This window comes from Triticum aestivum, chromosome 5B (assembly GCF_018294505.1).
Source record: "Triticum aestivum cultivar Chinese Spring chromosome 5B, IWGSC CS RefSeq v2.1, whole genome shotgun sequence".
In the NCBI taxonomy this organism is placed as follows: Eukaryota; Viridiplantae; Streptophyta; class Magnoliopsida; order Poales; family Poaceae; genus Triticum; species Triticum aestivum.
Genome location: NC_057807.1, coordinates 487,491,350 through 487,563,438, shown reverse-complemented (window position 1 = coordinate 487,563,438; position 72,089 = coordinate 487,491,350).

The window sequence follows — 72,089 nt, the reverse complement described above, 5'->3', positions numbered from 1 at the left end:
CGCGCCAGATTTTTCCACGGCCTTGTAGATGTGGTGGGGAGGAGATAAGGCTGATTGTGAGAGATAAGGAGTTGTTTGTAAATAGGGAACAAGTGTGGGCATCTTTTTGCAAAAATGGAGAAGCTTGGTTTGTATGCGTCAGATCTAGATCCGACGGCTATTGGTGAAAGATGGGAGGCACAACATCATCCCCAACTCAGGACCTGTATGATTTGTAGGATTTTGAAAACACAGAAATAGGACACGACAATATTACAAGTTTCAAACTGATATTACAAATGTTAGGAGTAATGCTGCACCTACGAAGAGGGAATTACTAGGAAGTTTACGTAAGAACTTTATTGAATATGGTGCGGTCTATGATGTCTCTTACCGATTTACCGCTATCATTTTGGGGATACGCTCTAGAGACAGCTACATTCACTTTAAATAGGGCACCATCTAAATCCGTTGAGACGACACCGTATGAATTATGGTTTGGAAATAAACCTAAGCTGTCGTTTCTAAAAGTTTGGGGATGCGAAGCTTATGTCAAGAAACTTCAACCTGAAAAGCTCGAACCCAAGTCGGAAAAATGCGTATTCATAGGATACCCTAAGGAAACTGTAGGGTATACCTTCTACTTAAGATCCGAAGGCAAGATCTTTGTTGCCAAGAACGGATGCTTTCTGGAAAAAGAGTTTCTCTCGAAAGAAGTAAGTGGGAGGAAAGTAGAACTCGATGAAGTACTACCTCTTGAGCGGGATAGTGACGCAACACAGGAAACCGTTCCTGTGATGCCCACACCAACTGAAGAGGAAATCCATGATAATGATCAAGGTACTTCGGATCAAGTTACTACTGAACTTCGTAGGTCCACAAGGACACGTTCCGCACTAGAGTGGTACGGCAACCCTGTCCTGGAAATCATGTTGTTAGACAACAATGAACCTTCGAACTATGAAGAAGCAATGGCGGGCCCGGATTCCAACAAATGGCTTGAAGCCATGAAATCCGAGATAGAATCCATGTATGAAAACAAAGTATGGACTTTGACAGACTTGCCCGATGATCGGCGAGCGATAGAAAACAAATGGATCTTTAAGAAGAAGACGGATGCAGATGGTAATGTTACCATCTATAAAGCTCGACTTGTCGCTAAGGGTTATCGACAGGTTCAAGGGATTGACTACGACGAGACATTCTCTCCCGTAGCGAAGCTAAAGTCCGTCCGAATCATGTTAGCAATTGCCGCATACTATGATTATGAGATATGGCAGATGGACGTCAAAACAGCATTCCTTAACGGGCATCTTAAGGAAGAACTGTATATGATGTAGCCGGAAGGTTTTGTCGATCCTCGTAACGCTAACAAAGTATGCAAGCTCCAGCGATCCATTTATGGACTGGTGCAAGCATCTCGGAGTTGGAACATTCGCTTTGATGAAATGATCAAAGCGTTTGGGTTTATGCAGACTTATGGAGAAGCCTGCGTTTACAAGAAAGTGAGTGGGAGCTCTGTAGCATTTCTCATATTATATGTAGATGACATACTCCTGATGGGAAATAATATGGAATTTCTGGACAGCATTAAGGCCTACTTGAATAAGTGTTTTTCAATGAAGGACCTTGGAGAAGCTGCTTATATATTAGGCATCAAGATCTATAGAGATAGATCGAGACGCCTCATAGGTCTTTCACAAAGCACATACCTTGATAAGATTTTGAAGAGATTCAGAATGGATCAGTCCAAGAAGGGGTTCTTGCCTATGTTACAAGGTATGAGACTGAGCTCAGCTCAGTCACCGACCACGGCAAAAGATAAAGAAGAGATGAGTGTCATCCCCTATGCTTCAGCCATAGGATCTATTATGTATGCCATGCTGTGTACCAGACCCGATGTAAACCTTGCCGTAAGTTTGGTAGCAAGATACCAAAGTAATCCCGGCAAGGAACACTGGACAGCGGTCAAGAATATCCTAAAGTACCTGAAAAGGACAAAGGACATGTTTCTCGTTTATGGAGGAGACGAAGAGCTCGTCGTAAAGGGTTACGTCGACGCTAGCTTCGACTCAGATCTGGATGACTCTAAGTCACTAACCGGATACGTGTATATGTTGAATGGTGGAGCAGTAAGCTGGTGCAGCTGCAAGTAGAGCGTCGTGGCGGGATCTACATGTGAAGCGGAGTACATGGCAGCCTCGGAGGCAGCACATGAAGCAATATGGGTGAAGGAGTTCATCACCGACCTAGGAGTCATACCCAATGCGTCGGGGCCGATCAAGCTCTTTTGTGACAACACTCGAGCTATTGCACTTGCCAAGGAGCCCAGGTTTCGCAAGAAGACAAGGCACATCAAGCGTCGCTTCAACTCCATCCGTGAAAATGTTCAAGATGGAGACATAGAGATTTGCAAAGTGCACACGGATCTGAATGTCGCAGATCCGCTGACTAAACCTCTCTCGCGTGCAAAACATGATCAACACCAGGACTCTATGGGTGTTCGATTCATCACAATGTAACTAGATTAGTGACTCTAGTGCAAGTGGGAGACTGTTGGAAATATGCCCTAGAGGCAATAATAAAAGTATTATTATATTTCATTGTTCATGATAATTGTCTTTTATTCATGCTATAACTGTATTATCCGGAAATCGTAATACACGTGTGAATACGTAGACCACACTATGTCCCTGGTAAGCCTCTAGTTGACCAGCTCGTTGTGATCAACAGATAGTCATGGTTTCCTGACTATGGACATTGGATGTCGTTGATAACGGGATCACATCATTAGGAGAATGATGTGATGGACAAGACCCAATCCTAAGCATAGCATAAAAGATCGTGTAGTTCGTTTTGCTAGAGCTTTGCAAGTGTCAAGTATCTCTTCCTTCGACCATGAGATCGTGTAACTCCCGGATACCGTAAGAGTGCCTTGGGTGTATCAAACATCACAACGTAACTGGGTGACTATAAAGGTGCATTACAGGTATCTCTGAAAGTAGCTGTTGGGTTGACACGGATCGAGACTGGGATTTGTCACTCCGTATGACGGAGAGGTATCTCTGGGCCCACTCGGTAATGCATCATCATATTGAGCTCAATGTGACCAAGGTGTTGGACACGGGATCATGCATTACGGTACGAGTAAAGTGACTTGCCGGTAACGAGACTGAACAAGGTATTGGGATACCGACGATCGAGTCTCGGGCAAGTAACGTACCGATTGACAAAGGGAATTGCATACAGGGTTTGATCGAATCCTCGACATAGTGGTTCATCCGATGACAACATCGAGGAGCATGTGGGAGCCATCATGGGTATCCAGATCCCGCTGATGGTTATTGACTGAGAGCGTCTCGGTCATGTCTGCATTCTCCCGAACCCGTAGGGTCTACACACTTAAGGTTCGGTGACGCTAGGGTTATGAAGATATGGATATGCAGAAACCCGAATGTTGTTCGGAGTCCCGGATGAGATCCCGGACGTCACGAGGAGTTCCGGAATGGTCCGGAGGTAAAGAATTATATATAGGAAGTGCTATTTCGGGCATCGGGACAAGTTTCGGGGTTATCGGTATTGTACCGGGACCACCGGAAGGGTCCCGGGGGTCCACCGGGTGGGGCCACCTGTCCGGGGGGCCACATGGGCTGTAGGGGGTGCGCCTTGGCCATCATGGGCCAAGGGCACCAGCCCCTATAGGCCCATGCGCCTAGGGTTTCCCCCTAGGAGGAGTCCTAGTGGTGGAAGGCACCCCTAGGTGCCTTGGGGGGAGGGAAACCTCCCCTAGGCCGCCGCCCCCTAGTAGATCTCATCTACTAGGGCCGGCGCCCCCCTGGCACCCCTATATATAGTGGGGGAGAGGAGGGACTTCATACACCAGCCTCTGGCGCCTCCACCTCCCCCCGTTACGTCTCTCCCTCGTAGTCTCGGCGAAGCCCTGCTGCTGTGACGCCCTGCATCCACCACCACGCCGTCATGCTGCTGGATCTTCATCAACCTCTCCTTCCCCCTTGCTGGATCAAGAAGGAGGAGACGTCTCCCGTCCCGTACGTGTGTTGAACGCGGAGGTGCCGTCCGTTTGGCGCTGGTCATCGGTGATTTGGATCACGTCGAGTACGACTACATCATCACCTTGCAAGCTTCTGCACGCGATCTACAAGTGGTATGTAGATGCAAACTCTCTCCCTAGACTCGTTGCTTAGATGAACTCATAGATGAATCTTGGTGAAACCGTAGGAAAAATTTTAATTTTCTGCAACGTTCCCCAACAGACCATGCGAAGATGTCGCGATTCTCACGGAGGAAATCAACGAGCTCGCCTTCCTATTTGCTGTCAAGGCCTGCACCCATGACAGTGTACCTCTCCGGGTGCTCCGGGTCCAATGGTATCTTCTTTGTTTCTTTGGCCGGCTTGAATGATCCTTCCGCTTCCGACTCCTTGGGGTCGGGCGATAACTCGGGCTGCTTGCCGGCCATCGCCACAACCCGATCAAGAAGCCGTTTCTCAGCTGCGATCACCAAGGACTCGGCCAGCCGACTGCTTTTGGCCGTGCAAGCGGACGACTTCCTGTAGTCGCCGGACACGGACAGGATTCCCTTGGAACTCGGCATCTTCATCTTGAGGTAGGCGTAGTGGGGGACCGCCATGAACTTGGCCAAGGCGGGTCGGCCTAGCAATGCATGGTATGGGCTTTCAAGGTCCACCACCTCAAACCAAATTGGCTCTCGGCGGAAATGATCCTTGTCTCCGAAGAGGACATCTATCAAGATCTTGCCGATTGGCGAGCAGGAAAGGCCAGGGACGATTCCGTGGAACATAGTCCGGCTGCTCTCGAGCTGTCTTCGCTTGATTCCTAACTTCTCCATTGTATCCTTGTACAGGATGTTGATGCTGCTGCCTCCGTCTATCAGCACTCGCGAGAAGCGAGCGGCCCGCCTATCTGTGGCGAGTGTGGCGCCTAAGACCAAGGCGTAGGAGCCCGGACTCGGCATCACCTCTGGGTGATCAGCTCTGCTCCAACTGATAGGCTTTTCGGACCAATGCATGAACTCTGGAGTACTTGATGCAACTGCATTCACTTCTTGCTGCTGTTGACGCCTGCTGCGCCGGTCATCTGCTACACTGGTGAACACCACATAGGCTCCATGCTCATCTGGGAACTCGTCTTGTATTGCACCGACTGGCCTGACGGCCGGCTGCTGGGGCGGCTGTGGAGGAGGCGGCCCAGCAGGAGGGGGAAGGAGCAGGCCGTCTCCCTTGGCGATTCTGGTCAGCCAGTGGCATTTCCTAGTGGTGTGGTTTGACGGCTTCGCGCTGTTATGGAACTTGCAGGGACCATCTAGAGTCTGCTCGTAGGAGAAAGCCGGCAACCAGTTGGACTTGCCATCCTTCTGCCGCTTCGCTGGAGGCGGGCCCTCCAACTGCTGGTCCTCTGCTATTGCCACTTGCCAACTGCTAGAAGCCGGCTGCGGGGCTTTGCGCTTCTGGTCATTCTGCTGTTGCCGCCGACTGGTGTCTCCAGCAGGAGTTCTTTGAGCCTGAGGGGCGACTTTGCCAGTTGTGCTGACCCGAATCTCCGCCTTCATGGAGGAGTCGGCCGTGGCGTACTTGTCCGCTGTGATCAGCATCTCATCGAGGGTCTCTGACTCGTCGTAGAGGAGCTTGTGCTTGAGGAGGGTGCCTTCTCTGCACCCGGCAGTAAAGTACTCGATGGCCTGCACCTCGTGCACTCCCTCGCAGGAGTTCCGGAGTTCGCCCCAGCGTGTGAGGTAGTCGCGAGTAGACTCGTCAGGGCCTTGCACGCACAAGGAGAGTTGGCGAGGCTTGGGAGGTCGCTTGTATGTGCTCATGAAGTTGCGGACGAAAGCCTCGGTGAAGTCGACCCAGCTGTTGATGCTGCGGGGCTTCAGACTATTCAACCACGTCCGGGCCAAGCCCTGGAGCATGAGCGGGACGTATCTTATGGCAACACGCTTGTTGCCGTTTGCTATGTTGACGGCTGTGGAGTAGTCGATCAGCCAATCTTCCGGCTTCACGGTGCCGGTATACTTGGGCGTGTCTCGGGGGAGCGTGAACCCTTTGGGGAAGGGCTCATCTTGGATGCGGGGTCCAAAGCAGGGGGGACCCAACTCGTCTTGTTCTTCCAGCGCCAGGGATCGGTGGAGTCGGTCGATCCGGTGGCGGGCGTCGTTCTCTCCGACTCCCTCTCGGTGGCCAAGGCGGTCGCCGAGAGTCGGATGTTCCACGGGCGGCGGGGAGACTCGCCTTTCTCTGCGAGGAGGGGGAGGCTGGTAGTCGTCCCACCGTTCCACCGCTTTGGGGCGGCCGTCTTGGTCGCGCTCGATGGTGATGTGAGTCCGACTGTGGCTGACAGCCGGCTCCTTGTCCTTCTTCCCACGGGCCCTGCCAGTCGGCGTTTGGGACGTCACACCTTGGTCTCGGCGGGGCGGCGGGTCGTCGTTTTGGCGCTGCGGCACCTCGGTGCGGCAGCCGGCATCATTCTGCGCGGCAGCCGCGTCGAGGAGCTGCTGAACTCGCTCCGTCATTATGCGGCGCTCTTCGCCTTCGAAGTTGTCGAGCTCGTCTGCCGCCGCCTGGGCGGCACGGATGTTTTCTGCGGGCGTGGCATACACAGGACGATCGGCCCCGAAGAGGTTGGTGATTGCCGCGCCGCGCTGTCGGACCGCGCCTAGGCGGCTGGGCCCCGTCGGAGGCAGCGAGCCGCCTACAGCGCGATCCATCTCGCGTTGGTAGGCTTCTGACAAGCGCCTCATGCTTGCCAGCTTCTTCGCGCCCTCGACAAGCTGAAGGCGGAGCACCTCCAGCGTCTCGGCATCGACGTCTTCCGGAATCGGCGCCGCGAGGTTTCGCAGGGCCGCGTCAAGCGGGTCGTGCGCTCCTTCGCCGGAGCGCTCGCCGTGGTCGAGGACGAGGACCTCGGTGACGGTGCTTCCGCCGCTCCCCGCATAAGAGAGCGGCTCGTCATAGACCACTACGTTGGTGGGGAATGCGTCGAGCGACGCGGTGTCGGGGTCGACCAGCATCGGGTCGGTGGATCCTATGGACTTCAGGTCCACGGCAGGCTCGCCGACGACGTGGAGTTGGTCGAGGAGGCCCGCGAGGAGGCTCTCGGGGCCACTCGTGCCTGCGGCGGACGCAGGCTCATCGGAGAGGCGAACCTCACCGGTAAGATCGGCGAGGCAGCTGGCCGCACAGGCGATCTTAGCACCGTGCAGCGCGTCGGCACAGACACCATCCGGCGTGCCGGGCTGGCTATGCTCGCCGGAGAGGAACATGGTTCCCGTCCAGAGCAGATCTCCGAACGACGGTGCACCTCGCCCCACGGTGGGCGCCAAATGTCGGGGGTTGGATACGACATATGCCAAAGGATGGCTTATCATGGTGGGAGCGAGTAGAACGTCGCCGGTGCCTGGAAGCGGGATGAGGCGAAGATTTAGGGCTCTCCTAGGAGATAACACCCCTACTGCTACTCTGCGGGGTCTCCGCATGATCACTTAAGGCAAAGTGACTACAATGGTGCTCCTAGAGCTGTTTCCGGAGGTAAGAGAGGGCAGGGCTAGCTCTCTCCTCCCTATCTATCTGGTCTATCTATCTCAAGGTCCGAACCCTTTGCATGGGTGCCCCGGGGGGTTTATATAGGCCTACCCCCCGGGGGTACAATAGTAATCCGGCTGGGCACGGGTCCCAGCCGTCTGTCTCTCAGGCAGTCGTCCTTCCCGCTGGCTTCTGGGGCCCGCCGACTGGTGGGTCCCGCGGACAGGCTTGACACTGTAGCGGCGCTCCTGATGACGTAGACTCGGTCATTGGGTCGTGGCAATAGTGCCGCCGTCTATCGGGCGATCACTGTCGCCATTCCCCATCTTGTCGGGTTAATGGCTCGTGGGACCCTGGGAGGAGTCGGCCGACTTCAGGGAGGCTGACTCCCACAGGGCCGTCTTCGGCGCGCTCAGGCCGCCTTCGGCCCACTCACTAACAGGCGACCCCGCCGCCTTCGAGTCGTACATGCCGGCGTCGTGGGCACAGTGCGCTGCGCACTGTGGCTGAGGTCAGGGCGGGCATGGCAACAGTGTCGCGCCTCACCGGAGATCTTCCAGCGATACGGCTCACTGTAGCCATGCCGGCCCTTCATAAGCAGGGGCGGGGCACGGCCACGCCGTGACCATACCCTGTACCGTACTTCGAGATGAGGGAGGAGTCATGGGCCGACTCTCCATAGTCGGCCTCTCTGGAGGTCGCCAGCTTGGAGTCGGCTCATCTGGAGTCGCCGCCTGGGACTCGGCATATTTTGAAGTCGCTCCTGGGACTCGGCCTGAGGGGCGCGGCCTGCCCCGATGTCTTGAAAGGTCCTGGGACTCGGGTTAGCCTACCCGTGGCCCATTACTCCGACATCTAGTCAGTCCTTGATCTTTAAAGGTGCTCTGCATTTATGTTTTGCAGTCTCAGAAAGGGCTAGCGAGATACCATCTTGTTATATCATATTATGATTGTTTTGAGAAAGTGTTGTCATCCGAGATTTATTATCATGGCTCGCTAGTTGATTATGCTATTGATATGAGTAAACATGAGACCTGAGAATTATTGCAAATGTGGTTAGTCATAATCTTTGCTGAAAACTTGAATGCTGGCTTTACATATTTACAACAACAAGAGCAAACAGAGTTTGTAAAAGTTTTTCTTTATCACTTTCAGTTTTTCAACTGAATTGCTTGAGGACAAGCAAAGGTTTAAGCTTGGGGGAGTTGATACGTCTCCGTCGTATCTACTTTTCCAAACACTTTTGCCCTTGTTTTGGACTCTAGCTTGCATGATTTGAACGGAACTAACCCGGACTGACGTTGTTTTCAGCAGAATTGCCATGATGTTGTTTTATGTGCAGAAAACAAAAGTTCTCGAAATGACCTGAAACTCCACGGAACATCTTGTTAAAAATAATAAAAAATCCTTGTCAAAGATGAAGACCAGGGGGCCCACACCCTGTCCACGAGGGTGGGGGGCGCGCCCCCCTAGGGCGCGCCCCCTACCTCGTGGGCCCCCTAGAGCTCCTCCGACGCCAACTCCAACTCTATATATTTGCTTTCGGGGAGGAAAAAAATAGAGGAGAAGAAATCATCATGTTTTACGATACGGAGCCACCGCCAAGCCCTAAAACCTCTCAGGAGGGTTGATCTGGAGTCCGTCCGGGGCTCCGGAGAGGGGGATTCGTCGCCGTCATCATCGTCAACCATCCTCCATCACCAATTTCATGATGCTCACCGCCGTGCGTGAGTAATTCCATCGTAGGCTTGCTGGACGGTGATGGGTTGGATGAGATCTATCATGTAATCGAGTTACTTTTGTTAGGGTTTGCTCCCTAATATCCATTATGTTCTGAGATTGATGTTGCTATGACTTTGCGATGCTTAATGCTTGTCACTAGGGCCCGAGTGCCATGATTTCAGATCTGAACCTATTATGTTTTCATGAATATATGTAAGTTCTTGATCCTATCTTGCAAGTCTATAGTCACCTACTATGTGTTATGATCTGGCAACCCCGAAGTGAAAATAATCGGGACCACTCCCGGTGATGACCATAGTTTGAGGAGTTCATGTATTCACTATGTGCTAATGCTTTGTTCCGGTTTCTCTATTAAAAGGAGGCCTTAATATCCCTTAGTTTCCATTAGGACCCCGCTGCCACGGGAGGGTAGGACAAAAGATGTCATGCAATTTCTTTTCCATAAGCACGTATGACTATATTCGAAATACATGCCTACATTACATTGATGAATTGGAGCTAGTTCTATGTCACCCTATGTTATGACTGTTACATGATGAACCGCATCTGGCATAATTATCCATCACCGATCCAATGCCTACGAGCTTTCCATATACTGGTTTTTGCTTATTTACTTTCCCATTGCTACTATTACAATCACTACAAAATACCAAAAACATTACTTTTGCTACCGTTACCTTTATTACCGTTACCACTACTATCATATTACTTTGCTACTAAACACTTTGCTACAGATACTAAGTTATCCAGGTGTGGTTGAATTGACAACTCAGCTGCTAATACTTGAGAATATTCTTTGGCTCCCCTTGTGTCGAATCAATAAATTTGGGTTGAATACTCTACCCTCGAAACCTGTTGCGATCCCCTACACTTGTGGGTTATCATATAGGTGCCGTGTTCGGCATACCATAGTCAGCCTCACCGTCTGCAGTCACTATCATCATGGCTGTAGAGCTAGCCTGCTTATAACTAGCCCTGTTCGACATAATTTCCCATGCGTAGATGCCCGTGCATTGCACGGAACACCAAGATTGGGGGTGAACGGCTCCGGCAGCGGCCATCGCGCCAGATTTTTCCACGGCCTTGTAGATGTGGTGGGGAGGAGATAAGGCTGATTGTGAGAGATAAGGAGTTGTTTGTAAATAGGGAACAAGTGTGGGCATCTTTTTGCAAAAATGGAGAAGCTTGGTTTGTATGCGTCAGATCTAGATCTGACGGCTATTGGTGAAAGATGGGAGGCACAACATCATCGCCAACTCAGGACCTGTATGATTCGTAGGATTTTGAAAACACAGAAATAGGACACGGCAATATTACAAGTTTCAAACTGATATTACAAATGTTAGGAGTAATGCTGGACCTACGAAGAGGGAATTACTAGGAAGTTTACGTAAGAACTTTCGTTACTTTAGGTGGATGCAGCATTATCGTACAAACTAAAATCCACCGCCCTGACAAGTCACTAATGGGCAAATAAGATTTCGAGTCTCTGGCCACTTGATGTTTCAAAAACAAATCCAGCTTCTGCGGAGACTTTGTCATTTAGGCTTAGACGCTTGCAGTGATCAACACGCCATTCATTGTTGCGCCAGAGAACGCCAAACCTCATTACCTTGAGCACACTTGCCTCCAGAACAAAGAACCTGGCCAATTTAATCTCAGATGTGTAGCCTCGGTAGTCGATCAAATCAATTTCTGTAAGATGGAAATCAAGGCATTCGATGAGATTGTTATAGTGCAGCACATTTTTCACTTTCAGGTCTTTTTTTATCTGCAAAAGAAGAGAACATATTAGAGCAGCTGGCTGCATAAGATTGCCGTGTCATGAAGAGGTACCAATATCATTCGCTCATACGATAGGGTTGGCTGGCTAGTGATATTTTTTCACTCTCTCTCTCTCTCTCTCTGTTTCCTCTCATTTAACTAGGAGCATGTGAAGAGCTTGGGCATTTGTTTCCTTCCACTATGTGGCCGATGCCATATTTCGCAAAAGTATGCCACATAATACGCATCGATGTCAAATCAAAAGATTTTGGCACTGCTCTCGCGATGTGAGAGAGTTGGCACCGCTGTGCACACAGACCCACATGTATAAACAAATCAATCAAACCAACTACACCAGCCCCTCACTCTCCCAAACAAATGTTTTTTTATTGCCTCAGTCCTCTCTCTCTCCCACGCAGTGTTTTTTCATTGCATGAGTTAATTTGGCACCGAAGCAAAGTAGGTGATCCAGATTGGGGCACCAGGTGAGCAATGGAGGGGCATCGATGCCAAATGCATCACAAGTGAATTTGGCACATGTTTTGGCCTACATAGCCCACTTTTGTACTCCCTCCGTCCCAAAATTCTTGTCCTAAATTTGTCTAAATACGAATGTATCTAGTTACATTTTAGTGTTAGATACATCCATATCTAAACAAATGCAAGACAAGAATTTTGGGACGGAGGGAATACTACCTCGTATTTAGTATACATTTTTGACCATAGATTTACCTAAGAAAATGCCAATGCATGTCACTACAAATTACACCATTTGAAATTATGTTCAAATACTAATCCAACAATATAGTTCTTAGTGACATGCATTAACATTTTGTCAGTTAAGTCTATGGTCAAATTTTGATACTACAAAATTGGAAGAGTAAACCAGGACGGAGGTAGTACTTGCTCTTAGGGTAACCATCGAGTTACTGGAGTAGTCTAAGTTACTTTCCACTATGACTAGCCTAGGCTACTATAGTAGTACATCATAAAAACGATGTAGGTGATCACGTGAGAAAAAATACTAAAAACATTTCTTTTGGTGCAGTGCGTAGATGCAGTTTTGAACACTACACTTGTCATCGTAATTTGGGAAAATTATGAAAAAATTGAGCTACGTTGTGATTACCGTTTACTTATAGGAAGAAGTTTCACCTCGATGAGTAGCTTCTCCGTGCACGGAAAGCATGTAAGGAATCCAACAACTTGATCCAGATTGGGGCCGATAGATTATAGTGCTAAGATCTTCACTGTGCACATGGAATGGGTCAAGCTTGTGGGAATCATTTTCTGGAACACGGTCGTAAATACATCAATAAGAAATTTATCAATTTCAAGAAGACGGAGAAGAAGATGAGTGCTGTACCTGAACGATTACGGATCCAATAAAGATTTCGGAGAATTTGGTAGACGAGTACACCAACGCTGTCAATTTCGGCGCGTCAATGACCCTGATTTTTGTTGGACCTTCTAGATCTGATACAAGCAATCTCTCAAGGAAAGGCGCATTCTCAATGACCATAACGTGGAACAACTGGAGTGATCTCTTCCCAATTGATGTCTTGTTGTGGGGCCAGCAAGACACATAAATCCATCGGAGATTCGTCGAGGCAATGTGGAGGCTAATGAACCCGTTGATCTGCTCAAGACGAAGGTACTCGAGCGTAGTACAGCTGCGGAGCAGGTGCTCCATAGCCTTCTTCGAGATGACAACATCGAAGAGGTCGAGCTGCTTGAGTTGAGGGAGAAGAAGGGCGGGCGCGACATCAATCTGGGGAAGATAGCAGGAGTTGAAGCTGGCGCGGCGTAACATTGGCATGAGGCGGAGTATGGACGGCGGCAGAGAGCGACATCGTCCAGCTTCAAAGATGAGCTCCCCGAGGTGATCTAGGGCGGGGGATAAGAACCACTCGTAGAACTTGGGTTGGACCTTGCAGTTGGTATTGGACATGCGGATGTCAAGGCGTCTGGCTGGCCCAGGGTGTGATGAAAGGATCTTGGAGACAGCGTCCATGCATTTGCAATCCCCTTCGCAGAGGCAGCTGTCGACGGTGAGGTTGAGGGGGACGCAGCGCCAGAGGGGGCGCCACCGCTGGGAGAGCAGGGCGGTCCGCACGGCAGATTTGGTGGGGAGGAGGCCAATGATGACGAGCAACATGTCGTCGGGGAGGCTGCTGATGAAGTCCAGGCTCGCCAGATGCGGTTTTGGCTCGAGCCGCCTCCGCTTGTTGGCTGCCTCGCCGTCCATCTCAACCGGCGGCGACGCCGGTGTACACGTGTGCTGGTGTGTGTTGTGTGCTGGGTGTGCGCGAGTGCATCCTTCTGTGCATGCCGCCACGCAGTGGTGAATTGTGCGCGAGTGCTTCCTTCACGGGCAAGAAGTTTGTCCTCAATGCGCCCTCAATTTACTAGCGTGCGGGGTGCTACCCCGAGTGGTTTCAACTTTGTTTACTTTACCGCGTCAGGTCGGACTCTAGTTTACTTATTTTCACCCACTGCCACATGGGCCAGCACACGAAGATACAGAACACGAGTTGACAAGGCAGCATGCGGATTGGTTGACCGGTCAACTAAACAATATACGAAGCTATACACTGACACGGTGAGCATATAATCCGTCGGTATAGAGAGTTCGAGTGAGAGGGGAGGCCCGTGAGAGATAGTAGAGAGAGAGAGAGAAAGAGCTACTCCTCCGTTCGATAATGTAATCCAACATTTTTTTAAAGTCAAACTTTTGAAACTTTGACCAAGTTTTAAAGAAATTACTTATATCTACAATACCAAAGATAAATGATAGTATGAAGTAAGTACATGTTGTGATGAATCTAATGATCGTTCCAGATGTAAATGTTTTTCTCCACATATACCTGCTCAAACTTTTCTGAGGTTTGACTTTTCAAAACATCCATATGCTTATGGACGTGACAGAGTCCCTAACTAGAGAGGGAGAGAGACAGAGAGAGAGAGAGTAAGTGAAAAAAGTGTGTGTGCATGTGTGAAAGAGACGTGGACAACACACGATAAAAGTAGAGAAAAAGTGTGCGTGTCTTATGCAAACATATCACACATGCATCTTCGACAACGGAGGTAAGGTGAGGAGATAGTGTGTGGTTGTTTGGAACCAAGAGAGCAAGACCCCTAGCACGTGGCCAAGAGGGGTCTGACAAACAAGGGAGAGAGGTCGAGAGAGACGTACGGAGAAAATGCAGACATGGGGAGAGAGAGTGTATGTTTGTCATAGAGAGATCCCCTGGAGATCGTGATGGGACTACATGGGTGGGAGATCGAGTGACAAGGTGTGTGCGCGATAGAAGATGCCCCGAGAGATATCGAGATAGACGTATGTATGGAAGGAGACAATACGTGTGTTCCTGATGGCTAGTAAGAGATAATCATACTTAGGAGGGGGGAGGGAGTGCTTGCGCCTATGATGGAGTGAGGGATTATGGTACTTAGGGGGTGCGTGTTACATGGAGAGAGAACAAGGGCGGAGAGTGTTGGATGGGTCTATATGTATAGCGCGAGTGAGACATGTGTATGTGAGAATCAGGGAGATATAAGGCTAGTTTGGCTTGCATCCTGAGCATCTTTTGCCTGGCCTGGGGTTGTGGCTGGATTTCATGCACGCTTGTTTGGTTGCTACCCTGTGAAAAAGAAAGCCCGCCTGGCCTGGGTTCCCTTGCACTTTAATTAGCATGGCTGAACTCCAGACACTGCAAGTAGCCTGGCCCAGGCGACCGATTTCAAACGCCTGGCCGTGCCTGGTCGTGTGGCCACGAGGCTAACAGCAACATGGATGGATATTAGCATTAAATAATTGATGCATGGATTGATTGATGGGATGTTGATGCTTTGCCTGGCCCGGGCATGAACCAAACGCTTCAGCACCACACAAGCCTGGCCAGGCAGAAATATTTTACATCTCATGTCCACACCAGGCAGTACTGGCCAACAAGGCATGAGGGTCAGGTCACAAACCAAACTGATCAATAAAGTTTGAGAGAGATTGAGGAGCCCCGATAAGGCTGAGTGGTGCATCAGATAGCTGGGAGGGGGAAAGAGATATTCCATCCGCTCGATAATGCAGTGCATGTAAATTTTTTAGAAGTCAAACTTTGGAAACTTTGATCAGGTTTACGCAAATGTTATTTATATCTACAATACCAAATATACATCATACAAAACTACATCTCATGGTGAATCTAATGGTATATGTTTGCCATACTGGATGTAATTCTTTTTCTCCACATACATGGTCAAACTTTGTGATGTTTGACTTTTCAATAAATTTATATGCTATGGACCGAGGAGAGTGCCTCAGTCGAGACAGATCAAGTGCATGTGAAGGAAAATGAGTAAGTGTGCAAAAATAGTATGTGTGTGAAAGAGAAAGTGACAACAAACGATAAATTAGAGAGAGAGTGTGTGTTTTTTCGTTTCTTATGCGAACATACTGTTGGAAATATGCCCTAGAGGCAATAATAAATAAGTTATTATTATATTTATTTGTTCATGATAAGCGTTTATTATCCATGCTATAATTGTATTGATAGGAAACTCAGATATATGTGTGGATACATAGACGACACCATGTCCCTAGTAAGCCTCTAGTTGACTAGCTCGTTGATCAATAGATGGTTACGGTTTCATGACCATGGACATTGGATGTCATTGATAACGGGATCACATCATTAGGAGAATGATATGATGGACAAGACCCAATCCTAAGCGTAGCACAAAGATCGTGTAGTTCGTATGCTAAAGCTTTTCTAATGTCAAGTATCTTTTCCTTAGACCATGAGATTGTGCAACTCCCGGATATCGTAGTAATGCTTTGGGTGCACCAAACGTCACAATGTAACTGGGTGGCTATAAAGGTGCATTACAGGTATCTCCGAAAGTGTCTGTTGGGTTGGCACGAATCGAGACTGGGATTTGTCACTCCGTGTAAACGGAGAGGTATCTCTGGGCCCACTCGGTAGGACATCATCACAATGTGCACAATGTGACAAAGGGGTTGATCACAGGATGATGTGTTACGAAACGAGTAAAGAGACTTGCCGGTAACGAGATTGAGCAAGGTATCGGTATACCGACGATCGAATCTCGGGCAAGTATAATACCGCTAGACAAAGGGAATTGTATACGGGATCGATTGAGTCCTTGACATCGTGGTTCATCCGATGAGATCATCGTGGAACATGTGAGAGCCAACATGGGTATCCAGATCCCGCTGTTGTTTATTGATCGGAGAATGTCTCGGTCATGTCTACATGTCTCCCAAACCCGTAGGGTCTACACACTTAAGGTTCGATGACGCTAGGGTTATAAAGGAAGTTTGTATGTGGTTACCGAATGTTGTTCCGAGTCCCGGATGAGATGCCGAACGTCACGAGGAGTTCCGAAATGGTCCGAAGGTAAAGATTTATATATGGGAAGTCCTGTTTTGGTCACCGGAAAAGTTTCGGGTTTTTCCGGTAAACGTACCGGGACCACCGGGAGGGTCCCGGGGGTCCACCAAGGGGGGCCACCAACCCCGGAGGGCTGCATGGGCCAAGTGTGGGAGGGAACCAGCCCCAGGTGGGCTGGTCCGCCCCCCCCCACAAGGGGCCCAAGGCGCAAGGGAGAGTGGGATGGGGCAAACCCTAGGGCAGATGGGCCCTAAGGCCCACCCCAGGCGCGCCTCCCCTCTCTTCCCCTCTGGCCGCCACCCAGATGGCATCTGGGGGCTGCCGCCACCCTTGGGGAGGGAACCCTAGAGGGGGCGCAGCCCCCTCCCCTCCCCATATAAATACTTGAGGCCTAGGGGGCTGCCCAATACACGAGAACCTCTCCCTCTTGGCGCAGCCCTACCTCTCTTACTCCTCCTCTCCCGCAGTGCTTGGCGAAGCCCTGCTGGATTGCCACGCTCCTCCATCACCACCACACCATTGTGCTGCTGCTGGATGGAGTCTTCCTCAACCTCTCCCTCTCTCCTTGCTGGATCAAGGCATGGGAGACGTCACCGGGCTGTACGTGTGTTGAACGCGGAGGTGCCGTCCGTTCGGCACTAGGATCTCCGGTGATTTGGATCATGACGAGTACGACTCCTTCAACCCCGTTCTCTTGAACGCTTCCGCTTAGCGATCTACAAGGGTATGTAGATGCACTCTCCTTCCCCTCGTTGCTGGTTTCTCCATAGATAGATCTTGGTTATACGTAGGAAAATTTTGAATTTCTGCTACGTTCCCCTACAGTGGCATCATGAGCTAGGTCTATTGCGTAGATTCTTTGCACGAGTAGAACACAAAGTAGTTGTGGGCATTGATGTTGTTCAATATGCTTACCGTTACTAGTCCAATCTTGTTTCGACAGTATTGTGGGATGAAGCGGCCCGGACCGACCTTACACGTACTCTTACGTGAGACAGGTTCCACCGACTGACATGCACTTGGTGCACAAGGTGGCTAGCGGGTGCTAGTCTCTCCCACTTTAGTCGGAATGGATTCGATGAAAAGGGTCCTTATGAAGGGTAAATAGAAATTGACATATCACGTTGTGGTTTTTGTGTAGGTAAGAAACGTTCTTGCTAGAAACCCATAGCAGCCACGTAAAACATGCAAACAACAATTAGAGGACGTCTAACTTGTTTTTGCAGGGTATGCTATGTGATGTGATATGGCCAAGAAGAATGTGATGAATGATATGTGATGTATGAGATTGATCATGTTCTTGTAATAGGAATCACGACTTGCATGTCGATGAGTATGACAACCGGCAGGAGCCATAGGAGTTGTCTTTATTTATTGTATGACATGCGTGTCATTGAACAACGCCATGTAATTACTTTACTTTATTGCTAACCGGTAGCCATAGTAGTAGAAGTAATAGTTGGCGAGACAACTTCATGAAGACACGATTATGGAGATCATGATGATGGAGATCATGGTGTCATGCCGGTGATGATGATGATCATGGAGCCCCGAAGATGGAGATCAATGGAGCTATATGATATTGGCCATATCATGTCACTACTATATAATTGCATGTGATGTTTATTATGTTTATGCATCTTGTTTACTTAGAACGACGGTAGTAAATAAGATGATCCCTTACAATGATTTCAAGAAGTGTTCTCCCCTAACTGTGCACCGTTGCGAAAGTTCGTCGTTTCGAAGCACCACGTGATGATCGGGTGTGATAGATTCTTACGTTCACATACAACGGGTGTAAGCCAGATTTACACACGCGAAACACTTAGGTTGACTTGACGGGCCTAGCATGTACAGACATGGCCTCGGAACACAGAGACCGAAAGGTCGAGCATGAGTTGTATAGTAGATACGATCAACATGAAGATGTTCACCGATGATGACTAGTCTGTCTCACGTGATGATCGGACACGGCCTAGTTGACTCAGATCATGTAATCACTTAGATGACTAGAGGGATGTCTATCTGAGTGGGAGTTCATAAGATGAACTTAATTATCCTGAACATAGTCAAAAGATCTTTGCAAATTATGTCGTAAGCTCGCGCTTTAGTTCCACTGTTTAGATATGTTCCTAGAGAAAATATAGTTGAAAGTTGATAGTAGCGATTATGCAGACAATAGAAAGCTTATGTCCTTAATGCACCGCTCAGTGTGCTAAACCCCAAACGTCGTTTGTGGATGTTGCGAACATCGGACATACACGTTTTGATAACTACGTGATAGTTCAGTTAAACGGTTTAGAGTTGAGGCACCAAAGACGTTTTTCAAAACGTCGCGGAACATATGAGATGTTTCGAGGGCTGAAATTGGGATTTCAGGCTCGTGCCCACATCAAGAGGTATGAGACCTCTGACGATTTTCTTAGCCTGCAAACTAAGGGAGAAAAGCTCAATCGTTGAGCTTGTGCTCAGATTGTCTGAGTGCAACAATCACTTGAATCGAGTGGGAGTTGATCTTCCAGATGAGATAGTGATGTTTCTCCAAAGTCATTGCCACCAAGCTGCTAGAGCTTCGTGATGAACTATAACATATCAGGGATAGATATGATGATCCTTGAGGTATTCGCGATGTTTGACACCGCGAAAGTAGAAATCAAGAAGGAGCATCAATTGTTGATGGTTGGTGAAACCACTAGTTTCAAGAAGGGCAAGGGCAAGAAGGGACACTTCATGAAACGGCAAATCAGCTGCTGCTCTAGTGAAGAAACCCAAGGTTGAACCCAAACCCAAGACTAAGTGCTTCTGTAATAAGGGGAACAACCACTGGAGCAGAATTACCCTAGATACTTGGTAGATGAGAAGGCTGGCAAGGTCGATAGAAGTATATTGGATATACATTATGTTAATGTGTACTTTACTAGTACTCCTAGTAGCACCAGGGTATTAAGATACCGGTTCAGTTGCTAAGTGTTAGTAACTCGAAATAAAAGAGCTACGGAATAAATGGAGACTAGCTAAAGGTGAGCTGACGATATGTGTTGGAAGTGTTTCCAAGTTTGATGTGATCAAACATCGCACGCTCCCTCTACCATCAAGATTAGTATTAAACCTGAATAATTGTCATTTGGTGTTTGCGTTGAGCATAGACATGATTGGATTATGTCTATCGCAATACGGTTATTCATTTAAGGAGAATAATGGTTACTCTATTTATTTGAATAATACCTTCAATGGTCTTGCACCTAAAGGAATGGTTTATTGAATCTCGATCGTAGTGATACACATTTTCATGCCAAAATTATAAGATAGTAATGATAGTACCACTTACTTGTGGCACTGCCATGTAAGTCATATTGGTATAAAACGCATGAAGAAGCTCCATGTTGATGGATCTTTGGACTCACTCATTTTTGAAAAGTTTGAGACATGCGAACCATGTCTATTGGTGCATACGCATGAAGAAACTCCATGCAGATGGATCGTTTGGACTCACTTGATTTTGAATCACTTGAGATATGCAAATCATACCACATGGGCAAGATGACTGAAAAGCCTCGTTTTCAGTAAGATGGAACTAGATAGCAACTTGTTGGAAGTAACACATTTTGATGTGTGCAGTCCAATGAGTGCTGAGGCATGCAGTGAATATCGTTATGTTCTTACTTCACAGATGATTCGAGTAGATGTTGAGTATATTTACTTGATGAAACACAAGTCTGAATTATTGAATGGTTCAAGTAATTTCAGAGTGAAGTTTAAGATCTTCGTGACAAGAGGATAAAATGTCTATGATATGATCATAGAGATGAGTATCTGAGTTACGAGTTTTGGCACACAATTAAGACATTGTGGAAATTGTTTCACAATTAATACCGCCTGGAACACCATAGTGTGATGGTGTGTCCGAACATCATAGTAGCACCCTATTGGATATGGTGCGTACCTTGATGTCTCTTATCGAATTACCACTATCGTTCATGGGTTAGGCATTAGAGACAACCGCACTCACTTTAAATAGGGCACCACGTAATTCCGTTGAGACGACACCGTTTGAACTGTGGTTTGGAGAAACCTAAGTTGTCGTTTCTTAAAGGTTTGGGGCTGTGACGCTTATGTGAAAAAGTTTCAGGTTGATAAGCTCGAACCCGAAGCGGATAAAATGCATCTTCTTAGGACACCCAAAACAGTTGGGTATACCTCCTAATTCAGATCCGAAAGCAATAGGGATTGTTTCTTGAATCGGGTCCTTTCTCGAGGAAAGGTTTGTCTCGAGAATTGAGTGGGAGGATAGTGAAGACTTGATGAGGTTATTGAACCATCACTTCAACCAGTGTGTAGCAGGGCACATGAAGTTGTTCCCGTGGCACCTACACCAATTGAAGTGGAAGCTTATGATATTGATCATGAAGCTTCGGATCAAGTCACTACCGAACCTCGTAGGACGACAAGGATGCGTACTGCTTCGGAGTGGTACGGTGATCCTGTCTTGAAGGTCATGTTGCTAGACAACAATGAACCTACAAGCTATGGAGAAGCGATGGTGGGCCCAAATTCCAACAAATGGTTAGAAGCCATGAAATCCGAGATAGGATCCATGTATCATAACAAAGCATGGACTTTGGTGGACTTGCCCGATGATCGGCAAGCCATTGAAATAAATGGATCTTTAAGAAGAAGACGGACATGGACGGTAATGTCACCGTCTATGAAGCTCGACTTGTGGCGAAGAGTTTTTTCACAAGTTCAAGGAGTTGACTACGATGAGATTTTCTCATCCGTAGCGATGCTTAAGTCCGTCGGAATCATGTTAGCATAAGCTGCATTTATGAAATCTGGCAGATGGATGTCAAGACGAGTTTCCTTACCAGTTTTAGTAAGGAAAGGTTGTATGTGATACAATCAGAAAGTTTTGTCGATCCTAAGGATGCTAAAAGGTATGCTGGCTCCAGCGATCCTTCTAAGGACTGGAGTAAGCATCTCGGAGTTGGAATGTGCGCTTTGATAAGATGATCAAAGATTTTGGGTTTATACAAAGTTTATGAGAAACTTGTATTTCCAAAGAAGTGAGTGGGAGCACTATAGAATTTCTGATGAGTATATGTTGTTGACATATTGATGATCAGAAATGATGTAGAATTTCTGTAAAGCATATAGGGTTATTTGAAAAGTGTTTTTCAAGTGAAAACCTGGATTAAGCTACTTGAACATTGAGCATCAAGATCTATGAGGATAGATCAAAACCGCTTAATGGTACTTTCAAATGAGCATATACCTTGACATGATCTTGAAGGTGTTCAAGATGGATCAGTCAAAGAAGGAGTTCTTGCCTGAGATGTAAGGTATGAAGTTAAGACTTAAAGCTCGACCACGGCAGAAAAGAGAGAAAGGATGAAGGTCGTCCCCTATGCTTCAGACATAGGCTCTGTAGTATGCTATGCTATGTATCGCACCTGATGTGTGCCTTGCCACATGTCTGGCAAGAGGGTACAAAGGTGATCAAGGAGTGGATCACCAGATAGCGGTCAAAATTATCCTTGGAGTAATAAGGATTATTTCTCGATTATGGAGGTGATAAAGAGTTCGGCGTAAAGGGTTACGTCGATGCAAGCTTTAACACCTATCCGAATGACTCTGAGTAGCAAACCGGATACGTATAGTGGAGCAACCATTTGGAATAGCTCCAAGTGGAGAGTGGTAGCAGCATTTACAATATGACCTAGAGATTTGCGAAGTCCACACGGATCTGAATGTTGCAGACCCGTTGACTAAAACCTCTCTCACAAGCAAAACATGATCAAACCCCAGAACTCATTGAGTCTTAATCACATGATGATGTGAACTAGTTTAATGACACTAGTAAACTCTTTGGATGTTGGTCACATGGCGATGTGACCTGTGAGTGTTAATCACATGGCGATGTGAACTAGATTATTGACTCTAGTGCAAGTGGGAGACTGTTGGAAATATGCCCTACACGCAATAATAAATAAGTTATTATTATATTTCTTTGTTCATGATAATCGTTTATTATCCATGCTATAATTGTATTGATAGGAAACTCAGATACATGTGTGGATACATAGACAACACCATGTCCCTAGTAAGCCTCTAGTTGACTAGCTCGTTGATCAATAGATGGTTACGGTTTCCTGACCATGGACATTGGATGTCATTGATAACGGGATCACATCATTAGGAGAATGATGTGATGGACAAGACCCAATCCTAAGCCTAGCACAAAGATCGTGTAGTTCGTCTGCTAAAGCTTTTCTAATGTCAAGTATATTTTCCTTAGACCATGAGATTGTGAAACTCCCGGATACCGTAGGAATGCTTTGGGTGTACCAAACGTCACAACGTAACTGGGTGGCTATAAAGGTGCATTACAGGTATCTCCGAAAGTGTCTGTTGGGTTGGCACGAATCGAGACTGGGATTTGTCACTCCGTGTAAACGGAGAGGTATCTCTGGGCCCACTCGGTAGGACATCATCATAATGTGCACAATGTGACCAAGGGGTTGATCACGGGATGATGTGTTACAAAACGAGTAAAGAGACTTGCCGGTAATGAGATTGAGCAAGGTATCGGTATACCGACGATCGAATCTCGGGCAAGTATAATACCGCTAGACAAAGGGAATTGTATACGGGATCGATTGAGTCCTTGACATCGTGGTTCATCCGATGAGATCATCGTGGAACATGTGGGAGCCAACATGGGTATCCAGATCCCGCTGTTGTTTATTGATCGGAGAACGTCTCGGTCATGTCTACATGTCTCCCGAACCCGTAGGGTCTACACACTTAAGGTTTGATGATGCTAGGGTTATAAAGGAAGTTTGTATGTGGTTACCGAATGTTGTTCGGAGTCCCGGATGAGATCCCAGACGTCACGATGAGTTCCGGAATGGTCCGGAGGTAAAGATTTATATATGGGAAGTCCTGGTTTGGTCACCGGAAAAGTTTCGGGTTTTTCCGGTAAACGTACCGGGACCACCGGGAGGGTCCCGGGGGTCCACCAAGTGGAGCCACCAACCCCGGAGGGCTGCATGGGCCATGTGTGGGAGGGAACCAGCCCCAGGTGGGCTGGTGCGCCCCCCCCCCCCCACAAGGGGCCCAAGGCGCAAGGGAGAGTGGGAGGGGGCAAACCCTAGGGCAGATGGGCCCTAAGGCCCACCCCAGGCGCACCTCCCCTCTCTCCCCCTCTGGCCGCCACCCAGATGGCATCTGGGGGCTGCCGCCACCCTTGGGGAGGGAACCCTAGAGGGGGCGCAGCCCCCTCCCCTCCCCCTATAAATACTTGAGGCCTAGGGGGCTGCCCAATACACGAGAACCTCTCCCTCTTGGCGCAGCCCTACCTCTCTTACTCCTCCTCTCCCGCGGTGCTTGGCGAAGCCCTCCTGGATTGCCACACTCCTCCATCACCACCACGCCGTTGTGCTGCTGCTGGATGGAGTCTTCCTCAACCTCTCCCTCTCTCCTTGCTAGATCCAGGCATGGGAGACGTCACCGGGCTGTACGTGTGTTGAACGCGGAGGTGCCGTCCGTTTGGCACTAGGATCTCCGGTGATTTGTCTCACGACGAGTACAACTCCTTCAACCCCGTTCTCTTGAACGCTTCCGCTTAGCGATCTACAAGGGTATGTAGATGCACTCTCCTTCCCCTCGTTGCTGGTTTCTCCATAGATAGATCTTGGTTATACGTAGGAAAATTTTGAATTTCTGCTACGTTCCCCTACACATACCACGCATGCATCTCCGAGATGGAAAAGCGAGGTGAGGAGATACATGAAGATAGCTAGTGTGTGATTGTTTGCAGTGGAGAGAGACACCTCTGTAGCACATGTCCAATAGAGGTCTGGACAACAAGGAACAAAGGTCGAGAGGGACACATGGATGGCATGGACGCATGGGGAGGGAGAGAGGGTGTGTTTGTGATAGAGAGATCCCGTCGAGATCGCGAGGGGACTATATGGGTTGGAGATCGAGGGAGTGCGTGTGTGATAGAAAGATGCCCCGAGAGAAATCGAGATAGACCATGCAGATGTTTGTGATGGAGACTAAGATTAGCTAGTCATATACATATAGGGGGGACTGCGTGTGCCTACAATTGAGTGAGAGACCATCATACTTGGCTAGCTGGGCATGAGATTGTGTGTGTGTGCGTGTGAGATGGAGAGAGAATGAGGGGGAGAGATAGAGTTTTAGATGGGCCTATCGAGTGCGAGTGAGATATGCATGTGTATGTGTGACCCAGGTGGATGGAGAGTTTGAGAGAGGGGGGAAGAGCTCCGAGACGACATAGTGGTGCGTGAGAGAGTTACGGGCAAACAGCCAAGGAATTTGTGTGCGTATGATGAGTGCACCCAAGATATCTAGCTTGGACTAGCTAGAGTATCATACATAGTGTGCGAGAGAGACATATAGATGGTGTATATATGCATGCGAACTGGAAAGACCCCCCCCCCCCACACACACACAGAGAGAGAGAGAGAGAGAGTTGGAGAGAAAGGAAGAGGGACCAATAAGGTCTTTGTGTCGGATGCGTGCGACCGAATTGAAGATTGTCGGAGAGAGAGAGAGAGAGAGAGAGAGAGAGAGCATGAGTCCGGGAGAGGGGGAGGTCGCGTTTTATGCATCAAAGACTGATATAAACCATGTTTCGATATAAACTTGCATTCAAATATTTAAATTGGAGAATATGCTGTCTGCAATCCACACATGAACGGATATATGCGTATATCAAACAAGTTCATTAATTTGACTTTCAACATGTTCATGGAGTACTATAATACTATACAACATGCTACTCGATTGAGGTGTTCAATTTTGGATTTAGTATACTATTTTGACCTACTGAACGAGCTATTTCATTGAATCAATATATTTCATTTTGGGTTTGATTCGCGTTTTTGAGTGGGTCAACTATTTATCATATAGTAAATCGCTAGCAACGAGCATGTAAAAACACATTACTCCCGAGCATCATCTCTCACTACAAGAAATATGTCAACTTGTGACCACCACTATTGGTCACTGAAAGGTCACAAATTTCCATTTATGACCTTTTTGTGACCAAAAACAGAAGATCAAAAGCTGGCCGTCGTAAACTGACTATAGCAACCTTTCTTCTGGAATGGTCAAAGATGTTTACGACCAAAATATTCCTACTGTGGCGTTTTGGTCACTAGCAACCTCCCCCAGGCCACGTAGGCATCCAGCGTGGCAAGCTGATGTGGCACAAGATTCAGCCCGGTCCAATTAGGTGTTTTACATGGGTCGAGCCCAATAATTCAACCTATTTTTGTTTTTTTCTATCAATTTTTGGTCAGGTTCATGGGCCAAGCCCTACAATTCGGCCTTTTTATTTTCTGGGCATAGGCCATTTTGCATTCCGTTTCATTCAGCCTTTTGTTTTTGTTTTTCATAAATGCACAATATTCCAGTCCACTATTGTTTGGGCCATAGCCCTTTTAGAGCCCAAATATTATTCGATCCAATAGACGAACATTCAGCCTTTTTCATTCACAGATTTCAATTTTACACATTTCAACAACAAGCTATCAATAATTCTCACAATTAAATGATCAAATCCAAAAATCACTCTATGAAACTCAGAACAGCACATCTGCACGATCCATCAAGTGTACATACAATCAAAAACAAATACAGAGGCACCAAAACTGTTGAGGACATCTCCAGGCTTCTTCTGATCCACCTCGGTCGCTTGCCTCGTGCTGGCGGAATTTGTTGGTCGTGTTAGTCAAGCAGCAACCTCTTGTACTCGAAGGCCTATAAAATAAAATGGATAAGTTAGAATGTAGGTGCAGCACATTTTCTGGAAGAGGCATAAACATGATTGGAGCATTATACTTGGAAGGAAAAAACAGCATCCTGTCACCAAGCAAACACTATTTGACACGAAACTGTGCATTTCGTCCTTGTATCCATTAGTAGCAAGATAACAGCAATGATTCACATGACACGAATAATTCATTATGAGGAAACATGTTGCTAGGTATGAAACAAACTATTTACAGAGGTAAAATGGACACATGTACAATACATAGCTTGCTGTAAGCAAGAAACACTAGTGCTCATATACCAAAATCAACGGCTATACTTATGGACGATAGTAACAAGGTTAAACATCGAAGAAAGCACTTGCTAAGATATCATAATTTAGGGGAATTTACATCACCAATGTGGCAAACTGCAAAGCTGGTCAACAAAACATATTTGTCACCAGTTACAAGCATATTCTCGTTCATGCATAACTATAGTCAGCTCTATTTCAAAAACCAGAAGCAAACCAGTTTATCATTACATAGTGTTTCCCAATTACCATGCTCACTAATGGAGAATGAGAGAGCTAAGTCAGACTCTCCGGCCATGTGCCCAGAAATAACCTATCTAGTGCACATGTATCCAGACTGAGGATCTGGCATGGATCGAGCGGAGAGGACAGGGGAGCTCACCTCGCAGCGGAGCATGTGGTCGAAGGAGCAGCATGCGAGGTCGGGGGCGAGGTTGAAGGGGCCGAAGACGGAGGCTAGCCATGGCTGGTCGAAGGAGCGTGTGACCTCCGTCATTGCAGCTTTTGGGATAATAATAGACCAAATTAACTAGAGTTGAAGCTGGTAAACACAGGAGAACAAGAGCATTAGATAAAGTTCCACCAATGTCCAAGCATCTTTTATTTAGGATCAAATTAAGCTCCACAGAGATGTATAAATACAATATATATGAGACTATAAAGCATGCTTGAAACTGAGACCAGATATAGAAATGAACAGTAACACAGAAGACAGAAAGTGTGCAAGATACTCTTGTCAAGTGTAACTTATGCCAGGTCTGAATTGTCATATATGAAGTAGTAATTAGAATGAGTCAAATGGAACAGGCTGCTAGCAGAGAGTAAGAGCATGCCAACCAGATCGACTTAGCCTAGTCGGAGAAATACTAGCTAGGACTAGCCCCTCGCAAGCATATTTGAATTAATGGCATATTAGAAGTGACAGGTGCAATGCAACTATATCATATACATTGGCTTAAACGTGGTCTCAGCATCCAGAGATCGCCTTCCACAAACAATGCATACAACTTAGGTAGTCAGATATGCTTAGGTAATACAGTTGCCATTATTTATCTCACCGGCACATGCACAAGAAAAAAAATCACGGAGAATTGATTTCGACCTACTTCCCTGTCAGTGGCAAACTTGCGGTGTGAGAGTCTTAGTGCTAAACTCTGAACGTATCGAGGGCATGCCGACAGGTATTCCAGTGTACCTGCATCAAAGGAAACAATAGAGCACATGTAAGGCAACACTGGAAACAAGCAAAGGAGGTAGTATCTGCATATAACTGATTAAATCCAGAAATCATCCAATCAAATACTTACAAGAGCAGATACACGTCTACACATCTAACAAGTGCCGACTGCTATTGTAATAAGACAGACACTACCAATACTGTTAGTTTCATGTGGTCCAAGCTAAAAGTACTAGAGAGTAGCAATCATAGGTGCACCACATTACCTTATTTTTTCTTGAACAGACAAAACTGTGACTAACTAACATAACAGGACAAATGCCAGGCACCAGGCACCACATGTATGCAATCACAAGCACATGTGAGCTGGCGACTGGGTGATAACGCGATGCACCATCATACTAAGCTCTTGTTGTGGCAAATGACTCAAAGTAGCATCGGGGTTGAACCCTTGACAGGGGCCCGACAGGGGCAGTTCGTACTTATACTGTATGGCAGAGAACTGGATTTACAACAAATATATTGATGCACAGTCAGTATGTTATGAAGTGGATGTCCCTGATCCAATTCAGAGATTCCATCCTAACGCTACCCCTTTTTCACAGCCACAATCTGATTATTCTCTACTTGCTAACACAAAAGAAAAAACAGGTATCACTGCACAGTATAGTTTCAGTGTGCGACAACTAGAAGGAGAGGGCACCTGATTATCCTCTACTTGCTAACACAAACGATGCTGTATAGGGGCAATATTCCAGGTACCACCAGCAACGTTGGATTCATAGAGATTTAGGTGGCCTCGTGGGAGTCCTAGAAGTACGTAGAGGGCACCTGGACCTTACCAGATTGTCGAGGTGGAGTCATGGGGAAGAGGGAGTGGAGGGGTTGACGACGCCCGTTCTGACTACCGTAGGAGAGCTTGGCTTGACCACCGTGAGAGAAGCATCCAGCGGTCCTGATGCCCAGTGTGGCAAGATCTGGCGGCACCTTTACCAAATCTGGTCAGGAAGTGGAGCGTGGTGGCATCCTGAAACGCAGATCTGAGCAACGGAGAAGGCATCCTGGTCTGGGCAGTTGTAAAATGAGATGCAAGAGGGGAGAAGGGGATACCTAGAATATCCGCTTGTTGATGACGGCGATGTTGAATCCCCACCACTGGAGGATGGTGTCAGATCCCAGTTCTGATAGATGGCGAGCAAGGCGCTCATGGTACCCAGCCCGCTTCCGCCGCCGGCGACGGCCTCCTCTATCAGAATCCGCCTGCGTGGGGAGCTAGCGGACGAGTGGTGCGGCAATGGGAGGGGAAGCCGAGACCTTGTGTGTTGGAAGCGGGTGTTTGGCCCCTCGCTTCCCCCCACCGCGACCTCCATAGGGTGGGAGACGGAGGGAGACGGAGGCGGGGCGGCGGGGTGCCTCGATCTGGATCGAGGAGAGGACGCTGGATCTTGCCGGAGGGGAGGGAGGGAGGACGCTGGATCTTGCCGGAGGGGAGGGTGGGAGGACGCTGGATCTTGCCGGAGGGGAGGGCGGGAGGGAGGAGAGCGAGGGGAGGGGTGGGTGGCGGCGAGGGGAGGGGAGGTGGGAGGGATCGGGGAGCACTAGGGTTCGCGGGGGACGAGGGATGGAGGGAGCAGTGCGGGCTGTGGCCTGTGGGTTGTTGGGCTAGGTGGGGTGAGAAGGTGAGGAGGGAGCGCTGCCGTTGGATCCGGGTGGATTGGATGGTGCTCGATCCGTGATCCGCGTGACATGCCTCTGAACCAATCAAAACAGAGTACATGTGTGCGACGTCCATGACCATCTAAGTAGGTCATAACCGGCTGAAAATAAAGTGCAAATCTCTTTGGCTAAGAGAACCGACTATTTTGGCGCCGTCTTTCGGTGGTTCCCCTCCGCTGGTGACTTCTTGGTCATCGGCGGTGAGGAGGGTCATCGGATCCCACGTGTGTAGATCATTTTAGCTTTAGGTTTTAAGGTCCTAGTAGCTTAGGTTTTTGGATCATTCGATATCTCGACTTCGGGGGCGGGGGCGACAATACTGAATAAAGAAGCTCTGGATTTTTCTCCGGCAAGGCCGCCAGCAAGGACCTCGGCACGTAGAGAGAAGGGCATCGAGGAGGTGGTCGCGAGCGAGGATTTCGTCGTCGTCACCTTCCCGGTGACCGAAGACCCGTAGTAAGGAATTTTTTTAAAAAATGTTCTAAAAAATGAGATATCATGTGTGAAGAATCATGGCTTTCAAGCCAAATGATCAATCTTATGGCCACATCCATGGCATAGTTTGTTCAAATGATCTCATATTGTGCACAAGGGTGCATATTGGAATGGCAAACAATGTTGCCTAAGGAAGTTTTCATTTTCTTTGGACGAAAAAACCATTTTCCATTTTTTGAGTGCCCAAAAGGAGGTTTTTTTGTGAAGGACCTCCCAAATAATTATTGCAAAATTGGACCAAATTATTTTTCTAAAATACTAGGCCATATTTAATGCATAATTGACCAAATGGTTTGGTGTAAAAAGTTTTGATCCACCTCTCGTGAAAAAGACAAATTTCCGCCGATTCAGTTGGAAGCGGGTCAAATTTGAACTGCAGCTGCCTCATAGTTTGCTCTTTATTTTTTACAAAAATCATTTCGAGGTAGATAAGTATCTATTTAATCAGACAAACACCAAAAAAATTCCAAGATTCAAACACTAGCTAGGAACGGTCATTCCCGCCGTTTTGACCGCATTTTGAAACAGGCATAAAAAATTCAAAAAAAATCAAAAAATTGGAAAACCTTCGCATTGTGTCATTATATGTGAACAAGTTTCCAGGAAAAATAATAAAATTTTAATACGGTAATTATTTTAAAAAAGTGTTCTCAGAAATGAGCTATCAAGTGTGAAGATTCATGGCTTTCAAGCCAAATGATCAATCTTATGGCCACATTCATGGCATAGTTTGTTCAAATGATCTCATATTGTGCACAAGGGTGCATATTGGAATGGCAAACAATGTTGCCTAAGGAAGTTTTCATTTTCGTTGGACGAAATAACCATTTTCCATTTTTCAAGTGCCCGAAAGGAGGTTTTTTTGTGAAGGAACTACCAAATAATTGTTGCAAAATTGGAGCAAATCATTTTTATAAAATACTAGGCCATATTTAATGCACAATTGACAAAATGGTTGGGTGTCAAAAATTTTGATCCACCTCTGGTGAAAAAGACAAATTCCCGCCGATTGAGGTGGAAGCGGGTCAAATTTGAACTGCAGCTGCCTCATAGTTTGCTATTTATTTTTCCCAAAAATCATTTCTAGGTACATAAGTATCTATTTAATCAGAGAAACACCAAAAAAATTCCAAGATTCAACCACTAGCTAGGAACGGTCATTCCCGCCGTTTTGACCGCATTTTGAAACGGGCGTAAAAAATTCAAAACAAATCAAAAAATTGGAAAACATTCGCATTGTGTCATTATATGTGAACAAGTTTCCAGGAAAAATAATAAAATTGTAATACGGTAATTATTTTAAAAAAGTGTTCTCAGAAATGAGCTATCAAGTGTGAAGATTCATGGCTTTCAAGCCAAATGATCAATCTTATGGCCACATTCATGGCATAGTTTGTTCAAATGATCTCATATTGTGCACAAGGGTGCATATTGGAATGGAAAACAATGTTGCCTAAGGAAGTTTTCATTTTCGTTGGACGAAAAAACCATTTTCCATTTTTCGAGTGCCCGAAAGGAGGTTTTTTTTTGAAGGAACTACCAAATAATTGTTGCAAAATTGGACCAAATCATTTTTATAAAATACTAGGACATATTTAATTCACAATTGACAAAATGGTTGGGTGTCAAAAATTTTGATCCACCTCTGGTGAAAAAGACAAATTCCCGCCGATTGAGGTGGAAGCGGGTCAAATTTGAACTGCAGTTGCCTCATAGTTTGCTATTTATTTTTCCCAAAAATCATTTCTAGGTACATAAGTATCTATTTAATCAGAGAAACACCAAAAAATTCCAAGATTCAACCACTAGCTAGGAACGGTCATTCCCGCCGTTTTGACCGCATTTTGAAACGGGCGTAAAAAATTCAAAAAAAATCAAAAAATTGGAAAACCTTCGCATTGTGTCATTATATGTGAACAAGTTTCCAGGAAAAATAATAAAATTGTAATACGGTAATTATTTTAAAAAAGTGTTATCAGAAATGAGCTATCAAGTGTGAAGATTCATGGCTTTCAAGCCAAATGATCAATCTTATGGCCACATTCATGGCATAGTTTGTTCAAATGATCTCATATTGTGCACAAGGGTGCATATTGGAATGGCAAACAATGTTTCCTAAGGAAGTTTTCATTTTCGTTGGACGAAAAAACCATTTGCCATTTTTCGAGTGCCCGAAAGGAGGTTTTTTTGTGAAGGAACTACCAAATAATTGTTGCAAAATTGGACCAAATCATTTTTATAAAATACTAGGCCATATTTAATGCACAATTGACAAAATGGTTGGGTGTCAAAAATTTCGATCCATCTCTGGTGAAAAAGACAAATTCCCGCCGGTTCAGGTGGAAGCGGGTCAAATTTGAACTGCAGCTGCCTCATAGTTTGCTATTTATTTTTTCCAAAAATCATTTCTAGGTACATAAGTATCTATTTAATCTGAGAAACACCAAAAAAATTCCAAGATTCAACCACTAGCTAGGAACGGTCATTCCCGCCGTTTTGACCGCATTTTGAAACGGGCATAAAAAATTCAAAAAAAATCAAAAAATTGGAAAACCTTCGCATTGTGTCATTATATGTGAACAAGTTTCCAGGAAAAATAATAAAATTGTAATACGGTAATTATTTTAAAAAAGTGTTCTCAGAAATGAGCTATCAAGTGTGAAGATTCATAGCTTTCAAGCCAAATGATCAATCTTATGGCCACATTCATGGCATAGTTTGTTAAAATGATCTCATATTGTGCACAAGGGTTCATATTGGAATGGCAAACAATGTTGCCTAAGGAAGTTTTCATTTTCATTGGACGAAAAAACCATTTTCCATTTTTCGAGTGCCCGAAAGGAGGTTTTTTTGTGAAGGAACTACCAAATAATTGTTGCAAAATTGGACCAAATCATTTTTATAAAATACTAGGCCATATTTAATGCACAATTGACAAAATGGTTGGGTGTCAAAATTTTTGATCCACCTCTGGTGAAAAAGACAAATTCCTGCCGATTTAGATGGAAGCGGGTCAAATTTGAACTGCAGCTGCCTCATAGTTTGCTATTTATGTTTTCCAAAAATCATTTCTAGGTACATAAGTATCTATTTAATCAGAGAAACACCAAAAAAATTCCAAGATTCAACCACTAGCTAGGAACGGTCATTCCCGCCGTTTTGACCGCATTTTGAAACGGGCATAAAAAATTCAAAAAAAATCGAAAAATTGGAAAACCTTCGCATTGTGTCATTATATATGAACAAGTTTCCAGGAAAAATAATAAAATTGTAATACGGTAATTATTTTAAAAAAGTGTTCTCAGAAATGAGCTATCAAGTGTGAAGATTCATGGCTTTCAAGCCAAATGATCAATCTTATGGCCACATTCATGGCATAGTTTGTTCAAATGATCTCATATTGTGCACAAGGGTGCATATTGGAATGGCAAACAATGTTGCCTAAGGAAGTTTTCATTTTCGTTGGACGAAAAAACCATTTTCCATTTTTCGAGTGCCCGAAAGCAGGTTTTTTCTTGAAGGAACTACCAAATAATTGTTGCAAAATTGGACCAAATCATTTTTATAAAATACTAGGCCATATTTAATGCACAATTGACAAAATGGTTGGGTGTCAAAAATTTTGATCCACCTCTGGTGAAAAAGACAAATTCCCGCCGATTCAGTTGGAAGCGGGTCAAATTTGAACTGCAGCTGCCTCATAGTTTGCTATTTATTTTTTCCAAAAATCATTTCTAGGTACATAAGTATCTATTTAATCTGAGAAACACCAAAAAAATTCCAAGATTCAACCACTAGCTAGGAACGGTCATTCCCGCCGTTTTGACCGCGTTTTGAAACGGGCATAAAAAATTCAAAAAAATCAAAAAATTGGAAAACCTTCGCATTGTGTCATTATGTGTGAACAAGTTTCCAGGAAAAATAATAAAATTGTAATACGGTAATTATTTTAAAAAAGTGTTCTCAGAAATGAGCTATCAAGTGTGAAGATTCATGGCTTTCAAGCCAAATGATCAATCTTATGGCCACATTCATGGCATAGTTTGTTCAAATGATCTCATATTGTGCACAAGGGTTCATATTGGAATGGCAAACAATGTTGCCTAAGGAAGTTTTCATTTTCGTTGGACGAAAAAACCATTTTCCATTTTTCGAGTGCCCGAAAGGAGGTTTTTTTTGTGAAGGAACTACCAAATAATTGTTGCAAAATTGGACCAAATCATTTTTATAAAATACTAGGCCATATTTAATGCACAATTGACAAAATGGTTGGGTGTCAAAATTTTTGATCCACCTCTGGTGAAAAAGACAAATTCCCGCCGATACAGATGGAAGCGGGTCAAATTTGAACTGCAGCTGCCTCATAGTTTGCTATTTATGTTTTCCAAAAATCATTTCTAGGTACATAAGTATCTATTTAATTAGAGAAACACAAAAAAAATTCCAAGATTCAACCACTAGCTAGGAACGGTCATTCCCGCCGTTTTGACCGCATTTTGAAACGGGCATAAAAAATTCAAAAAAAATCAAAAAATTGGAAAACATTCGCATTGTGTCATTATATGTGAACAAGTTTCCAGGAAAAATAATAAAATTGTAATACGGTAATTATTTTAAAAAAGTGTTCTCAGAAATGAGCTATCAAGTGTGAAGATTCATGGCTTTCAAGCCAAATGATCAATCTTATGGCCACATTCATGGCATAGTTTGTTCAAATGATCTCATATTGTGCACAAGGGTTCATATTGGAATGGCAAACAATGTTGCCTAAGGAAGTTTTCATTTTCGTTGGACGAAAAAACCATTTTCCATTTTTCGAGTACCCGAAAGGAGGTTTTTTTGTGAAGGAACTACCAAATAATTGTTGCAAAATTGGACCAAATCATTTTTATAAAATACTAGGCCATATTTAATGCACAATTGACAAAATGGTTGGGTGTCAAAATTTTTGATCCACCTCTGGTGAAAAAGACAAATTCCCGCCGATTCAGATGTAAGCGGGTCAAATTTGAACTGCAGCTGCCTCATAGTTTGCTATTTATGTTTTCCAAAAATCATTTCTAGGTACATAAGTATCTATTTAATCAGAGAAACACAAAAAAAATTCCAAGATTCAACCACTAGCTAGGAACGGTCATTCCCGCCGTTTTGACCGCATTTTGAAACGGGCATAAAAAATTCAAAAAAAATCAAAAAATTGGAAAACATTCGCATTGTGTCATTATATGTGAACAAGTTTCCAGGAAAAATAATAAAATTGTAATACGGTAATTATTTTAAAAAAGTGTTCTCAGAAATGAGCTATCAAGTGTGAAGATTCATGGCTTTCAAGCCAAATGATCAATCTTATGTCCACATTCATGGCATAGTTTGTTCAAATGATCTCATATTGTGCACAAGGGTTCATATTGGAATGGCAAACAATGTTGCCTAAGGAAGTTTTCATTTTCGTTGGACGAAAAAACCATTTTCCATTTTTCGAGTGCCCGAAAGGAGGTTTTTTTGTGAAGGAACTACCAAATAATTGTTGCAAAATTGGACCAAATCATTTTTATAAAATACTAGGCCATATTTAATGCACAATTGACAAAATGGTTGGGTGTCAAAATTTTTGATCCACCTCTGGTGAAAAAGACAAATTCCCGCCGATTCAGATGTAAGCGGGTCAAATTTGAACTGCAGCTGCCTCATAGTTTGCTATTTATGTTTTCCAAAAATCATTTCTAGGTACATAAGTATCTATTTAATCAGAGAAACACCAAAAAAATTCCAAGATTCAACCACTAGCTAGGAACGGTCATTCCCGCCGTTTTGACCGCATTTTGAAACGGGCATAAAAAATTCAAAAAAAATCAAAAAATTGGAAAACCTTCGCATTGTGTCATTATATGTGAACAAGTTTCCAGGAAAAATAATAAAATTGTAATACGGTAATTATTTTAAAAAAGTGTTCTCAGAAATGAGCTATCAAGTGTGAAGATTCATGGCTTTCAAGCCAAATGATCAATCTTATGGCCACATTCATGGCATAGTTTGTTCAAATTTTCTCATGTTGTGCACAAGGGTGCATATTGGAATGGCAAACAATGTTGCCTCAGGAAGTTTTCATTTTCGTTGGACGAAAAAACCATTTTCCATTTTTTGAGTGCCCGAAAGGAGGTTTTTTTGTGAAGGAACTACCAAATAATTGTTGCAAAATTGGACCAAATCATTTTTATAATATACTAGGCCATATTTAATGCACAATTGACAAAATGGTCTGGTGTAAAAATTTTTGATCCACCTCTCGTGAAAAAGACAAATTTCTGCCGATTCAGTTGGAAGCGGGTCAAATTTGAACTGCAGCTGCCTCATAGTTTGCTATTTATTTTTTCCAAAAATAATTTCTAGTTACATAAGGACCTATTTAATCATAAAAACATGGTTTGGTGGCGATACGTCGAGGTTTGGGCGGTGGCCGAGGGCCCCAACTCTATAGCGCGTAAACTCGCATGTCCGCCGCGTGGTCACCGCATGACCGTGGCATTGCCATGTGTTCTGGGCGGCCTAGGCATGTCTAGTGGGTTGGGCACTCCCTAGGTTGGTGCTAGGAAGAAAATTACAACATAAGATTCTCACGAGGAGACCAATCGATGCTCAAACATGAATTAGCAGCCAAGTGTTTGATTAGCGGTACGGGAAATGTACATGGCTAATGGGCGTGAGTTTTGGCTGAGGATGATCAGTTACTAAGAAGACCGTTTTCACAAATTTTCAGCTCAAAAGGAGGAGCCTAGGTGGTACTTGCTTTGCAAACTACCACACTGGACATAACTACGAATGTTGAAGCTCGGCTCAAAATAATGAATGGATTGAGTTGGCATTTGGTGGAGGATGGTTATTTGGGCATAGGAAAGCACTGTAGAAAATGGATGCTATTTGGACATGCCAAAGTGGTACTTCCTTCACAAACTGTTGTTTTGAACAGAATAGGAAAATGAATATTTTTGAATTATTTTTGAACTAGGCAAGGAAGGTTTTTACATATTTGACGAAGATATGACCCAAAAAATTTATGAGATTTTTTTGGGAATTTTGGAAATGACAGAATATAGGTTGCTTCACAACCTAGGGCAAAAACTGCCACATGGACATGACACATAGGCAAAACTGATGAGGTGGCGCCTAGTCATAGCAACCCACCACAATTTACAAGGCTATGACCATCTATATTGGTCGTTAACAACTAGAAATAAGGCAGCGGACTAGCACTGTTAGCTTTATGACCATTTCATGTAAGGAAATTATGACCTTTCTGACCAAAATGGTCGCAATGGTTTAGGGTTTGGAGCCCCTCGAACATCTTTTGACCAATTGGTCTCAAATGGTCATAAATCTATGACCAATTCTTCCAAGGTCACTGACAGAAGGTCATAAGTTGACATATTTCTTGTAGTGTCTCCATCTAAAATAGAAGTGGCAAGCTAATATTTCAAAATTTGATCCGAATCGACTTGGTAAGGTAGACGTGGATGCTTGTTCTCCCAAAATTTGAACGAACCGTTAAACATCCTCTTTGATCGATGGAATTCGCCCGAGCAAATAATTGGGAGACGCGAAATTACCGTCCTATGTGGGACACACATCAATTGGCCCGTTGTACATCGAGGGTAGGTTCGTAACTTCATCCAAGCGCGCCTTCTCCTCGGCCAAAATGACATGTGCCGAATAATTCATAAACCATGGTCGGCAAAACACGCTCTCCTCACCCGAAATAGCTCGCGCCCACTATTTCAAAACACGCTCTCCTCGCCCGAAATCGCTCGCACCCACTATAGTTCAAAACACGCCCTCCTCGCCCGAAATCGCTCTCGCCCACTATTTGGGAAGAAGCAAAGTTACTCTACTATCCCCGACCCTCAGTACACAGAACCAAGCTGAGAAGCCTATAGGCAAGGGTAGAACTGTAACTCCCCCTCATATTTCAGACAAATGCGTCCGTAAGACATGGTTCCACTCCCCTCCCAATTCCCCCCGCCCCCCCCCCCCGCCCGCCCCCATTCATACCTCGTGGGCGCCAAATCACCTTCTCCCCGGGAAGCTCCCTTCTCCCGAGCCGTGAAACCTCAGCCCCACCTCCATGGCGCCCCACACCGCACCAATTTCACAGCCGCCCTCCTCCCTAATGCCGGAGACGCTGTCCATTTGCCGTCGTGCACTGGGCCGTGTGCCTCTTACTCTGTGCTGCTGGTGTTGCCTCGACGACGGCCGCGTGAACCGTACCGGAGCCGATTCACCCCCGCCGTTGTTCACCGCACCGGAGCGGCCCCAACTCCGGATCCGTCTAGAGTCATGGCGCTTCTTCCGTGTAGCCGTTGACCGTCGCGACATTGCTATTTCCCTGCCACCGGCCGCCACCGGAACCGCGCCGGCCTCACCGAGTTAGCAGCTGGACCAGCCCACTTCACCATGCCGCCAGATAGGTCGCACCCTCATCTCAAATCACTTTATTTAGGCGTCAGTTGTCTGAATTTTTATTCTGGGCCAATCGATGCCCAATGGGAAGAAACACCCCTTGAGGCGGCGAAGCTCTTAGGCTGCCAGTTGGCTGGTGTCTAACATAAGGGTGCGGGGCCGCAAGTTCGCCGTGGAAGCAGCGCTTAGATGGCTATCTTTTAGAGTTGCGTGGGTTGAAGGTACTGCCGCCGCCGGATATGGATGACGGGTAGTCTTTGTGGATTAGCCCAGGGGCGGCGCAACCACGATAGTGCGGTGGGGCGGGGAGCGGGGTTTTGGCCGGGGCCACGGATAGTGGAGGCAGGCTGCTCTGCCGTTGGTCGCTGGCTCTTTGGGGAAGATTCCGAATAGTGTCAGCCGGGAGGCACAAGACGGCCAGCCATCCGGCGTAGATCGGACAATACGAAAATAAAATAAAATCGTGTGACCCCAATTTAGTCTTCAGTCAACAGACGTGTGACCACTCTCGTACCTTACTGTTGATCTCTTAGTGTATTTCTTCAGATCAAAGAGATATGTCGTTCTTAACATTATGCGTTATCTGCATCTTCAGACACACCGTCTTCCGACTCACCGCAGCTGCTCCAACAAGGGAACCATACACCAGAAGGGAGCTATAGTCCCCACTCAACAGTTCCCTACATCGAATGCGCGTGCCCGACATGGATAGCCACAACAACTGCAGGGCCATCGACAAGTCAGCACATGATGCTCACTCGTATGGATGGCGGCCAGATAGGTTGTACCCTCATCTTACTTGTGTGCAACATTTATGGCTTTGTTATTCATCTAAGCATGGAAAATAGATCATCACATTTCACTGTATATTCATGCTGATCTCTTACGGGTCTTGTTCAGAAGTTAAGGTTGTTCCATAGTTCAGCTAAGATACTTGTTCTTTAGGTAACGCTGTTCCATAGTTATCATCCATCAGCCAATGCTATCCCACAGGCTGGTGATTATAGTATTATACCACTTCTAGTATTACCTATGTTGTTCTTTAATACTTTTGTGTACCATCTAGTTAATCTCGAGTACAAACGATACATATTCTGTAGCTTTCATCTCTGTTCTCCCTTTAGTTTATGAGACCTGTTGCTGCTAGTTAACCCCTGTCCTACTATTTATGTCGTCTCCTACAGGCACTCATTACATAAATCTAACTACTAGTTGTCTTCCATGCATGTCAGATATAATTGCACACATTGATATATAATGTAAAAGCCAATAAACTTGATGTCAATGTTACCCAATATGATGGAACATGTAAAGGCAGTTCTTCAGAAGACTTGCAGAAAGATGATGAATCCTCTTCACCCCACAAGGTCCTTGCTCTAACTTGGCCTGTGATATGGGTAGAACATGCATATAATGTCCTTGAGTGTATCTACTCTGTTGCAATGCCATGTGCTTAGCATGCTGATCATGCATGTAAATATGTCATGCCTTCCTGTTTTTCAGTACCTATTCCATTCATGATAACATGTTTTCAAATTCAAGTACTGTCATTCTACTCTATTGCAATGCCATCTACTTAATTTGGACATCATGCTTCTGAATATCTTATGCATTCTTATTCATCTGTATGTACTTCATCTGTCTACCATACCATGTTTTTTTACATTGAAGTGCTATTCTAGTGCTCTGTTGCAATGCCATCTTATTTTCCCAATCATACATGTGTATGTTGCCTTAGTTATTTCTGTACGTATTCTGCTAGCATACAGTTTTACATTCAACTAGTTTTTTTTTGCTGTGTTGTCCTGTCGTATCCCTAGCTCTTACACCATACTCCATCCGTCCGGATTACATGTTGCCGAAATGGATAAAAAAGGATGTATCTAGAACTGAAATACACCTAGACCCATCCATTTTATTTCGGATGGAGGGAATACATGTCAATATGTCATGCATTTCTATTCTTCAGTACCTATTCCATCTCTCTACTATCGCATGTTTTATAATTAAAGCACCATTCTTCTATACAAGGCATGCAAGGGGAAGATGTCTATGTTAGAATCTGAAGGGTTACAAACAAGGCCTTTGCAAAAGATCCAAACACCAGGAGATAATAAACCAACTCCAGTTTTTATAGATACTGCTCCAGCACAGAGAAACCCAACTCCTACTGATAATAAGCAGATTCCAGTGGCCAAAGAACTAGTCCGCTCCAGTCCAGCAAAAATATGGCAACTCAATTCTAAGAAGCGTGTGCGTATCCTTGCATCATGAAATTTTATAACATGCTGATCATAGTTTCTACATGTTTCTTACCTATCCCTCTTTTAGAAAATAAGTTTAACAGATAGAAGAATTTTTGCAATGGTATCGTTTATGAGGAAAGATTCTTGCAGGAATTCTCTGTGCTCCAATGTAGATGTAAGTACCTGTTGTATATCACTATATTTCAGCATGTATTTTGTTAATCAGCGTGAATCCAACCTTTATCTGATCTAAATTTAGTTGTAGCAAAATGTATGATTAAAGGCCACAATGTTGATTTTTGCAAGGAAAACTGCCTGGTAGTTTTGCATCCTGAGCTGCATGAGTGTACTATCTCATATGAGTGGGTTTGAATACTTTGGTTCTGCAGTGGGTTTTTCAGTGTTTTTTACTGTGTTGTCCTGTCGTATCCCTAGCTCTTACATCATACTCCCTCTGTCCGGATTAAATGTCACATAAATGGATAAAACTGGATGTATCTAGAACTGAAATACGCCTAGACCCATCCATTTATTTCCAGATGGAGGGAATACATGTCAATATGTCATGCCTTTCTATTCTTCGGTACCTATTCCATCTCTGTTGTAGCATGTTTTATAACTGAAGCACCATTCTTCTATATAAGGCATGCAAGGGGAAGACGGCTATGTTAGAATCTGAAGGGTTACAAACCAGGTCTTTGCAAAAGATCCAAACGCCAGGAGATAATAAACCAACTCCATTTTTCATAGATACTGCTCCAGCACAAAGAAACCCAACTCCCACTAATAATAAGCAAATTCCAGTGGCCAAAGAACTAGTCCGCTCCAGTCCATCAAAAGAATGTCAACTCCATTCTAAGAAGCGTGCACGTATCCTCGCATCATGAAATTTTATAGCATTCTGATCATATTTTCTACATGTTTCTTGCCCATCTCTCTTTTAGAAAATAAGGTTAAACGATACAAGACTTCCTCCATTGGGATCGTATTCGAGGAAAATATCTTGCGGGAATTCTCTGTGCTCCAATGCTGATGTAAGTACTTGTTGTATATCACTATATTTTTACATCAGCATGCATTTTGTTAATCGGCGTGATTCTAACCTTTTTCTTTGATCTAAAATTAGTTGTAGCAAAATGTTAAAGGCGCCAATGTTGATTTTTGTAAGGAAATCTACCTGGTAGTTTTGCATACTGAGCTGCATGAATGTACTATCTCATATCACGCACATTACTGAATTGTAGTGCTTCTCTGGTTGCCCATTCATTCATTCATTGTGTCAATGTTGCTTTCGTATTACCTTACCTGGATGATGATAGCTGTGCCATATTGTGTTAATTTGGTGTAGGCTAGTTGCCCAAACGTTCGTTGTGTCAATGTTGCTTTCCTATTATTTGACTTGGCCAATGATAGCAATGCTAGTGTGTTAATTTTGTGCAGGCTGCTGAAGATAAGAAGACAAACTCTGAAAACAGCAAGGCAACCCCATTGTTTCTTTCCAGTAAATCTAGGCCAGGTAATATGGCAATAACTCATGATTAATCTGTTTGGTTCCCGTCCTAATTTATGTTATGATGCAGTGGTTGAGACACTCTCCACTATCAATAATACAAGCCTGCCAAAATCGCCATCTGAATCTATTCAGTATCCTCTGTCTCGAATGCAACGGAATAAATGTATGTCTGTGAACCAAATTAATGGCTGAAGCAATGATGGAAATGGTGGATGAATCAGAGGTGCAGAGTCGTGCGACACAACAACTGATCAATGTTTTCAGAGACAGTGTAGCAAAGCAGCAAGAACTTGCCCACATGCTTATGGGCGTCATCTGTGCTGAGGTTGCAGATTGTGACATTGTAGATGGTTAGGTTCTGCTCATTTATTTGCACTGGCATCAATCTTTGATTGCCCAGTGGATGTAATTTCCTGTAATATATGCTGGATGTGCAACGTTATTCCCTGTATGCCGTACCTTTGCTTGATCGGTTTTGGTCCTGTGCATAATTGCTCGTCGTAATGGGCTCAAATTATCTAATTTGGCCTAAAGAAATGAACGAACTTTAGTGGGGCCATTAAGTTAATGGGCCGTTACTAGGCCGAAAGTTAATGGTCGGTCCTCTTACCTCCCAGGTTGTTAACAGGCCGACATCGAAGCGGGCAACAGGTGTGTAAGTGCATCTAGTGCCACCCCTAGTTGGTTTTGGAGTATTGACGACAAAGTTGGTTGAGGGACTCATGCGTTTGTGAGAATTGCAGGATAACGCAGGTAGTGTCCCTCATTGATTCGGTTTACCTACCGGAGATGACCCCTAAAAATGTATGAAGACATTGAAGACAATGGTGGTATGAGAAGATATTCATATTGAAGACTATGACATGAGAAGACATTGCGTGAAGACTATGGAGCGCGAAGACTGTGTGGATTCGTTGTTTCCTTTTTCTTTGTTGAGTCATAGGAACCACCGTACTGTTAAGTGGGGTCCAAGTGAACTAAGTCAGAGTGACTGAAGTGATGCTCAACTCAAATCCTATGTCTTCGAGCGAAGACAATGAGAGCAAACCTTATCCAGAGCTGGATGAGTCAGCTTTGCTTGTAGCCCAAGTAAAGTTGCCGTGTGTGTTTGAAATCTGACCGTTGGAACACGTGTCAGTTCCTTAGTGACCCAGGGTCATTTTGGACAAATCAGGTCGGGTTGCCTAGTGGCTATAAATAGCCCACCCCCTACACCATAAATTGGTGGCTGCTCAGAGTTAGTATATGGCTTTTGTCGTTTGAGAGCAACCCACCTCGAAGCATTTGAGAGAGAAAATCCTTGCGAGGACAAAGCCCAAACACCCAGAGCCAAAGAGTGTTAGGCATCACTGAAGTCTTTCTGTCTGTGTGACCTGAAGACTTATTACACTTGAGGACTGTGTATCCTCCAGCCGGTTAGGCGTCGCGTTCTGAGCATCCAAGAGTCATTGTGGATTGCCGGGTGAACAAAGTCTGTGAAGGTTCGGAAGTCTACCTTGAAGACTTACCAGAGTGATTGGGCGAGGACTAAGTGTCCTTAGCTCAAGGGGAATAAGGTGAAGACACGGTCTTCTGAGTTGAATCTCAGCCTCCCTAACCAGACGTACAGTTGTCACAGCAACTGGAACTGGTCCAACAAATCCTGTGTCTTCAACAAGTGACTGGTTCTATCTCTTCCCTCCTTTACTTTGAGTTTGTCTTCGTGAAGTCATTGCTTATCTGTCTTATCTGATTGACTTCATTGCTTGACTACTATTGTTGATTGGCTTCATACTATCTTCCATCCTGATCCTACTACCTAGCTGCTATTAGTCTTCGTACGTTAACGCTATTGCATACTTGACTATGGCTTGCTTGTTGTAGTCTATCCTCCGCTGCATATCAATTAGGTTATTTCTATTGTTTGTCTTTGAAACTTCCACGTTTTGAAGACTTTGATAAAAATCGCCTATTCACCCCCCCTCTAGTCGATAACTAGCACTTTCAATTGGTATCAGAGCAAGGTACTCCCTTGTTCTGTGTGATTCGGTTTAACCACCTGGAGTTTAGCTATGTCGACTGCAGGGATAATCAAAGTCTCCGCTGCTTGCCCCGTGTTCGATGGAACAGAATATCCCTACTAGAAGAATAAGATGCGCATGCATCTTGAAGCCATTGATGTCGACCTCTGGTATGTCGTCAAGAATGGCGTTCCCAAAACTGGTGAAGGTGTCACCCCTACTGATGTCAAGAAGTTCATTCAACTGGACTCGACTGCAAAGAACATCATCTGTGGTCATCTGACCAAAGGACAGTATGGCCGTGTGAGTGCTCTGGAAACGTCAAAGCTAGTCTGGGACTGGCTGTCCAAGGTTAATGAAGGCGTCTCTACACAGAGAGACCAGAGAATCAGTGTTCTTCGCAATCTCTTCAATCGCTTCAAGAGAAACGACAATGAAAATGTCCAGCTCACGTTTGATCGCCTCACCGACATCACAAATGAGCTTCAGGCTCTCGGCGCCACTGAGATCACCAAGCATGAAATTGTCAAGACACTGCTGAGATCACTTGACACCTCCTTTGACACCCTTGCCCTCATGATACAAGAACGTCCTGACTTCAAGACACTCGATCCGTCTGATATACTTGAGAGGCTCAACACACATGAGTTCCAGCTTTCTGAGAAAAGAGATATCTATGGCCCCAACTATGGCCGAACTCGTGCTTTGAAGGCAAAAGTTGTTTCCTCATCTGAAGAAGAAGAATCTGACTGCGGTTCTGACGATCCTGAAGACATTGGAAGGGAGCTTGCTATGCTTGTGAAGAAGTTCCAGAAATTCACCAAGAAGAAGGGCTTCAGAAAGTCTTCACGATCCAGTTCAAGAAATGATGAAGCTTCCACTCAAGACAACAAGAAGAGAACATGTCACAAGTGTAAGAAGCCTGGGCACTACATCTCTGAGTGTCCTCAGTGGGACAACGAGAAGAAGAAGAAGAAGAGCAAGGAATATGACTCCGATGACAAGAAGAAGAAGAAATCTTCGAAGTCTTCTTCCAAGTCCTCATCAAGGTCTTCATCTCACAAGAAGAGCTCATCTGGCAAGGCTCGTGCTTTTGTTGGCAAGGAAATGGATTCAGAGGAGGAGTCTGCTTCTGAGGAGGCAGAGGTGGAATCTGAAGCTGAGTCCGACTCTGGTGTTGCAAGTCTGGCTCTGGCCACAGCCTACGTCGCAAAGTCCATCTTCAACACTGAAGACAATGACTCCCACACCAACGCTGATGATGACAAGGACGATCCTGCTCCCACCTACTGCTTCATGGCACGCGGTGCCAAGGTAAAATCACGCGATGCTTACTTTCAAACATCAAGTGAAGATGACTCTGATTGTGAATCTAAACCCAGCTACAAAACACTTGCTAAAATTGCTACTGAACAACAAAGGGCTATGGAACATACTCAAAAACTGTTAGACAAAAGCGATGACCTGTTGGACGCGGAAATGACACGTTCACAGTCCTTAGTTGAAGACATAAAAAATCTTCATGCTAAGTATCAAGAACTTGAAAGTCTTCATGAGACGCTCTCAACCACTTATGAAAAGCTCTCCTATGATTATCTTCAAAGGAAGCAAGAGCTTGAGAAACTGAAAGCGACTCATGAAGATCTTCAAAAAGAGAATGAGTCATTTCGCGCTCAACAGATCAGTCCCGCTCAGGATGAATTTGAACCACCATGCTTAAAATGCATTGAGCGTGATAACGCTACCTCTATTGCTGAATGTTCCACTGCTGCTCCTGTTGCTCTATCTTCAACTACTGATGTGGTAACTAACCCCTCTTCTGAGGATACCACTACTATTGCTGATGAAAATGCTAGGTTGAAGACATTGCTTGAAACAGGGATGTATAAAAGTCTGAAAGGGCATCAGACACTTTGTGATGTCCTCAAAAAGCAGATTCTGAACCGAAACCCTAGGAAAGAGGGTGTTGGGTTCGAGAGGAAAATGAATGCTGATGGTTCCTATTGGAAGCCTGAGCAGTATCCCAAAACCACATCGGTTGCTGCAAAGGAACCTTCAGTGGATCCATCCACTTTATCTGGATTTACCTGTGCTAATCCTATTATCATTGATGAATCCTTTGATGCAAACTATAAACTGTTCAAAAATCAGAATGGTGAAGTGTTTGCCAGGTATATTGGTACTAACTGCAGGAATGGACCTCCAATGAAGAAGATCTGGGTTCCCAAAAGCTGTCTTGAGAATCTTCCAGTGAATGTTATCATGACACCACCAGGGAAGAAGACAAACCCCAGACCAAAGGCATCACATGGTCCAACGGCTTCATACGGAAACAGGACTCACCTGAGTCACCCTAACGCCAATGTTTTGCAGGGAAATCACACTCAACTTATGAATATGAGCGTGTGTCTTCAAACCGCTATGTTCACAATACTAAGAACTTTTCTGCCTATTCATATGAGTATCATTCATCTCCTGCAAGGCTATTTGCTAGGGCTCCAAAGCCAAAATTCTCAGATGCTGCACTTAGACTCATTGCTTCTAAGCCACCCCTCAAGATGTGGGTGGTGAAGAAGAACTAACTCTCTTTTACAGAACATGGTCTCCAGCCAGCAATCAAAGGCGTCCGATATTATTCCTGGGGACCTAAAACACAAAAGGGACGCATGATAAAATGACTTACTATGCATTCCACATATGAATCTCTTATCTGTCATACTGTGTGTTCTAATCTTGATCTATGATGTGATAATCCTAGTATGCATAAAATGCTTATGCTTCACAACATACCTTGTGAAGCCTATCCTCCTAACTGCACTGTAGGGCATGTCACCAAAAGCTTCAGAATGGATTATTGACAGCGGATGCACTAATCATATGACTGGTGATCGAAGTCTTCTCATGGACTCAACCTTACGTCCATCCGACAAGAGTCAAATCACATTTGCTGACACTGGTAAAAGCAAAGTATTGGGTCTAGGTAGAGTTGCAATCTCTAGGGATCAACACATGGATAAAGTGATGCTTGTTGAATCCCTTGGGTTCAACTTAATGTTTGTCTCAATGCTTTGTGACTTAAACATGATTGTGCTATTTGGAAAATATCGTTGCCTTGTACTAATGGAATCTGACAAATCTCTAGTCTTTGAAGGATATAGGAAAGATGATCTATACGTGGTAGATTTCTCAGCAGGTCCACAGCTTGCCGTATGTCTTCTCACAAAAGCTTCAGAGTGCTGGCTCTGGCATCGAAGGCTAGGACATGCTGGCATGAGGAACTTACACTCACTTGTCAAGAAGAAGCATGTCATTGGCATCGAAGATGTCAAGTTCAAGAAGGATCATCTGTGTGGTGCCTGTGAAGCTGGAAAGATGACAAGGGCAAAGCACCCCTCGAAGACAATCATGACAACATCTCAACCCTTCGAGCTGTTACACATGGACTTATTTGGACCTACTCACTACTCCACCCTCACAACAACTGCCTGTCTCTATGGCTTCGTCATTGTTGATGACTACTCAAGATACACATGGGTTCATATAATTCTTTACAAGACTGAAGTGCAAGATGTCTTCAGGCGCTTCGCAAATCGAGCAATGAACAATTATGGCGTGAAGATCAAGCATATCAGAAGTGACAATGGCACTGAATTCAAGAACACAGGACTTGATCTGTATCTGGATACAATGGGAATCACTCATGAGTTCTCTGCTCCGTACACACCTCAGCAAAATGGCATCGTTGAGCGCAAAAACAGAACCCTCATTGAGATGGCTCGAACAATGCTAGATGAATACAAGACACCAAGAAAGTTCTGGCCTGAAGCTATTGATACAGCCTGTCACATCATCAACCGTGTTTACATCCACAAGCTTCTGAAAAAAACATCCTATGAGCTCCTTACTGGCAAGAAGCCAAATGTCAGTTACTTCAGAGTATTTGGAGCTAGATGCTGGATCAAGGATCCCCATCACAAGTCAAAATTTGCACCTAAGGCTCACGAAGGCTTCATGCTTGGCTATGGAAAGGATTCACACTCCTACAGAGTCTTCAACCTCTTTCTCTATAAGATCGTTGAAACTGTGGATGTGAAATTTGATGAAACCAATGGTTCACAAAGAGAAATTCTGCCAAGTACACTAGATGAAGCTCCTCCAAGCGAATCTATCAAGCTGATGGGAACTGGTGAAATCATGCCTTCTGAAGCACAGCCTGAAGAGGAACTTATCATCTCTGCACCAAATCAACCTGAAGACACTGCTCAGACCGAAGACAATCCTCCCAATGATGACAATGATCAGCCAGAGCAAAATCTTCGTCCTGTTCATCCTCGTGTTGCAAATGAAGTACAAATCGAGAAGATAATTGACAGCATCAACGCGCCTGGTCCGCTTACTCGCTCAAGAGCAACACTGTTAGCAAATTTCTGTGGGCATTTTCATTTGTATCAATATCTGAACCCAAGAAAGTTGCTGAAGCTTTTATGGAACCCGAATGGATTCAAGCCATGCAAGAAGAACTTCAACAGTTCAAGCTGAATAATGTTTGGGAACTGGTCAAGCGCCCTGACCCTCGCAAGCATAACATTATTGGAACAAAATGGATATATCGAAACAAACAAGATGAGCATGGTCAAGTCGTCAGAAACAAAGCACGTCTTGTGGCTCAAGGATATACTCAAGTTGAAGGAATTGACTTCGATGAAACATTTGCTCCTGTTGCTAGACTTGAAGCTATTCGCATACTGCTAGCCTACGCTAATCATCACAACATCTTGCTATATCAAATGGATGTAAAGAGTGCATTTCTCAATGGCAAGATTGAAGAAGAAGTATATGTCGCACAACCACCTGGCTTTGAAGATCCAAAACATCCTGATATGGTGTACAAGCTAAACAAAGCACTGTATGGCCTCAAACAAGCTCCTCGTGCCTGGTATGATACAATCAAAGACTTCCTGAAGAGCAAAGGCTTCAAACCTGGATCCCTCGATCCCACACTCTTCACGAAGACATATGATGGTGAACTGTTTGTGTGCCAAATATATGTGGATGACATAATCTTCGGCTGCACCAACCAGAAGTACAGTGATGAGTTTGGGTACATGATGCAAGAGCAATATCAAATGTCCATGATGGGTGAGCTGAAGTTCTTCCTTGGTCTTCAAATTCGTCAGCAACGAAATGGCATCTTCATATCTCAAGAAAAATACCTCAAAGATTGTCTGAAGAAGTTTGGAATGGAAGACTGCAAAGGCTACACGACGCCAATGCCAGCCAAACACCATCTTGGTCCCGACGACAATGGTAAAGAGTTCGATCAAAAGGTATACCGCTCCATGATTGGTTCTTTGCTTTATTTATGTGCATCTAGGCCAGATATTATGCTTAGTGTTTGCATGTGTGCTCGATTCCAAGCGGCACCAAAGGAATCGCATCACTTAGCTGTGAAGCGAATTCTTCGATATTTGGCTTACACCCCAACACTCGGATTATGGTATCCCAAGGGCTCAAAGTTTGATCTGGTTGGATTCTCGGATGCTGATTATGCTGGTGACAAGGTGGATCGCAAGTCTACATCAGGCACATGTCATTTTCTTGGTCGATCTCTTGTCTGTTGGTCTTCAAAGAAGCAGAACTATGTATCACTCTCAACTGCTGAATCTGAATACATTGCTGCTGGATCCTATTGTGCTCAGCTCCTATGGATGAAGCAAACTCTCAAGGATTATGGCATCAACCTGAACCAAGTACCTCTCTTCTGCGACAACGAAAGTGCCATCAAGATAGCCAAATTCCAGTCCAGCACTCGAAGACAAAGCACATTGAAATACGTCAGCACTTTCTTGGAGATCATGTTATGAAGAAAGATATAGATATCATGCATGTCAACACTGAAGAGCAACTGGCAGATATCTTCACAAAGCCCTTGGATGATAAAAGGTTTTGCAAGTTACGATGTGAGCTAAATATCTTGGAATCCTCGAATGTCCTTTGATCAGGCACACATCCTAACACTTATGCATGTTGATGACTTAGATGTGCAACACACAAAGTAATGTATATCTTCAATCAATGAAGATTTACACTCTGAGTGTGAATACATTAACATGGAATTTGACTTCGGAGCGCCACAATAATTGTGCGCCGTGTCTGGGTCTAATACTTCCTATATGGTGGGTAATGCCACCACCAACTTTCTTTGTTTGAAGTGTTTCACTCATGGCGTTACATTGCAATAAATTCGCATTTGGTTTGTCTTCAGTTTCAATTTATCTTCATGATCTTCTACACTATGATGATTTGATTGCTTTATGATATATATATATATATATATATATATTGTGACACCCCAAAAAAAAATTGGCCTTGTTTTATTTAAAATTTTGCCAGGAATTAAAACTTTGGATTTCTGAGCTCCATTTTGATATTTTTTTTAAATCATTTCCTTCCCTGTTATGATGAGTTTTTCCCAGAGAGAAAACTTTTCAATTATGTTGTTGGACTTGTTTAACCTCTCAAGAAAAACTTTGCTGTTATCAGTGTAACTAATTAAATAATTAAATTGCTTGATCTTTACTTTCTTGAAAATAGTTTTTTCAAGGTTAAATGGCCATATTTGAACTACAACCATTTGATGGACTCACTTAAAATTTCCACAAAAATTTGGAGATGTCATGTGATGTTTTCAAATCACTTTTATGCAAAAATATATTTCATTCATAAAATATTTTGAGCCCTGCACTCAATTTTTCTTCTCTGGTCCAGAGTGCATTTTGCACTACAACCTATTTAAATATTTCTTTATAACTTCTACCAAAATTAAGGGAGGTCAGTAGGAGCCTATTGTTTCACTTTGTGCAAAAACCTATTTATGTTCTTTGAAAAATTTGAGTGGATCAACCTCATTTCCATTCTGGTCCAATTTGAGGATTTGTACAGCAACCACCATTTTAGTTGCTCCTATACCCTTGATTATTTCTCCTACTTGTAGTCCCCCATGTTAAACCCTTAAGTACAAGAGCATGCACCTTTTGGATCATTTTTGGTTCATGAAATAATGTCATTTATTTCCTGTCCAGAATTGGGGTTTTGTAAAACTTGCACTAGCAAGTTTCCCCTTTTGTCCAACTAACCACACCACCCTCTTATTCTTCTAAAGAGACCCCCATCTGGAGTTTTTGGCCACTCCAAGAATTGCCTAAGTGCCATTGGCATTTTGTCAAACACCTGGAGAGCATGATCAGTTTTGACATGATTTTTGTTTTGCACTGTGACCTTGCACCTCTGATCAAACTAGCATGTCCACTAGCATCTCAACTAGCCCTGGACTAGAACTGCTAATTCTCAGCTCCAACCAAGCCATCTAGCAGGCCACGGCATTTCGCCGAACGGATGGTGGGCGTGCTCTGGGCGCGCCCAGAGCGTGCGTTTGGCACGCCAGTGCGCTCGTGCCGCCGCGTCTCGCCCCGCACCCGTTCCGACTCGTTCCGGCCCTTGGCCAATAGCTGCTAGCACGCCACGTATCCCCCGCACCGCCACGCCACCCCGACCACCCCTGGCACCCCACAGCGCCGCCACCAGAACCCTCTTGGCGGCATCCACCACCGCCATGGGCAGCACCGCCCCGACCACCACAGCGCGCCAGCTCGCCTCCATGGACAGTGGAGCTTTCGTCGGTAGCTCCTGGAGCCGACCAACCATCGCCACGTCGCCCTGCAACACAGTAGGGCGGTTCGCCGGCAAGATTATCCCCGGCCGCCGCAAACCGACATGGCCATGCTATAAAAAGGGACCCCGAGCCCCTCTGAGCACGCACGCACCCTCAGGCTACCCCCATGGCACCCCCATAGCCCGCAATCGTCCGGGAAACGTCGTCTTCCTCATCTCCGGCAACCACGGCCGCCGCCACTGCCTCGTTCACTCCGGCGCCACCAGGGCCTCCCCCTCCCTAAACTCTACACCAGGAGCTTCCTCTCCCTCCCGTGAGCAGATCCCCCTATTCAATTTGGTTCGGGAGCCATCGCCGCCACAAAACCACTTTGCACCGAAACTTTCCTCCGCCGAGGAGCTCGCCGCCGTTAGCTCACGCCGTCCCCGCCGACCCAGCGACTACCAGCAGGATCGCCCTCGATCCGCGGATCCATCCCCGCTCTCCAGAGGCCGCGAGGAGCCGCCGCTCGCCGGTGTTGGTCGCCGGAGTCCCGCATCCGCTCGGGACAGAGGGAGAAGGAGGAGGGCGGACTGGTCAAACCTGACCAGTGGGCCAGGCGGGCCCACTGTCAGTGACCCTGCGCCTATCCACGTCGGTTAAGTGAAGACGTATTAACCCCAGTACGTCTCCCGTTTTCGAAGACGTATTCTGCCGAAGCGTTTTCTTTTCTGTTTTATTTTAAAAACAGATTTTGACCAGAACTTTGACTGGCTATAACTTTTTAAATATAAATCCAAATGAGTTGATTCTTTTTCCTACCTTCTTCAAATTTGGTCTAGTTTATTTTAAGATTTATTTAAAAAAAATTCAAACAACTTTTGGTTCTGTTTTTGAAATATGTGTTAATTCAAATATATATTTTCAAATAGGATTTTGGGAGAGAGAAGAAACTTTCAAAAGTTTTGGAGTGCACCCTGCCTTTCCACACATTGAAGGCAAGCATTCTGAATCCCGGCATAGTATTTTTGATGTGATCGTTGATACCTTTATAACACCACCGCATTTCGAAGGACTTGTTATTTCATGTGATATGATCATATGTCTGGGTGCATGTTATTGATTTCCATGCTGTTGGAAACAAACACACTTGTGATGATAATCACCCTCATATGCCTTGAATGCATACCGGCAGAAAACCGGGAAAAACCTCTGCCTTGGGTAGGTATGAGTTTGTCGCCGGTCTCCGTCGGGACGGTTATGTCTGATATGGCATGGCAAGGTGATATGAGCGGTGACCCTGTTGGATGGATTATAATTGTTATACTAATCATGAAGGGAATACTTGAACCTCCTGGGTCGGCCGTAGATCGAGTCTTGTTCCAGTAACCCCCATACTTGTTTCGTACTACCACTCGTCTCTACAGCAAGTAGAGTACGGTTCAGTAAGTTGTCAACCTCTTTCTAGCACACACCGTACAGAGAGGCCATGGTGGAAGATACTGGTTGTAACTGGTAGGCAGGCCACCTGGTCCGGGAGCATGGGTGTTTACGGTTGGGACCGAGAGGGGAGGCCACCCCTTAGAGCGCGCGATACAAATTTGATCCCATGCTACGCGAGGTTTTAGCCTCCCCACTTAGAGTTTGCTTAACAGGTATCGTGGGTGATTCCAGACACGTGTGTGATAAGCTGGTGTGTGCAAGTTAGGTGTGTTTTCAACAAAAAGACCGTAGATGGAATTAGTCCTGATGGACTAAAGAAATCCGTTACTCGTGGGTAAAGAGTACACCCTCTGCAGAGAATAAACCTATTCGAATAGCCGTGTCCACGGTTAAGGATTACAGTCTGGGATGGGTCAAGCATCAGTCTTTGTGTCGGTCTTCGGAGGTGAAACTGTTAACCAGAAAAATGGAATTACTACCCATGACGTGTGATATCTATGATGATTATTATTATTGTTGACTAACCCATGATATTATTGATATTACCGAATATCTCTGGGATGGTTCTACCTCCGGGATATTCATCATGATTATTTCTTTTAAAGTCCTTTACGTGGCGTCGCTCAGACGCCCGACTATGGCATTTCTTTTAAAGCCCTTTACGTGTCGTCGCTCAGACGCCCGACTGTGGCATTTCTTTTAAAGCCCTTTATGTGGCGTCGCTCAGACGCCCGACTGTGGCATTTCTTTTAAAGCCCTTTACGTGGCGTCGCTCAGACGCCCGACTGTGGCATTTCTTTTAAAGCCCTTTACGTGGCGTCGCTCAGACGCCCGACTGTGGCATTTTCTTTTAAAGCCCTTTATGTGACGTCGCTCAGATGCCCGAGTGTGGCATTACTTGATTATTTGTTTTCATAAGTTTTTTTTATACTACCATGTTATTGCAATTTTATAAATAACTTGCTTGCACGCATCAGGATTTCATTTATCTATTGTGACTGACGTCATGAGCATAAAATATTTTCAGCACATCATTGTTATATTATACCTGTGTTCATAATGTTTGCGAGTACATTCAAAGTACTCACTGGCTTGTCCCTGGCTATTGTCTTGGCCAGATTTTCTTGCACGGAGAGGAGTGACGCGATGACAGCCCCGGAACCTAAGCAATGGAGATAGCAGCCTCGCGAAGATAGGAGTTAACCTGGTCAGCTGTTCCTGTGGGAATTGGAGTCCCATAGACACTGATGATCCACAAACCGCTTCCGCCATCCACCACTAGAAACCATTTGTTGTACTCACAGGCCAGAATGGTCTTGTACTACATGCATACTTTGTATTTTGCTTGGAATTTCTGTATCAAGTTGGAGCCTCATCAGCTAACAGTAATCCTGGGGCTGATGAGCACGACGGTCTTTTCTGGAAATATATTACCCGGAAAGCCGGTCGTGACAGGCTTGGTGCCAGAGCCAGGCTGACCATTAGCTAATCCTATCTTATCCCGGTCAATAAACTTAGGAAAACCAACCCACCAGACCTCAACCAAACCCCAGCCAAGCTTCTCGTGCAAGATAGCCACACAGTGACCCAACACCTTTTGGCAGTCGGTGCCCAACCTATCAACCGAACCTGTCGCTCATGCGCCAGTGATCGGCCCCTAAATAGTCCTTTCTCGCAAGCGTTCGAAGGAAGATTCCGTCCCCTTTTTCCTATAAAAAGGGCGCGCTAACACCAAACCAGCACCGCACAGCCGCTACCCCAAACCAAGCCACAATGCCTGGCCCTGTCGTGCACAACGAAACCACAGCAACCAACCTTGGAGGTTTTGTGACCATCCTCGCAAACCTCACCCGTCGTGCATACGCGTTAGAGGAGCCACCAGAATATGTTGTGTATCAAGGACTCATGAGCGGTGAAGACCGCCAATTCTGGGCCACTGTGCACATTTACGGTAGGAGTCTAGCACCCGAGCGTCCCTACCGGTTCACCGGAAGGACAACTTCCTTTGAGCCACAAGCCATCCAGCTAGCCGCTCGAGAGGCTATAGTTCATCTCAGGCACTTGTCGCCCAGAGTTAACTGTCGCTCGTTCCACTACTACCCCAGACGAGAAGGGTATGGTAGACCACCCCAAGTCGCCAATGGAGACCACGAGACGGACCCCGCATTGTTGCACCTAGTGCGCTATGTAAGTGCACTAGAGTCACTGTTCGACCGGATCACCATTGATCTAATCGCAGCTCGTGGAGAGCTGGTTCGTCGAGCCCCGGCAAGAGAAGAAAACGAGCCCAACACCGACAACCCAGTCGTGCTGTTTGGACAACCGATCGAGACCCCGAGATCTGCCCCAACCATCGGCCAAGGTGCTGCGATAACCCCAGAAGTGCTTCGTCGCATTTTGGGAGCACACTCCAACGGGGTTGTGGCCAACAATCCCCGTAATGGTCATTCTCACTACCCCGACCCTGCAGTTCCTCCGCCATCTCCGACTAATCCCGGCAGAGAGACACATGGAGAAGCCTCGGCATCCACCAGGCACGCCCGTTTAGACATAAACGAAGTAGACTAAGCAGTATGAGTAGCACCAAGTTTCAATGTATCATCGCTTTGTAATCATGCGACCGCGTATATTAACGCAGCCTGTCTTTGTGCCTCTGTTTTAATAATAGCCTTGCCTGTTTGGTCAGCGCATAGCTGCATATTCTTCCGGGCACAACTACCAAAACCAGCCGACGACAACCACAGTAACACGTCTCTTTATGAGATATGTGTATCTCTGACACTGACCCGACCTTTGGAGCCAAGCTGGCAAATTTATTACCCTTCACCACGGTAAAATGATCCAGCTCCATTGCTATATAAAGGCCACCTTGTGACCTTACCCAGCAACCCCCACTTTGTGCACAACACTCACGCTTTATTCTGTCATGCCGAACCCCAGCATTCATCTGAGAACCCCAGATGCAACCCCAGGTAGCTTTGTCAAAATATTGTGGGATTTTACCCGCAGTACCATGGGTTCTACCCAGCCACCCCAGTACGAGCTGTTCAAATCAAGGATCACCCCATCCACCTCGGAATATTGGGCAGCAGTGCATATTCCTCCTCTAGACCCCAACCAAGATCCAATAGAAGTTTCCTTCGTGGGGAAATCTATGCCAACCCCACACTTGGCCATAGAAGCTGCTGCGAAAGAAGCAATTGCCCGTCTTCGATCCGCAGTACCCTATGCCCGCGAGCGAGGATATTATTACTTTCCGAGTCGTGCAGCACCCGGGGAAGTAACGTCTTTTCCCGGTGGGCGGATTGAGAGAGACCCAGTCCTGGCCAACCTTATCCAGTACATCATTGCTCAAGAGCATTTAAACCAGCGAGTGATGGATTATCTCCAGAGCCTCGCAGATTTAAATCCTCAGGTTGCCATCGGCAGACCACTGAGACCCGACACGGAGAGACGCATACATCGACTGGTCAATCCACTTCCTCCAATAGAAGAGGAGTGTATTCCTTTACCAGAGACATTTTATCAGGACCCCGTCCAGTTACCGTTTTCATTTTAGACGTCACTTCTGTATTTGTTCTTTGCAGCATTTATTTATGTGTGTGACTTATGCGTGATACCCTGAGTTTGTACGACGAGTCAATTAATTGGCTTCTACTAATGTGTGTAGTTTTTGTTGTGGTTTATGCTTCCTTAAATTAACTGTTTTTCCCTCGCGAAATTCTGGAGTGAGATTTCTTTTCCCTAATTTGCTACACCTGCCACTTCACGGTATGGATTAATTAATTTCACACAGCACCACGAGCAGACTCACAACCATAATCATCCGGACACATACACTGTTTGCAAAACCTTGCAACGGTGTTACATCCAGCTAATCATCCCCTAACAACAGTAAGCACCCGGCATACTTCATCTACTCCTCATGATCACCACCGCGGAGAGCCAACACCTGAGCCGCAGCATCGCAATACTCGTCGAAGATCATCGCGCATAGGAGCACAGAGAGCCCCAGCAGCGTCGCCAACCCTCCGCATATCAGGATCACAAACCAGTCCGGCATCGCCTCCACCATTAGAGCCTCGACCGAGCTTCTGTAAGCAGTAATGGAGAAAGGAGGAGGAGAAGTGAGGCCAGATGTGAGGAAGAAGAGAGAGGCACCCCGGCCGTTTTTATAGCTCGAGCTCGGTGTACGGTGGGCGAAGTCCACCAACGCCGCTCGTCGCCGATCGCCAGTGTTCGGAGTCGAATCCGCGAGCAGTGCCGACAGCGCGCTGGCCCGCGAGGTGAGTGCACGCTGCACCGGCAGCTAGCACGCCGCGCACTACCACGGTACGGCCTAGATGCCCTACGCATTAGGCATCGCCGGTGGAGAAAGCGCGAGAAAGCGCGCGGGAGAGAGGAGGAAGAGAGAGCCAGAGGTAGAAGGAAGAGCCAGTGGAAGAAGAAGAGGCTGACAGTGGGCCCCGGGTCCACCTGTCAGCCAGGGAGAGCACTGTGCTCTCGGGTGCGATCAGCGTATATCTAAATTTAGGAGTTATCCTAAATTTATATCCAGCGTAGAAATCGCCCGGTTTTGTCTCGGACCGTAGACTTTTCCACGCGGCACCAGTGTTCACACTGTGGTTTTTCACCACTTATTGCCCTCTCACTGTAGCCACTATTTATTGCGTATAGTTTTCTTAAAACAGCTTTTAACAAATCTCGAGGACGAGATTTTTCTTAAGGGGGGGTAGTATCTATGACACCCCAAAAAAAAATTTTGGCCTTGTTTTATTTAAAATTTTGCCAGGAATTAAAACTTTGGATTTCTGAGCTCCATTTTGATATTTTTTTAAATCATTTCCTTCCCTGTTATGATGAGTTTTTCCCAGAGAGAAAACTTTTCAATTATGTTGTTGGACTTGTTTAACCTCTCAAGAAAAACTTTGCTGTTATCGGTGTAACTAATTAAATAATTAAATTGCTTGATCTTTACTTTCTTGAAAATAGTTTTTTCAAGGTTAAATGGCCATATTTGAACTACAACCATTTGATGGACTCACTTAAAATTTCCACAAAAATTTGGAGATGTCATGTGATGTTTTTAAATCACTTTTATGCAAAAATATATTTCATTCATAAAATATTTTGAGCCCTGCACTCAATTTTTCTTCTCTAGTCCAGAGTGCATTTTGCACTACAACCTATTTAAATATTTCTTTAAAACTTCTACCAAAATTAAGGGAGGTCAGTAGGAGCCTATTGTTTCACTTTGTGCAAAAACCTATTTATGTTCTTTGAAAAATTTGAGTGGATCAAGCTCATTTCCATTCTGGTCCAATTTGAGGATTTGTACAGCAACCACCATTTTAGTTGCTCCTATACCCTTGATTATTTCTCCTACTTGTAGTCGCCCATGTTAAACCCTTAAGTCCAAGAGCATGCACCTTTTGGATCATTTTTGGTTCATGAAATAATGTCATTTATTTCCTGTCCAGAATTGGGGTTTTGTAAAACTTGCACTAGCAAGTTTCCCCTTTTGTCCAACTAACCACACCACCCTCTTATTCTTCTAAAGAGACCCCCATCTGGAGTTTTTGGCCACTCCAAGAATTGCCTAAGTGCCATTGGCATTTTGTCAAACACCTGGAGAGCATGATCAGTTTTGACATGATTTTTGTTTTGCACTGTGACCTTGCACCTCTGATCAAACTAGCATGTCCACTAGCATCTCAACTAGCCCTAGACTAGAACTGCTAATTCTCAGCTCCAACCAAGCCATCTAGCAGGCCACGGCATTTCGCCGAACGGATGGTGGGCGTGCTCTGGGCGCGCCCAGAGCGTGCGTTTGGCACGCCAGTGCGCTCGTGCCGCCGCGTCTCGCCCCGCACCCGTTCCGACTCGTTCCGGCCCTTGGCCAATAGCTGCTAGCACGCCACGTATCCCCCGCACCGCCACGCCACCCCGACCACCCCTGGCACCCCACAGCGCCGCCACCAGAACCCTCTTGGCGGCATGCCCGCGGCCGCATCCACCACCGCCATGGGCAGCACCGCCCCGACCACCACAGCGCGCCAGCTCGCCTCCATGGACAATGGAGCTTTCGTTAGTAGCTCCTGGAGCCGACCAACCATCGCCACGTCGCCCTGCAACACAGTAGGGCGGTTCGCCGGCAAGATTATCCCCGGCCGCCGCAAACCGACATGGCCACGCTATAAAAAGGGACCCCGAGCCCCTCTGAGCACGCACGCACCCTCAGGCTACCCCCATGGCACCCCCATAGCCCGCAATCGTCCGGGAAACGTCGTCTTCCTCATCTCCGGCAATCACGGCCGCCGCCACTGCCTCGTTCACTCCGGTGCCACCAGGGCCTCCCCCTCCCTAAACTCTACACCAGGAGCTTCCTTTCCCTCCCGTGAGCAGACCCCCCTATTCAATTTGGTTCGGGAGCCATCGCCGCCACAAAACCACTTTGCACCGAAACTTCGCATTGTGTCATTATATGTGAACAAGTTTCCAGGAAAAATAATAAAATTGTAATACGGTAATTATTTTAAAAAAGTGTTCTCAGAAATGAGCTATCAAGTGTGAAGATTCATGGCTTTCAAGCCAAATGATCAATCTTATGGCCACATTCATGGCATAGTTTGTTCAAATGATCTCATATTGTGCACAAGGGTTCATATTGGAATGGCAAACAATGTTGCCTAAGGAAGTTTTCATTTTCGTTGGACGAAAAAACCATTTTCCATTTTTCGAGTGCCCGAAAGGAGGTTTTTTTTGTGAAGGAACTACCAAATAATTGTTGCAAAATTGGACCAAATCATTTTTATAAAATACCAGGCCATATTTAATGCACAATTGACAAAATGGTTGGGTGTCAAAATTTTTGATCCACCTCTGGTGAAAAAGACAAATTCCCGCCGATTCAGATTGAAGCGGGTCAAATTTGGACTGCAGCTGCCTCATAGTTTGCTATTTATGTTTTCCAAAAATCATTTCTAGGTACATAAGTATCTATTTAATCAGAGAAACACCAAAAAATTCCAAGATTCAACCACTAGCTAGGAACGGTCATTCCCGCCGTTTTGACCGCATTTTGAAATGGGCATAAAAAATTCAAAAAAAATCAAAAAATTGGAAAACCTTCGCATTGTGTCATTATATGTGAACAAGTTTCCAGGAAAAATAATAAAATTGTAATACGGTAATTATTTTAAAAAAGTGTTCTCGGAAATGAGCTATCAAGTGTGAAGATTCATGGCTTTCAAGCCAAATGATCAATCTTATGGCCACATTCATGGCATAGTTTGTTCAAATTTTCTCATGTTCTGCACAAGGGTGCATATTGGAATGGCAAACAATGTTGCCTAAGGAAGTTTTCATTTTCGTTGGACGAAAAAACCATTTTCCATTTATCGAGTGCCCGAAAGGAGGTTTTTTTGTGAAGGAACTACCAAATAATTGTTGCAAAATTGGACCAAATCATTTTTATAAAATACTAGGCCATATTTAATGCACAATTGACAAAATGGTCTGGTGTAAAATTTTTTGATCCACCTCTCGTGAAAAAGACAAATTTCTGCCGATTCAGTTGGAAGCGGGTCAAATTTGAACTGCAGCTGCCTCATAGTTTGCTATTTATTTTTTCCAAAAATAATTTCTAGTTACATAAGGACCTATTTAATCATAAATACATGGTTTGGTGGCGATACGTCGAGGTTTGGGCGGTGGCCGAGGGCCCCAACTCTATAGCACGTAAACTCGCATGCCCGCCGCGTGGTCACCGCATGACCGTGGCATTGCCATGTGTTCTGGGCGGCCTAGGCATGTCTAGTGGGATGGGCACTCCCCAGGTTGGTGCTAGGAAGAAAATTACAACATAAGATTCTCACGAGGAGACCAATCGATGCTCAAACATGAATTAGCAGCCAAGTGTTTGATTCGCGGTACGGGAAATGTACATGGCTAATGGGCGTGAGTTTTGGCTGAGGATGATCAGTTACTAAGAAGACCGTTTTCACAAATTTTCAGCTCAAAAGGAGGAGCCTAGGTGGTACTTGCTTTGCAAACTACCACACTGGACATAACTACGAATGTTGAAGCTCGGCTCAAAATAATGAATGGATTGAGTTGGCATTTGGTGGAGGATGGTTATTTGGGCATAGGAAAGCACTGTAGAAAATGGATGCTATTTGGACATGCCAAAGTGGTACTTCCTTCACAAACTGTTGTTTTGAACAGAATAGGAAAATGAATATTTTTGAATTATTTTTGAACTAGGCAAGGAAGGTTTTTACATATTTGACGAAGATATGACCCAAAAAATTTATGAGATTTTTTTGGGAATTTTGGAAATGACAGAAATATAGGTTGCTTCACAACCTAGGGCAAAAACTGCCACATGGACATGACACATAGGCAAAACTGATGAGGTGGCGCCTAGTCATAGCAACCCACCACAATTTACAAGGCTATGACCATCTATATTGGTCGTTAACAACTAGAAATAAGGCAGCGGACTAGCACTGTTAGCTTTATGACCATTTCATGTAAGGAAATTATGACCTTTCTGACCAAAATGGTCGCAATGGTTTAGGGTTTGGAGCCCCTCGAACAGCTTTTGACCAATTGGTCTCAAATGGTCATAAATCTATGACCAATTCTTCCAAGGTCACTGACAGAAGGTCATAAGTTGACATATTTCTTGTAGTGTCTCCATCTAAAAAAGAAGTGGCAAGCTAATATTTCAAAATTTGATCCGAATCGACTTGGTAAGGTAGACGTGGATGCTCGTTCTCCCAAAATTTGAATGAACCGTTAAACATCCTCTTTGATCGATGGAATTCGCCCGAGCAAATAAATGGGAGACGCGAAATTACCGTCCTATGTGGGACACACATTAATTGGCCTGTTGTACATCGAGGGTAGGTTCGTAACTTCATCCAAGCGTGCCTTCTCCTCGGCCAAAATGACATGTGCCGAATAATTCATAAACCATGGTCGGCAAAACACGCTCTCCTCACCCGAAATAGCTCGCGCCCACTATTTCAAAACACGCTCTCCTCGCCCGAAATCGCTCGCACCCACTATAGTTCAAAACACGCCCTCCTCGCCCGAAATCGCTCTCGCCCACTATTTGGGAAGAAGCAAAGTTACTCTACTATCCCCGACCCTCAGTACACAGAACCAAGCTGAGAAGCCTATAGGCAAGGGTAGAACTGTAACTCCCCCTCATATTTCAGACAAATGCGTCCGTAAGACATGGTTCCACTCCCCTCCCAATTCCCCCTGCCCCCCCCCGCCTGCCCCCATTCATACCTCGTGGGCGCCAAATCACCTTCTCCCCGGGAAGCTCCCTTCTCCCGAGCCGCGAAACCTCAGCCCCACCTCCATGGCGCCCCACACCGCACCAATTTCACAGCCGCCCTCCTCCCTAATGCCGGAGACGCTGTCCATTTGCCGTCGTGCACTGGGCCGTGTGCCTCTTACTCTGTGCTGCTGGTGCTGCCTCGACGACGGCCGCGTGAACCGTACCGGAGCCGATTCACCCCCGCCGTTGTTCACCGCACCGGAGCGGCTCCAACTCCGGATCCGTCTAGAGTCATGGCGCTTCTTCCGCGTAGCCGTTGACCGTCGCGACATTGCTATTTCCCTGCCACCGGCCGCCACCGGAACCGCGCCGGCCTCACCGAGTTAGCAGCTGGACCTGCCTACTTCACCATGCCGCCAGATAGGTCGCACCCTCATCTCAAATCACTTTATTTAGGCGTCAGTTGTCTGAATTTTTATTCTGGGCCAATCGATGCCCAATGGGAAGAAACACCCCTTGAGGCGGCGAAGCTCTTAGGCTGCCAGTTGGCTGGTGTCTAACGTAAGGGTGCGGGGCCGCAAGTTCGCCGTGGAAGCAGCGCTTAGATGGCTATCTTTTAGAGTTGCGTGGGTTGAAGGTACTGCCGCCGCCGGATATGGATGACGGGTAGTCTTTGTGGATTAGCCCAGGGGCGGCGCAACCACGATAGTGCGGTGGGGCGGGGAGCGGGGTTTTGTCCGGGGCCACGGATAGTGGAGGCAGGCTGCTCTGCCGTTGGTCGCTGGCTCTTTGGGGAAGATTCCGAATAGTGTCAGCCGGGAGGCACAAGACGGCCAGCCATCCGGCGTAGATCGGACAATACGAAAATAAAATAAAATCGTGTGACCCCAATTTAGTCTTCAGTCAACAGACGTGTGACCACTCTCGTACCTTACTGTTGATCTCTTAGTGTATTTCTTCAGATCAAAGAGATATGTCGTTCTTAACATTATGCGTTATCTGCATCTTCAGACACACCGTCTTCCGACTCACCGCAGCTGCTCCAACAAGGGAACCATACACCAGAAGGGAGCTATAGTCCCCACTCAACAGTTCCCTGCATCGAATGCGCGTGCCCGACATGGATAGCCACCACAACTGCAGGGCCATCGACAAGTCAGCACATGATGCTCACTCGTATGGATGGCGGCCAGATAGGTTGTACCCTCATCTTACTTGTGTGCAACATTTATGGCTTTGTTATTCATCTAAGCATGGAAAATAGATCATCACATTTCAGTGTATATTCATGCTGATCTCTTACGGGTCTTGTTCAGGAGTTAAGGTTGTTCCATAGTTCAGCTAAGATACTTGTTCTTTAGGTAACGCTGTTCCATAGTTATCATCCATCAGCCAATGCTATCGCACAGGCTGGTGATTATAGTATTATACCACTTCTAGTATTACCTATGTTGTTCTTTAATACTTTTGTGTACCATCTAGTTAATCTCGAGTACAAACGATACATATTCTGTAGCTTTCATCTCTGTTCTCCCTTTAGTTTATGAGACCTGTTGCTGCTAGTTAACCCCTGTCCTACTATTTATGTCGTCTCCTACAGGCACTCATTACATAAATCTAACTACTAGTTGTCTTCCATGCATGTCAGATATAATTGCACACATTGATATATAATGTAAAAGCCAATAAACTTGATGTCAATGTTACCCAATATGATGGAACATGTAAAGGCAGTTCTTCAGAAGACTTGCAGAAAGATGATGAATCCTCTTCACCCCACAAGGTCCTTGCTCTAACTTGGCCTGTGATATGGGTAGAACATGCATATAATGTCCTGGAGTGTATCTACTCTGTTGCAATGCCATGTGCTTAGCATGCTGATCATGCATGTAAATATGTCATGCCTTCCTGTTTTTCAGTACCTATTCCATTCATGATAACATGTTTTCAAATTCAAGTACTGTCATTCTACTCTATTGCAATGCCATCTACTTAATTTGGACATCATGCTTCTGAATATCTTATGCATTCTTATTCATCTGTATGTACTTCATCTGTCTACCATACCATGTTTTTTTACATTGAAGTGCTATTCTAGTGCTCTGTTGCAATGCCATCTTATTTTCCCAATCATACATGTGTATGTTGCCTTAGTTATTTCTGTACGTATTCTGCTAGCATACAGTTTTACATTCAACTAGTTTTTTTTTGCTGTGTTGTCCTGTCGTATCCCTAGCTCTTACACCATACTCCATCCGTTCGGATTACATGTTGCCAAAATGGATAAAAAAGGATGTATCTAGAACTGAAATACACCTAGACCCATCCATTTTTTTTCGGATGGAGGGAATACATGTCAATATGTCATGCATTTCTATTCTTCAGTACCTATTCCATCTCTCTACTATCGCATGTTTTATAATTAAAGCACCATTCTTCTATACAAGGCATGCAAGGGGAAGATGTCTATGTTAGAATCTGAAGGGTTACAAACAAGGCCTTTGCAAAAGATCCAAACACCAGGAGATAATAAACCAACTCCAGTTTTTATAGATACTGCTCCAGCACAGAGAAACCCAACTCCTACTGATAATAAGCAGATTCCAGTGGCCAAAGAACTAGTCCGCTCCAGTCCAGCAAAAATATGTCAACTCAATTCTAAGAAGCGTGTGCGTATCCTTGCATCATGAAATTTTATAACATGCTGATCATAGTTTCTACATGTTTCTTACCTATCTCTCTTTTAGAAAATAAGCTTAACAGATAGAAGAATTTTTGCAATGGTATCGTTTATGAGGAAAGATTCTTGCAGGAATTCTCTGTGCTCCAATGTAGATGTAAGTACCTGTTGTATATCACTATATTTTTACATCAGCATGTATTTTGTTAATCAGCGTGAATCCAACCTTTATCTGATCTAAATTTAGTTGTAGCAAAATGTATGATTAAAGGCCATAATGTTGATTTTTGCAAGGAAAACTGCCTGGTAGTTTTGCATCCTGAGCTGCATGAGTGTACTATCTCATATGAGTGGGTTTGAATACTTTGGTTCTGCAGTGGGTTTTTCAGTGTTTTTTACTATGTTGTCCTGTCGTATCCCTAGCTCTTACATCATACTCCCTCTGTCCGGATTAAATGTCACATAAATGGATAAAACTGGATGTATCTAGAACTGAAATACGCCTAGACCCATCCATTTATTTCCAGATGGAGGGAATACATGTCAATATGTCATGCCTTTCTATTCTTCGGTACCTATTCCATCTCTGCTGTAGCATGTTTTATAACTGAAGCACCATTCTTCTATATAAGGCATGCAAGGGGAAGACGGCTATGTTAGAATCTGAAGGGTTACAAACCAGGTCTTTGCAAAAGATCCAAACGCCAGGAGATAATAAACCAACTCCATTTTTCATAGATACTGCTCCAGCACAAAGAAACCCAACTCCCACTAATAATAAGCAAATTCCAGTGGCCAAAGAACTAGTCCGCTCCAGTCCATCAAAAGAATGTCAACTCCATTCTAAGAAGCGTGCACGTATCCTCGCATCATGAAATTTTATAGCATTCTGATCATATTTTCTACATGTTTCTTGCCCATCTCTCTTTTAGAAAATAAGGTTAAACGATACAAGACTTCCTCCATTGGGATCGTATTCGAGGAAAATATCTTGCGGGAATTCTCTGTGCTCCAATGCTGATGTAAGTACTTGTTGTATATCACTATATTTTTACATCAGCATGCATTTTGTTAATCGGCGTGATTCTAACCTTTTTCTTTGATCTAAAATTAGTTGTAGCAAAATGTTAAAGGCGCCAATGTTGATTTTTGTAAGGAAATCTACCTGGTAGTTTTGCATACTGAGCTGCATGAATGTACTATCTCATATCACGCACATTACTGAATTGTAGTGCTTCTCTGGTTGCCCATTCATTCATTCATTGTGTCAATGTTGCTTTCGTATTACCTTACCTGGATGATGATAGCTGTGCCATATTGTGTTAATTTGGTGTAGGCTAGTTGCCCAAACGTTCGTTGTGTCAATGTTGCTTTCCTATTATTTGACTTGGCCAATGATAGCAATGCTAGTGTGTTAATTTTGTGCAGGCTGCTGAAGATAAGAAGACAAACTCTGAAAACAGCAAGGCAACCCCATTGTTTCTTTCCAGTAAATCTAGGCCAGGTAATATGGCAATAACTCATGATTAATCTGTTTGGTTCCCGTCCTAATTTATGTTATGATGTAGTGGTTGAGACACTCTCCACTATCAATAATACAAGCCTGCCAAAATTGCCATCTGAATCTATTCAGTATCCTCTGTCTCGAATGCAACGGAATAAATGTATGTCTGTGAACCAAATTAATGGCTGAAGCAATGATGGAAATGGTGGATGAATCAGAGGTGCAGAGTCGTGCGACACAACAACTGATCAATGTTTTCAGAGACAGTGTAGCAAAGCAGCAAGAACTTGCCCACATGCTTATGGGCGTCATCTGTGCTGAGGTTGCAGATTGTGACATTGTAGATGGTTAGGTTCTGCTCATTTATTTGCACTGGCATCAATCTTTGATTGCCCAGTGGATGTAATTTCCTGTAATATATGCTGGATGTGCAACGTTATTCCCTGTATGCCGTACCTTTGCTTGATCGGTTTTGGTCCTGTGCATAATTGCTCGTCGTAATGGGCTCAAATTATCTAATTTGGCCTAAAGACATGAACGAACTTTAGTGGGGCCATTAAGTTAATGGGCCGTTACTAGGCCGAAAGTTAATGGTCGGCCCTCTTACCTCCCAGGTCGTTAACATGCCGACATCGAAGCGGGCAACAGGTGTGTAAGTGCATCTAGTGCCACCCCTAGTTGGTTTTGGAGTATTGACGACAAAGTTGGTTGAGGGACTCATGTGTTTGTGAGAATTGCAGGATAACGCAGGTAGTGTCCCTCATTGATTCGGTTTACCTACCGGAGATGACCCCTAAAAATGTATGAACACATTGAAGACAATGGTGGTATGAGAAGATATTCATATTGAAGACTATGACATGAGAAGACATTGCGTGAAGACTGTGGAGCACGAAGACTGTGTGGTTTCGTTGTTTCCTTTTTTCTTTGTTGAGTCATAGGAACCACCGTACTATTAAGTGGGGTCCAAGTGAACTAAGTCAGAGTGACTGAAGTGATGCTCAACTCAAATCCTAAGTCTTCGAGCGAAGACAATGAGAGCAAACCTTATCCAGAGCTGGATGAGTCAGCTTTGCTTGTAGCCCAAGTAAAGTTGCCGTGTGTGTTTGAAATTTGACCGTTGGAACATGTGTCAGTTCCTTAGTGACCCAGGGTCATTTTGGACAAATTAGGTCGGGTTGCGTAGTGGCTATAAATAGCCCACCCCCTACACCATAAATTTGTGGCTGCTCAGAGTTAGTATATGGCTTTTTTTGTTTGAGAGCAACCCACCTCGAAGCATTTGAGAGAGAGAAAAATCCTTGCGAGGACAAAGCCCAAACACCGAGAGCCAAAGTGTGTTAGGCATCACTGAAGTCTTTCTGTCTGTGTGACCTGAAGACTTATTAGACTTGAGGACTGTCTATCCTCCAGCCGGTTAGGCGTCGCGTTCTGAGCATCCAAGAGTCATTGTGGATTGCCGGGTGAACAAAGTCTGTGAAGGTTTGGAAGTCTACCTTGAAGACTTACCAGAGTGATTGGGAGAGGACTAAGTGTCCTTATCTCAAGGGGAATAAGGTGAAGACATGGTCTTCTGAGTTGAATCTCAGCCTCCCTAACCAGACGTACAGTTTTCACAGCAACTGGAACTGGTCCAACAAATCCTGTGTCTTCAACAAGTGACTGGTTCTATCTCTTCCCTCCTTTACTCTGAGTTTGTCTTGGTGAAGTCATTGCTTATCTGTCTTATCTGATTGACTTCACTGCTTGACTACAATTGTTGATTGGCTTCATACTATTCTTCCATCCTAATCCTACTACCTAGCTGCTATTAGTCTTCGTACGTTAACGCTATTGCATACTTGACCATGGCTTGCTTGTTGTAGTCTATCTTCCGCTGCATATCAATTAGGTTATTTCTATTGTTTGTCTTCGAAACTTCCACGTTTTGAAGACTTTCATAAAAATCGCCTATTCACCCCCCCTCTAGTCGATAACTAGCACTTTCAATTGGTATCAGAGCAAGGTACTCCCTTGTTCTGTGTGATTCGGTTTAACCACCTGGAGTTTAGCTATGTCGACTGCAGGGATAATCAAAGTCTCCGCGGCTTGCCCCGTGTTCGATGGAACAGAATATCCCTACTAGAAGAATAAGATGCGCATGCATCTTGAAGCCATTGATGTGGACCTCTAGTATGTCATCAAGAACGGCGTTCCAAAGACTAGTGAAGGTGTCACCCCTGCTGATGTCAAAAAGTTCATTCAACTGGACTCGACTGCAAAGAACATCATCTGTGGTCATCTGACCAAAGAACAGTATGGCCGTGTGAGTGCTCTGGAAACATCAAAGCTAGTCTGGGACTGGCTATCCAAGGTCAATGAAGGCGTATCTACTCAGAGAGACCAGAGAATCAGTGTTCTTCACAATCTCTTCAACCGCTTCAAGAGAAACGACAATGAAAATGTCCAGCTCACGTTTGATCGCCTCACCGACATCACAAATGAGCTTCAGGCTCTCGGCACCACTGAGATCACCAAGCATGAAATCATCAAGACGCTGCTGAGATCCCTTGACAGCTCCTTTGACACCCTTGCCCTCATGATACAAGAACATCCTGACTTCAAGACTCTCGATCCGTCTGATATACTTGAGAGGCTCAACACACATGAGTTCCAGCTTTCTCAAAAAAGAGATATCTATGGCCCCAACTATGGCCGAACTCGTGCTTTGAAGGCAAAAGTTGTTTCCTCATCTGAAGAAGAAGAATCTGACTGTGGTTCTGATGATCCCGAAGACATTGGAAGGGAACTTGCTATGCTTGTGAAGAAGTTCGAGAAATTCACCAAGAAGAAGGGCTTCAGAAAGTCTTCACGATCCAGTTAAAGAAGTGATGAAGCTTCCACTCAAGACAACAAGAAGAGAACATGTCACAAGTGTAAGAAGCCTGGGCACTACATCTCTGAGTGTCCTCAGTGGGAAAACGAGAAGAAGAAGAAGAAGAGCAAGGAATATGACTCCGATGAAAAGAAAAAGAAGAAATCTTCGAAGTCTTCTTCCAAGTCCTCATCAAGGTCTTCATCTCACAAGAAGAGCTCATCTGGCAAGGCTCGTGCTTTTGTTGGCAAGGAAATGGATTCAGGGGAGGAGTCTGCTTCTGAGGAGGCCGAGGTGGAATCTGAAGCTGAGTCCAACTCTGGTGTTGCAAGTCTGGCTCTGGCCACAGCCTACATTGCAAAGTCCATCTTCAACACTGAAGACAATGACTCCCACACCAACGCTGTTGATGACAAGGACGATCCTGCTCCCACCTACTGCTTCATGGCACGCGGTGCCAAGGTAAAATCACGCGATGCTTACTTTCAAACATCAAGTGAAGATGACTCTGATTGTGAATCTAAACCCAGCTACAAAACACTTGCTAAAATTGCTACTGAACAACAAAGGGCTATGGAACATACTCAAAAACCGTTAGACAAAAGCGATGACCTGTTGGACGCGGAAATGACACGTTCACAGTCCTTAGTAGAAGACATAAAAAATCTTCATGCTAAGTACCAAGAACTTGAAAGTCTTCATGAGACGCTCTCAACCACATATGAAAAGCTCTCCTATGATTATCTTCAAAGGAAGCAAGAGCTTGAGAAATTGAAAGCGACTCATGAAGACCTTCAAACAGAGAATGAGTCACTTCGCGCTCAACAGATCAGTCCCGCTCAGGATGAATTTGAACCCCCATGCTTAAAATGCATTGAGCGTGATAATGCTGCCTCTATTGCTGGATGTTCCACTGCTGCTACTGTTGCTCTGTCTTCAACTACTGATGTGGTAACTAACCCCTCTTCTGAGGATACCACTACTATTGCTGATGAAAATGCTAGGTTGAAGACATTGCTTGAAACAGGGATGTATAAAAGTCTGAAAGGGCATCAAACACTTTGTGATGTCCTCAAAAAGCAGATTCTGAACCGAAACCCTAGGAAAGAGGGTGTTGGGTTCGAGAGGAAAATGAATGCTGATGGTTCCTATTGGAAGCCTGAGCAGTATCCCAAAACCACATCGGTTGCCGCAAAGGAACCTTCAGTAGATCCATCCACTTTATCTGGATTTACCTGTGCTAATCCTATTATCATTGATGAATCCTTTGATGCAAACTATAAACTGTTCAAAAATCAGAATGCTGAAGTGTTTGCCAGGTATATTGGTACTAACTGCAGGAATAGACCGCCAATGAAGAAGATCTGGGTTCCCAAAAGCTGTCTTGAAAATCTTCCTGTGAATGTTGTCATGACACCACCAGGGAAGAAGACAAACCCCAGACCAAAGGCGTCACATGGTCCAACGGCTTCATACGGAAACAGGACTCACCTGAGTCACCCTAACGCCAATGTTTTGCAGGGAAATCACACTCAAACTTATGAATATGAGCGTGTGTCTTCAAACCGCTATGTTCACAATACTAAGAACTTTTCTGCCTATTCATATGAGTATCATTCATCTCCTGCAAGGCTATTTGCCAGGGCTCCAAAGCCAAAATTCTCAGATGCTGCACTTAGACTCATTGCTTCTAAGCCACCCCTCAAGATGTGGGTGGTGAAGAAGAACTAACTCTCTTTTACAGAACATGGTCTCCAGCCAGCAATCAAAGGCGTCCGATATTATTCCTGGGGACCTAAAACACAAAAGGGACGCATGATAAAATGACTTACTATGCATTCCACATATGAATCTGTTATCTGTCATACTGTGTGTTCTAATCTTGATCTATGCTGTGATAATCCTAGTATGCATAAAATGCTTATGCTTCACAACATACCTTGTGAAGCCTATCCTCCTAACTGCACTGTAGGGCATGTCACCAAAAGCTTCAGAATGGATTATTGACAGCGGATGCACTAATCATATGACTGGTGATCGAAGTCTTCTCATGGACTCAACCTTACGTCCATCCGACAAGAGTCAAATCACATTTGCTGACACTGGTAAAAGCAAAGTATTGGGTCTAGGTAGAGTTGCAATCTCTAGGGGTCAACACATGGATAAAGTGATGCTTGTTGAATCCCTTGGGTTCAACTTAATGTTTGTCTCAATGCTTTGTGACTTAAACATGATTGTGCTATTTGGAAAATATCGTTGCCTTGTGCTAATGGAATCTGACAAATCTCTAGTCTTTGAAGGATATAGGAAAGATGACCTATACGTAGTAGATTTCTCAGTAGGTCCACAGCTTGCCGTATGTCTTCTCACAAAAGCTTCAGAGTGCTGGCTCTGGCATCGAAGGCTAGGACATGCTGGCATGAGGAACTTACACTCACTTGTCAAGAAGAAGCATGTCATTGGCATCGTAGATGTCAAGTTCAAGAAGGATCATCTGTGTGGTGCCTGTG